At 44.4% G+C, this 72089-nt stretch overlaps 1 protein-coding gene across 1 annotated transcript; it reads left to right on the top strand.

Annotated features, from left to right (window-relative positions):
• The first annotated feature begins 44578 nt into the window (after nucleotides 1-44578).
• BMP2 (bone morphogenetic protein 2) lies at nucleotides 44579-51742 on the top strand. The gene is made up of 3 exons (XM_007672096.4): nucleotides 44579-44779; nucleotides 46345-46691; nucleotides 49756-51742. The coding sequence occupies exons 2-3, from the start codon at nucleotides 46352-46354 to the stop codon at nucleotides 50598-50600; spliced, it is 1185 nt and encodes a 394-aa protein (XP_007670286.1). The 5' UTR covers nucleotides 44579-44779; nucleotides 46345-46351; the 3' UTR covers nucleotides 50601-51742.
• The last annotated feature ends 20347 nt before the right edge of the window (nucleotides 51743-72089 follow it).

Genomic DNA, 72089 nt, shown 5'->3' with positions numbered 1-72089 from the left:
AATACACTATTATCTGTCACACTGAACTTGAACTGGGGATTCTCCTTGGGTCATCCTTTTTAGATTTACAGCTTTTGGCTAAGTAGGATTGCATGAAAATAATAATAATGATGGCATTTGTTAAGCGCTTACTATGTACCAAGCACTGTTCTAAGCGCTGGGGGAGGGGAGCAGGGGTACAAGGTAATCAAGTTGTCCCACATGGGGCTCACAGTCTTAATCCCCATATTACAGATGAGGTAACTGAGGCACAGAGAAGTTAAATGACTTGCCCAAAGTCACTCAGCTGACAAGTGGCAGAGCCAGGATTAGAACCCATGACCTCTGACTCCCAAGCCCATGCTCTTTCCACCGAGCCACGCTGTAAGTCCTTGGTGAGTTCATTTGCTCCATCATTATAACCCAGGGTCATAATCCTTTATTTGAGATAACCTTATTCCTTTCCACAACAGCCAGTGGTGATGTCACGGATAGAGTATTCTGACTTCAGATGAAGGATGAACAGCAGCAGACAGGCTCTCTCAGAGATCCTGTTTATATTAGGAAATGAGAGTTAGAACAGGGGACTAAAGACAAAGAATCATAGGTTTCATTCTCAGCTCCGCCATAAGCCTCCTACCGTAAGCTTCTCGTCTTTGGCACCTTGAGAAAGTACCTCACACCAACCTAGATGGTCTGGTTTTCACCTCATGTCAGAGTCTACCTTCCTGAAGACTCTGGAAGTCTCCATTGAAGATGAAACATCCAGCTCCACTGAAAATGAGACATAGGGCTTTGTGAAAAGAGCACGGGACTGTGAGTCATGAAACCTGGGTAATATCCCCAGCCCTAGCATGGGACTGCTATGCGAGCTGCCATAGGTTTTTTTAACCTCTCTGGGCCTCAGTTTCCTCAACTGCAAAATGGGGATAAGATACCTTTCTCACCCTAACTCTTAGATTGTGAGTCCATGCAGGGCAGGGTTTGTGTCCCATCCGATTATCTTACGTAGATTCCAGCTCATAGCTGAGTGCCACAGCCTATGGTATTAAAATAAATACCATTATTAGTAAAGTGTTATTCTTTCTTTTGCCTCTGTTCAGAAAAGGGAGGAGGAAGGGGCGTCAAAGTCAAATTCATAAAGGGTTCAATAGGCACCAGGACATTACTTTAGAAATGGGTAGAAAAGTAATGAAGTGATGGAAGGGGTAGTCAAAAGCATATATTGAGCATCCACAGGTTGCAGAAGAACGCTGAAGTAGGTTCCAAAGAGTCAAGAAGCTCTTTTCATAGAGACAACAGAGCTGAGAAAGATTAGTGGGTCGGAAAGGCACCCTAAACCCACAGCATGTTTCTACCTTATGTTAGAGCCCTTGTCTTAAAAAGATATTTCCTAGAGAGTAGCAAGAAGACTTCCAGGGCAATGAATTACCGTATCATGGGGGATGTGATCTAGAGGCTGAACAGCAATAAATCAATCAACCAATCATATTTAATGAGGGCTTCCATATGCAGAGCACTGTACTAAGTGCTTGGGAGAGTTCAGCAGAAGAGAGATTTCTCACAAACCCTGCTGACATTGGCAGGTAGAGGTTAGAACAGGGAAGACATTCACTTTTCCTTCCTTGTCCCCTGTTATTATTGTATTCAAATCCCCCACAGCACCTTTTCAGTCAGAGCTGCATCTTCATTAGACTTAACTGTCCAGATACAGGTTGTGTTTCCATTTGCATGATAAAAGAATTGAAGCTGCAGTGATGAGATCACTATGAAAGAAAATTCAATCCTTGTGTCATTAACATAATAATGCATGCTGTCACTGGCTTGATAATTGGCATAGCAACTCTTTAAAGCATAGTAATTGGCATAGTAACTACTTAAAACTTAAGGCAGATCAGAGATATAAAGCAATGAATGTCCTAAAATAGAACCCAGGATACTCCATAATTAATGAATTACCAACAAACTCCCAATAGTAAGATTAGGCAAACGAAACCAAAGTTGACCCAGAGATAGTGAGACTGGTCAGGTGTCCAAAGGTGTGTTATCTATTGAGTTCCAATCAAGCTTAGAGCTCCTTTCAGGGAGTGTTAATTGGAATATATACCTGATGTCAAAGAGGAAATAAAATTATTTTCTACATGCCTGGCTACCCATGCCAACCTCTCTAGTTTTCTGGAACTTTCCTATAGTGAAAACAAAATATATATTCGTGATTAGCCAAGATAAATTAGATTAATAACCTTCCCGAATAATTACTTCTTGATTATTTTATGTACACATCTTTAAACTCTGTTGCTTCCCTCTGCCTGTAATTTATTTTTAGTGTTAAACTGTAAGCTCTTTAAGGCAGGGATTATGTCTACTAATTTTTTGTACTCTCCCAAGTACTTAGTACAGTGCTCTACACAGAGTAAGAGTTCAATAAATACTACTGATTAGTTAATAGGGCCTATCTGCAGCTCTTTAGAGTTCTTTGAGGTAATTTTGAAAGGTTCTATGGATATGAGGTCTCAGCTGAGTTCCAAGGTCAAGAAACTGAGGGGAGAATGAGGATGGCAGGCACCACCTTCCCCGGGGTCTTGCCCAACATAGCATGGGAGGGAAGAGAACAAATGAAAATGTAACTGCCATCAGCAGCTGGAGATCTCTTCTGAAAGGAACGGTGCCCCAGGGCACTTTGACCTATTCATTCAATCAATCCTTTCTCTTGAGGGCTTACTCCTTGAAAATAAAAAATAAATTAAAATGTTGGTATTTGTTAAGTGCTTACTATGTGTAGAGCACTGTTCTAAGCACTGGGGTAGATACAGGGTAATCAGGTTGTCCTCCGTGAGACTCACAGCCTTAATCCCCATTTTACAGATGAGGTAACTGAGGCACAGAGAAGTTGAGTGACTTGCCACAGTCACACAGGTGACAAGTGTCAGAGCTGGGATTCAACCCCATGACCTCTGACTCCCAAGCCCGGGCTCTTTCCACTGAGCCACGCTGCTTCTCTGTACTAGGTTCTTGGGAGAGTAGAGTTGGTAGACAGGATCCCTACCCTCACAGAGTTTTCCAGGGAAATGCTACTCAGGTATGTGAAACGGAAAGTGTGTGTGGGAAAGAAGTGGAAGACCTTGAGGTCTAACCCTCTCTAACCCTTATGGTACCTTAGAGGAGAATGGTTCTAAACGATAAGCCTGAGGCAGGAAGCGTGCCTGGCCCTGATCACATAGATACTACAGCACCTTGGGAAGTGCTGTGGTATTTGGCCAGGTGAATCTTCAGGTAACTGTGAAAAGTTAAAACCTTTAGGCCTTGATCACAATTCTAACTGCTCTCTGTTATAGAGACTTCAATATTCTAGTGGAAAGAGCATGAACCTGGGAGTCAGAAGCTGGGTTCTAATTTTTTTTATTGGTATTTGTTAAGGGATTACTATGTGCCAGGCACTGTTCTAAGCAATGGGGTAGATACAAGCTAATCAAATTGGATACACTCCATATCCCACCTGGGGCTCGCAGTCTTAAAACCCCATTTTACAGATGGGGTAACTGAGGCACAGAGAAGTGAAGTGACTGGCCCAAGGTCACACAGTAGACAAGTGGAGGAGATGGGATTAGAAGTCGGGTCCTTCTGACTTCCAGGTTTGTGCTCTATCCATCAGTCCATGCTTGTGCTTCATTAGGCCGTGTATGCTGATTGACTTTGAGCAGGTCATTTAACTTCTCTGTAAAGTGGGGATTAAGAATGTGAGCCCTATGTGGGACGGGGACTATGTCCAACCCAATTATCTTGTATCTACTCCAGCACTTAATATGTGCCTGGCGCATAGTAAACACTTAACAAATATCATTAAAAAAACAAAAAACCTAGTGGCAGTTCCTCATGGGTGCCCCCTGGAGACGAGGGTAGTTAATAGAAGTATGAGGGTAGTAGAGATTCCAAATTTCCCTATACAGCCCTAACTCACTAGGGCTCCTCATTTGGGGGGAAATTCCAGCTAAACCCCATTACCTGTAGGGCAGTCCCAACCCTCCCTTAAAACTACAGGGCATTTTCTGTTCATAACCATGTTGAGGTTGTGACAAGAATGCACACACAGTAGCTATTCCTTTATGGGGTAATCATAGCTTCCTCAATTCTACTCCTGTCAGGAGAGTTATGCATGTGAGAGGTAGGGGGTTCACGAGGGAATGTAAAATGTAAAATGTAAAAAACTCTCCAACTCTCCATCTCATTGCACCCAGAGAATTCTGGTAGTAGCCAGGAGGGACAGGAGGTGGAGATGAAGCTTCCCTTTCCGATCAGCACAGCTCTCACTGGTTCTTGCTTCTGCCACCAACTTCATGGGAAAGAAAAATCTAGGGTGGTAGGGTGAAGGGAGACAGGTTTACATGATAGGTGTAAAAGTGGCCAAAGAGAAGTTTCTATCCCATTCCCAGTGAGATTTCCATTGCTTCTTCCCCTCTCCAACTGCCATGACTGGACTCCAGCAAGGACCTGCCTCCTCTTATTAGCCATTTGTGTAGTTTGTTCTAATTTCCAGCTGTGGCTTGAGTGGAAATACACAAGTTGGTAACGATGACCACACAACAGAATATGCCTAATATTCTTTCTTCTCTCCTTCTTCCTTCCTCATTTTCCTTTTTCCCAACTCTTACCAGTGTTACGTTACTAAGCCAACAAGCTCCACATTGAACCTCTCCACCCATTCAAAGACAAGGCTGGTAGGTATGATGGGATGTGGTAAACAACTCCATTTGCAAAATAAAGGATCCAGAACCCCTCTGATATTACTTCAGATTCCCCAGTGATTCCAAGACCGCTCCCACATCGAAAGAGTATATCGAGTAGAAGCCAGGAGAATAGTACTCTCATTCCCGATTATGAAAACCCATCGCAAGCATCATGTTTTTCTTCAAAGAACTTGTGACTTTGGATCTCTTTTTTGTCCGATGAAGCCCAGCAGACTTGATGGGTAGGTGGCAAATGAGATAGTAATCCCCATTTCAGAGCCACGAAGGCAGAGAGGAGCGAACTTAAATAACTGGCCTTGATCTTACAATGAGTCAGGAGTGGAGCCAGGGTAAGGAGCCAGGATTCTGACTCTTGCTCGGCTGTCTTAAGCGTCGTACCACACTTCCTCCCCTAACACTCCCTTTTAGCCAAAAAGCCAAGAGGAAATGATGCCAGGGGACCGGTAATTGTAAAGCTGTTCCAGCACAGAGCTCCAAATCTCTGAGTTGTATATGTTAGAACTCACCGGCTCTTTAGGGCAATCAGGAATTACCTAAGAGGCAAAGGAAATGGAGGAAATGCTAGAAGAAGACCTGGGCTCCACCTCAGAGGCTAATGAATAATTCCGGATGGGAAAGACAACAGAGGAAAGGGAAAACAGCGGAGAATATTCAGCTCAAACTGAATGGGTTCTGGCACGAGGCAGGAGAATCGAACATGAGTGAAGGGGAAGGAAGAAAGTTCTCTCTCCAGAATGACTCCTTGAATGGAACTGATGAAAAAGAGAAATACTCGTGGGGCCATTCTCTGGTAGATCCACTTGAGACTCTAACCTGAGCCATGTTTTAGGGACACTTCTAAGGTAGGTGTGGGCTGTTAAATCATTCAGCAGAAAATATTTTTACTCTACTTGAATAGTTAAACCTTTCTCTGAAGGAAAACATGATTTTGTCTGGGTTTTGGAAGTGGGAGAAGAGGTGGGGATGGTGCAAGGGTCCATTCTAAATCACTGATGGGAGATGAGGGCACGAACTGTAAGCAGCAGACATGGCAAAGAATGGAGAAGCATAAGTAAACACTGTTTTGGAATTTGTCTGACTTTTAAATTATGTATTATATGGATCACAGTATATTGAAATTAAAACCTGAAGTATGACATCCAATAAATAATTTAGAGTGGTTTTCATTAAGTGTGAGCTAAACTTGAGATACTGATCCAGGATTTGACTTTAGTTAATTACACAACTGTGCTTTGACCCTAAGGAAATCATCCATTTAACTACAGATACTGCATATGTAAAAACCTTCCCTTCTTTTTCCTGAAAAGGTGGCCCTGGCCCTTCTGGAGTGCTCGATTGTAATTCACAAACACTTGGAACTGGTACAGATGGCAACTTGGGAGCCTTATTAATTTCAGTGAAAATCTGGAGCCCCTTCCACAATTTAGTAAGAAAGAAATTCAGTAGTGATTACATCCAACCCCCGGGAACGCTAACCAGCCCAGATGGAGTATATCTTGCAGGCATTAAAAAGATTCTTTTGCTTTACTTATAAATGGTATTCCCATCAGTTTTATGCTGCCCATAAATTTGCCAATAAGGGAGCTGGCGAAAAGTATCCTTTTCTTAATGATAATTTGATTTCCTTCTCGCCAGAGGAACAGCCAATTCTCAAGTATTCACGGAGCACATGGATAATTAAAATCCACAGATAATCCAAAAAAAATCCATTTAACCCCAAACTTCAGCTTCGTCTCCCACTAAACCTTTTTACGAGACCTGTCAGTAAGAAACAAGACTGACTGGTTTGAGTTGACTTTCAGGTCCTTGTATTTCCCCTGCTAATAAGCAGTCTAATGGTGGTCAGCTAAAGGGAGAAAGCAAATCTAGGCCTGGATAATCCACACATGGAATAATTAAGAATTGGCTCCTTGTGTAGCAGACTGAGGGCATGTGGCTTTGATTAGAAGCCCTAAACCTTCTCCCCACCCTTCAGCTGCATCATTCAGGTCCTGCACTTCTTACCACATGTGTGTGCCACAGTGGCTAGCACTAAAGATTCCCCTTTGCCGATCAGTTCCTCTTTGTCGAATGGGAGATAAGGGAGAAGTGAGCATTTCCTGTTAATGTCTAGCTCCAGGACAGGTCCTCTTTCCAGCAGTAACAGTAGGAAGGAAGACTAAGTGGGTTTGAAGTCTTGGGCAGGTTGAAGCTGTATTTGGGTTTCACATTTGGCATTCACAATAACATGATTTTCACCTTTAATAAGATCTGGCTCGGAGTCGAACACACTGGCTTAGTCTCGTTTTAGTGCAAGATGTCATATAAAACATGTACCAACTGGCATAAACCCAGGCTAGTTTGGGTTTTTTTTCCTTCCTCCTTCCACATCTGTGCTGCTTTATTTATCTTGCTACATCAGTTTGTTTCTTCAGCTTCGTGTAACTCATTTAGAGAAGTAGTGAGCTAGCTTTTTAAAGATGTTCTTGATTTAATTGTGATAAACCAACATGAAGAAGAGGACCAAGAAAAAAGGCACAGAAAGTTCCCTTAAGCCACTGTCTGAGCTTGTTTTAAGCCTAGGGCCTTCAAAGTGTCACTAGAAATTCTCTCAGTGCCTCGGTAAGTGGGGAAAAATGCGAGCAGCTCAGTGACATTCATCTACCTATAAGATATTCACCCTTAGGCCCTTAGGTTCATTTGTATGCACTAGCATACTCGTTGTTTTCCAGAATCACCCTAGATAACTTCGAGAGATGAAACAGAGAGGGAGAATATGGGGAAAGGGACAAAGAGAAGTGGGGAGGGAAAGAGAGAGAGTACACAGAAGGGTGAAGGGAAGCGTGGAGGAGAGAGGTAAATAACTATTAGAAACTGTTAGAGGTTTCTAATTTGAGTGATTTGAATAATAATTCATAATCCACAAAGCTTACTATATGCCAAGTATTGTTCTAAGCACTGGGGTATATACAAGTTTATCAATTTGGGCACAATCGCCGTCTCTCATGGGGCTTTCAGTCTAACTAGGAAGAAGTAGGATTTAATCCCCGTTTTTACACTGAGGAAATGAAGATACAGAGAGGTTAAGTGACTTGTCCAGGGTCACAGAGCAGACGAGTGGCAGAGCTGGGATTAGAATCCACCTCCTCTGATTACCAGGCCCATGCTCTTTCCACTAGGCCAAATTGTTTCCCTATAAATAGATAATAGAGTGGGTATCGCAGGACTAAACTTTACATACATATTTCCCTGAAAGAACATACACAGTCAAACTAAGAGTCTTCCAGTAACTTCCCTAGGTGCTTGTAGTATCTTTTTCCTGTGGATTTCCAGCAATTTTGAGGTCAAATTTAACATTGAGCTAGCAATCCAGCAGAGCAGCTTGCAAACTTTTCTAATATTTGAATTCATATGGTGCTTTTATTTCAGAGGAATGCAGGCATATGGTATATTCATAAAACAGGCATAATAATACTCCATATTTCCAGCCATCCTTTACCCATTGGTAATTGGTAGTTTAGGAGAAGAGAACTGAAATTCAACAGCTTTCAATCTCACCCTGCAGAACACGTTACCTAAGATAAATAGGTAAATGACTATTTTCAAGACTGATTATACCTCACACAAATAAGTTTAGCCCTGGGTTTTTGGGGTTTTTTTGAAAGGTATTGCTAGTGCAGTGGATCATTTAGACAAAACTTGGTGTCAATGTGTTGTACAAAGATCCCTCCTTCCCTCCTCATGGATGTTGAAGAAGAGAATGATGTTTGTGGTGAAAGTCATCTTTTTTTAATGGTATTTGTTAAATGCTTATTATGTGCTGAGCACTGATCTAAGCACTAGAGTATATACAGGCTAATCAGGTTGGACACAGTCCACATGGGGCTCACAGTCCTAATCTCCATTTTACAGGTGTGTTTACTGAGGCATAGAGAAGTTAAATGACTTTCCCAAGGTCACATAGCAGGCATTTGTCAGAGTCAGGATTTAGAACCAAGGTCCTCTGACTCCCAGGCCCATGCTCCTTCCACCAGACCTCACTGCTTCTTGCTATATGACAAGTCACTTAACTTCTCTGGGCCTCAGTTCCCTCATCTGTAAAATGGGGATTAAGACTGTGAGCCCCACGTGGGACAACCTGATTCCCCTATGTCTACCCCAGCGCTTAGAACAGTGCTCGGCACATAGTAAGCGCTTAACAAATACCAACATTATTATTATTACCTTTTAAGGTGGATCTAGTAGAAGATTGGTTGAATTTTAGATGCTGCCTTGTTCAAAACCTCATCTTGGGAGATCCACAGTCAATAAAATCACATCTTCTCCAGGAAGACTTCCCTGACAAATCTCTCACCTCCTAACCTAATTCCCTATGTATTGCATCATCTCAGCATTTGAGTACCTAAGCACTTAGGTACTCACCTCATCGCTTTTTCCTGCAGTACTTCAGTAGATATCTTTATTCTCAGTTGCTTCCCCTTTTCGTATAATTTATTTTAGTGTCTGTCTCCCCAACTAGATGGTAAGTTCCTTGAAGGCAGGGATTGTGTCTTTGCAACTCTCTTGTCCCCTTCCTGATGCTTAGTACAGGACTCTGCACAAAGATTGATTGAGGGATTTGATTCCAAAAGATATACGTCCTCAAGAAAGTTGTAAAATTTAAGTCACTACTAACTAGCTAGAAAGACCATGAGACATCCAGGTCTGGATAGTGTACTGAAATTCCCTCTTCTTTAAGCCACACACTCCAAGACTAGCAGATTCTAAAAGGATACAAAAATGAGGAAAAAAAAAAGACTAAATGAAGCATCAATTGCTCTCTCTAAGGAAAGCATAGCCCACATTCCAATCACCACTTGCACCGTAACCTTTCTGTTTCAGCACAGTAAGTCTTGCCTGTGTTTTCCAGTTATTCCCAATGCTACTGACTTCCTGCAGGTGCTGACTTAGATCCCCCACATTATGTCCTTTTGTCAGACTACATCAGGACTGCATAGGAAAAGACAAAAAAAGAAACTGTGGGAAGAAGTGACTTCATCAGCTTAGTGTTTAAATTCAAATTAGCCCGGCCCTTCTGGTGGCTGGGAACTTTTTCTAGGTGGTCAGATTTCCCTCAATATCCCTGCCCAGCCCCACTGTGGCCCCATTATGCCCCAGCTTCAGCAGGGCATTCCGTTTCTCTCAAGATTGGAGCCATGGCTCCCCAGTTTCCACCATCAGTCCAGCCTTTTTCTGCCACCATTTTTCTTTATCAGAGAATAGGGAGAATGAAATTAAAACCCTAGGTCCTCCGATTAGGAAAGCCGACAACATCTAGGAGTACGAGAACCTCCCAGTCATATATTGGTCAAGAAGACACCTTTGATTACCTTGAGGAAGTATGGATTTCTGGGAACCAAGGGGAGTGGGCTGCCTCCCTGACCCACCACATCTATCACCTTCTGCCCTCGTTAGAGGAACTTTCAGGGACCATGGCTAATCTCTCCCCTCAGGTATCCCATTTCCACTGAGGGGCCTTGAATCTTATCATTTAATGTTTATAGTAAGTAACCACCGGACCCATGGCTTGATACCTAGTGTTGGTACCACACTGAAATGGTAGATCCCACCCTAGAGGCCAGAGTTTACCTTGCTTAAGGTTCATCTCTCTCCTTCAGAGGGAACACAAATAAGCCAACATGAGTCCTTAAAAACACTCTTGACTGAGCTCTCCACAAAGGCATAACACTAGCAGTATTGGGCACTGCATCTCCCACAAATGGCTCAATGTCTGCTCATGAGTGGCAGTTAGCCAACCAGCCAGCCTAACAAGCTGGCCCGTCATCATGTTTAAAATATACAACTCAACTCCAGCTATTTCCAAACACTGTCCTGGGGAGGGACATTTCTCTGGCTATATTCACTGAAAAAAAAAAGTTTGTGGGGTGGTTATTTATTCCCTTTAAACCTCAAGGAAACCCCACAGAATCAAGTTTCAGAAGTCTTCCCGCCTCTAAGAGCTGAAGAGCAGTGGTATTTTAACAACACTTTTTTTTTTCCCTGGGAACATGTTATTATGTGATAATTAGTGATGGGCAGACCTCCCTGAGTTTGCAAATCTGGTGGTGAGCCAAAAGTTGAGAATTACTCATTTTAGTTAATAAAAATTTTCAGGTTTTCACTCTCTTACTTCTTCCCACTCCCATACCCCCCAACTTCAATTATCATAACGTCAATCCATGCATGTTTTCCACCTTTCTTGCCACCATACTAGATATACGAGGAAAAGAGGGGAAAGGAGCATAGAATGTTGAATTCCTAATACCATTACTCCTCCTCTATCTGCTCTCTATTACAAGATGCTTCATTAAAGTGTAAGCTCCTTGTGGACGCTGCTTCACATTTAGCCAGTTCCCATTATTTGCAAATACTATAATATGTTAGAAATTGAAATATCCTGCCCTCAAGGAGTTTTCATTCTAATGGGGAAAATAGAAATAAGAATGAAATATAAAGATTAAACATTATATGTTTTATGTAAGAGTTCTGCTTTTAAATCCCCCTCTCCCCCAATTTCTGGACCAAAGCAGCCTAGCTTAGTGGAAAGAGCAAGGGCTTGGGAGTCAGAGGTCATGGGTTCTAATCCCAGCTCTGCCACTTAGCTGTGTGACTTTGGGCAAGTCATTTAACTTCTCTGTGCCTCAGTTACCTCCTCTGTAACATGGGGATTAAGACTGTGAGCCCCACGAGGAACAATCTTATTACCTTGTATCTACAACACTGTTTTAACTGTGCTTGGCACAAAGTAAGCGCTTAAACAAATGCCATCATAATTAGTATTATCTCCAATGCCTCCCAGCCCACAGAATCCTGAAAAGAACCAGGAAGTGGCCCAGAGATTCGACAGGAGAGGTGGGGAAGCAACAGCAGATCTCCAGTCCAGATATTTAGGGAAGAATTTAGAGTGGATGTTCAGTTTTACCACCTCTCCTTCTCCTTCCCTCTACCCTTCCTTCAGCTCCACTCCCCCACCCCTTTCCCACCCCTCCCTGGAGGGTTCTAAAAGTCTTAGGGGTAGCCAACCCTCCTGGTGAACAGACCTTCGAAGACCTCAAAAGCCTAACCTCCTATTTACCACTGAATCAGTGACTCATAACAGGGTTTCATGTTACGTGGTGTTTTCCAAGAACACAGCTACTGTGTTAAACGAAGTTTTACTGTACCTGATGATTGCAAGCGTGCTTGTTAGTCAGGAACTAAGTCCAATTCTACAGAGCTCCTAGCAAACTGGTGGAATACTGGATAGTTATGCAACGAGGTGTGTATTTCTCCTGGCCTGCTCCTGGAAGACAGTATGTATTTCACAGAGCAGTGATCACAGTGATAACATCTTCAGCAGTGTTATCTTTGGTACTGAATAGACAGTGTTTATAAAGGAAAAAAGAGAGTTATAGTCTCTCTGGATCTCCTGTGCATTAAACATCCCAGAATACACTGCTTCTTATGACCTTGAAGAAGACTTGGAACACACCAGTCAGACGCCACAGCTGGAGATGTAGCAGCTGGCCCAGGAGGGCTGCCAGAAATACTGGGACACTGTCATGCATTCAGAATAGGGGGAAAAAAGCATAGGGGTTTATGGGAATTTGACTGTAGGGGAAGACAATTTAGATAACCGAAGCAGGAATCAGATAAGTGGATAAGTGGGAAGTTATTTATTCCATTCAGACTAAGTATCTGAAATCTCCAAGGTTAGTTTATACCAATGTGTTACCCAAGATTTCAGGTTAATTTTATTCCCCCTCCTTTCCCAAATCGAAAGGTTTCACATATGTTTCTCTGCTATGAGGCTGCACTCTCCATCATTAACATTACATAGTTATGCCATAAGGCACGCCTAAATATACTCCCCCCATTATCCAAATTGTGCCGGATCCTTCCAGGGTCTAAGCAATTCCCAGGTTGCAAATTAGACCTCTCTTGGGGATGCCTTTGTGAGTTCAGGATACTAGGGCACTATTCAATTCATTAAAGCAATTCATTCATTCAATTGTATTTATTGAGTGCTTACTGTGTGCAAAGCACTGTACTAAGCGCTTGGGAGAGTACAGTAAGAATGTCCTAAAAGCATTCTGGAGCCCAGCTTGAATTGCAGCAATCCAGCTTGGTAGTTAGTAAATGGTTGCATGGTTCCTGCTAGGAAAAAAAAAAAGCTTTCAGAGGAGAGGATACTGCACAGGATACTGTCCATGTCCAGCACAGGTCCACTTTCTGCAGTTTCTGACTTAGACCCCCCCTGAGTCTAGAGATGCCAACCATTTGGCCAAGTGAGCGTCTTCCAGAATCCCTCTAACTTTATCTATGTGCCTAAGGGCTGCAGCCATGGGGGATGAGGAAAGGTGAGCTGCTAGAGCAGTGGAGCAAGATATTTTGTCATAGATTGGAAGTTTCTGGGTGGGGATGGTGTCTTTTACTTGGATTGTACTCTCTGAAAGCTTTACAGATTTACTGATCTTCAAGATAAAACTGGGGACCACTGTATTTCTAAACATCTTTCTAGGTCAATTCCAGATAATTCTTGAGGCAAGTAGACCTGTATACTATTCTTTCTCTTCACTCCTCACTTTAAGGCACTCCATCAATTCTTTGCCTCCATCTTCTCCCACTACACCCCAGCTCACACTCCTCGTTCTTCCCAAGCACACCTATTTACCGTGCCTGACATTCTCATCTCTCGCTGCTCTGTTGCCTCACTACCACCCATCTTCCTGCTTGGAAGTCTCTTCCCCTGCAAACCACCACACCATGACTACTCCTATTTTCCAAGGCTTCCTATTTTCTTTAGAAGGTTTACGCCAATTATTTTTTTTTCTCTCTCACTGCAATTTCAGAACTAACTACTCACTTATGCCCTGACTCCCCCTTCCATAATGCTTCTGTATAGGTGACACTGACTCGTTTAGATATCCATTTTTCCTTCTTCTGTTATGTGTAAATTAATCTGTGAACTCCTTGAGGGCAGGGATTGTGTCTCCTAACCCTATTATATTCTCCTAAATGTTTACTCAAGCCCTCTGTACAGAGTAGGCAATCAACAAATAGGATGGACTGATCAATTCACTTAGAATCTCATGCTTTCCAGCTACCTCAGACCCATGTGATCTACAGCTTCTCCAAGCTCAGACACCCAGGGCAGCATCTTTCTGAATTTAGCTTCTAAGACTCGGGATCCCTCTCTCCAGCCCTAGCGAAGGTGTCCATCCACACATACCTAATGTTAGCTCCTGGGGCTGGATGGACCAGAGAGAATGAGGAAAATTGATTTAAGAATCCAAAGTTCACTGGCAAGTTGCATACAAGGGACATATGTAAATTGGCCCAAATTACCAACCATGAAAATATGGTCCTCACGAGCTCTATCGTGAGAGTTAAGTTATGTAGCTAAGAGCCAAAATAAATCATCTAACAGGACTCCCAACTCCTATTCTCTTCCATCCTGATTTATGACATGATTACTCACAAATCACTTAACCTATCTGCTCTTTCATTGTTGTTCAGAGCACTATTCATTGACCGTCTTCAAAGAACTGATGTGAGAAAGCATTAACAGATTTCTCAATTTGAAAGTTGTTCTCTAGCCATCAATAAACAAATAACATTGCACACTAGAAACTGGCAGAATGTTGGGAGCACCAGAGATCATTGTTACTTCACCTTTGGTCTTTGGATAAATACACAAAATTTCTGGGAAATTTTTTCCTACAACAACCACAAGGCTTACCAGAGTTCTGCAGTAATTGGTCAAGTTTAATATTTTCCAGCTGATGGAAAAATAATTAGCATTTCATTATGGTTCTTCTACTTAGCAGCAGATGGAAAAAATGCAAGATAAATGAGTGAAAAGTGAGGTACTATTAAATATAGTTACCTTGCCAGGTATCGAAGGTGGAAATATTGCAAATTTTTAAGTGACCAAAATTCATCTAAACCTTTTTTTTTCAGCGCAAGTCATTCTGTCCCCCAGCTTCCACAGCCTGCCTCTTTGATATTCTCCTCTTTCCTTTTTAAACATCCATGTTTCTCAAACCTTAGCCACGCAAAGAAGCTTAGAGCTCAGAGCAAGGGACCAACATTAAATGAGGTGATGATGACATCATTCTTTTTTAAGCAGAAGCTGAATAGCAGCATAACCTAGAAGAAAGAGCCCTGGATTGAGAGACAGGAGACCTGAGTTCTAACCCTGCTTCTGCCACTTGCCTGCTGTATGATCTTGGGCAAGACACTTCACTTCTCTGGTCCCAAGTTTCCTCATTCTTTCATTCCTTCATTCTGTAAAATGAAGATTAAAACCCATTCTCCTCTACTCAGACTGAGAACCCCATGCAGGACGGAGACTGTTTCCAACCTGATTATCCTGTATATCTATCCCAGCCTTTAGTACAGTGTTTGACACATAGAAGACTAAACAAATACCACAACTACTATTGACATCATTATTATTGTAACAGTTCACTTGTTTCTTCTATTTACCTGGAAACCAGGTATAGAAATAAGCAGAGATCCAATTAAATGGACCAAATCTTACAAATCTTAGCTATACTCATTCGTTTGAAAGAGCATGGGCCTGGGAGTCAGGGGACCTGAGTTCTAATCCTGGCTTTGAAAATCGCTTGCTATATAATATTGGAGAAGTCTTAACTTCTCTGTGCCTCAGTTTCTTCATATGTACAATGGGGATTCAGTCCCTGTTCTCCCTTCTACTTAGACTATGAGCCCCATATGGAGCTAGGACTGTGTCTGGCCTGATTATCTTGTATCTACCCCAGCCCTTAGTACAGCAAGCACTTAACAAATACCACAATTATTATTATTCCTACAAACCTATCTTCCTAATATCTACTCTTAAAAAAATATTGTATTGTTACCAGAAGCATTACCCTAACCTAGTCAACCAAGCGCTCAAAAAATATGATTGAATGAAAGAATGAATGAGGCTGAACATACTTTGCTCTCCTTTAGGAGTGAATTTGGTGGGATATGATAATATTGCTTATATAATAATATTTGTTTAGCATTTAGTATGTACTATACTTAGCACCAGGTTAGTCACAAGGCAATCAGGTCAGACACAGTTGCTGTTCAGGTGAGGAAACTGAGGGGCAGAGAAGTTAAGTGACTTGCCCAAGGTCACAGTAAGCAAGTGGCAGCACCGGATTTAGAACCCAGGTCCTCCAACTCCCAGACCCACGCTTTTTCCACTAGGCTCTCTCTCACAGATATTTAAAATTTAAAATCCCTGCTGGATTGGTTCACTTGTAGTCAAAAAAAAAAACCACACACAAATCATCCATAGTGTTAAGGAGGCAGGAAGGATATTCTGTTTGTTTATTTTATTTTTCAGAACTAGGCGTTATCGTCATTATCGAATTTCCAGGGCTAACCCAGGGCATGTCAAGAGTCACAAGTCATTTCCATCTTTTAAAATTCTCCGACAAACTTCTTCCTTCGCTATATCCTTCCATTCTGGAACCTTTGCTTTAAAGATCACCCCCTTCACTCTTGGGTCAGTTTCTGAATCTACAAGGATGTAACGTAAGCAATGTTTTCATTTTTAAATATAAATGTGTGTGGTAGGAAAAAGAATAGCGTGTTTTTCACAAAATGGCCACAGGGCTCACTTCCTAACCACTGATCTTTGGCCTTAACTGGGTTCAGGGGCCTTGTTGACCAAACTCTACCCATTTCTTTTGAAAGCACAGTGTTTATTGTTCTGGGTCAACAAGATGATGGGTGGCAATCCTTCGGACCTCTGGTCAGCTTCAACGTTCTGCCCTCTACCAGTGACCTAACCTGACCAGTTGGCTAATGGTGACTCCTGTCATGGAGCTCTGAAACACAACAGATCTCTGAGCGTTTTAGTCTTTTCCTGCTTCTTATGGATCTTTCTTTTCCAAATAAGCATCTGTCTCTTTTGCAGTCATTTTTCATTGTTAGGGGATCCCTCATTTTTTTTTTAAGCCTAGATAAACTGACAAAAGAAAGACAGATTCATAATTCTCTGAATATTTTGCAGTTGGCCTCTCAGGCCTCCCAACACTTGTCCGGAGAGTAAAAAAAAAGTTTACAGATTTTACTTCATTAATTTTTTTGACTGATTAACTTCATCTCTTATTTCCCATTGTTTTGATGTTTGTTTTATTCCCGCAGCTTGTTTTAGCAAATCTAGATACCAAAGTACTGTGATTGCCTGATTTTAACTCCTCTAGTGGACACTTCCAAAATTAACCAGAATTGGATCAGAGTTAAGAGAGATAAAAAGAAATGGCGAGCCACAGAAAAAGTGCCAAAGTCTTTGGTTAGATTGGGGGTCTGACTGTAGACAAAGCATCAAAAAAGACAATTTTTAAAAACAGAACAGTAATAGATTCTTTTCCATAAATATCTAGTTGAGTCCTCCTAGTACTAATAGAGGCAAGAAGACATTATCTAAATAACTGTGTTATTTTTTAAGCGCTTACTATGTGCCAAGCACTGTACTGAGCACCAGGTAGAAACAAGATAATAGTCAAAGTCCCTTTCCCACATTGGGTTCACAGTCTAGGTAGAAGGGAGAAAAATATATTGAATCCCCATTTTACAGATGAGAAAGCTGAAGCACAGAAAAGTTAAGTGATTTGCCCAACATCATGAGGCAGGCAAGTGGGAGGAGCTGGGAGTAGAGCCCAGCTCCTCTGACTCCCAAGTCCAGGCTCTTTCCACTAGACCACACTGCTTCTCCACATATTATTAGAAGAAGATGTTTCTGGTAAGAACTCAACTATAGCCAACCTAGTTGGCAGTGATGGCTCTGTGTGGGGCCGCAAAGGGTGAAGTCTGAATGAAAACAGTGACTTGTGTTTCAGATATCAATTCCTGGAGTTAATCAATTCCCAGAGTTAATCAGGAGTGGAGTTAATTCTACAGTTCTCTCCTGCATGTCAATATCCTGGTTCAGGTGCAGGTCCCAGATCCTCACTCTGACTCTCAGTCTGGCCTCCCAATCAGTGGTATTTATTGAGCTCTCACTGTGTGCAGAACACTGTACTAAGAGCTTGGGAGAATACAACAGAGTTGATAGACACATCCCCTTCCCACACCTGCCCCACATCGCCCGCTTTCTCCCTATTGTAAAAAGAAACCCTGCCCACTCCCCTCGCCCCGACTTCCGCTCCTACTACGCAAGTACCTCTGGCACCGGGGACAGGTACATTCTCCCACTGAGGAGGTAGAACCAGCTCTGAGGATGACACCCACGCCTCAGTGCTGATTTCCAATTGAGGGTTTCAGTCTGAGAACAGCAAGGACAGGCCAGAGAGGCCTCACTGTTAGAGGAAGCACACTCTTGGCTGCAAGGAGATTCCAGGGGAGAATGGCAGTGAGTTTGCAGGAGGCCATCCTGTGCAGTTCTCCTTTCTTTTTCTGACATTAATCCAGCTGCCATCGCGATCCAGCTGGCGAGAATCCGAGAGCGGTCTAATTTACTACATGCTCAAACACTTTCTGGGAGAATGACTGCTCCTGTTCCTGCTGCTCCTGCTCTTACTGCTAGTCCAGGAGCAGAAGATGTTTCTGACTGGCTCAGGTTTGGGAACGCTTATTAGCAGATTTCTTTTTCTTCCCCAGTCTCCTGAGGCTGTGACTTCTTTCTTGTACGGCAGCAGCAGCGAGAGGAGCTTGTTTGGTTGATGTGATGCGGGAGGCCCTGTGCCTTGGAGGCGGTGGGAGAGATGCAGGCAGAGGTTCCCTCCCATGGATTGAAAGTTTCTGTTTTTATCCAACCACCTGAAAATTTAAGTTCAGTGAGGGGTTCTGCTAGGTTTCTCAAAACAAAGGCTTATTCTATGAATTCCGTGCTGGTTCTTCCTTTCCTGACAGATGCCCTGTCTACCTTTAAAACACAAGGGGGAGGGAAGGGGGATGACCACAGTGGTAAGATTTCAACAAGCTTATTAACCTCTCCAAAGAGCTTGTGATTTGCTTGTAGAGCTTAACTTTTTTTTTTTGGCCAATTATTTTAATGATGCTACAGAAGTTCCTTGCTCTTGTGCTATTGCTGTGTTGCTGACACAGTCTGTGCAGATCACATGGGTAACATTCCAACAGGGCCTGGGTCACCCAGTAAAAAAAATCAGCTTGGGAAAACCACTCCTCCTGGTTCATGCATCCCCCTGTTTTTTTTCTGTGACTCTTTTTTAAGAGCTTTGAAGAAGAAATCTCAGATGTGAGTTTTACTTCAGCTTTTATTGGCGTTTTTTCGTCCAAAAAAAGTTTATGTTCACTCAGAATGGCAATTACTCGACTCTAATTTGAACCATTTTGGGTCGTTTAGATTCAGGCTCATTGCTTGATCTCAATAATAAATGAACTTACAAAATATTTTTGTTGCTTAAGGAACTGTAGTCATATAAGCCAGTTCATCAATCATGATTTTCCTCACAGACCTAATGTATTCCTCATTTCATTTGAGCAGAAGAATTAAGCTAGAACATTAGCTTAAAAGCCAACTACTGTACTCTGTACTTTGAACCTTGAGACAGAAGCAAACATTGACTCCTACTGGGTTTGAGATCAAGTTAAATTGATTGAGGAGGCTAACTCACGGATTGACAGAAACAAAAAGGAATCAAAATCTACATTTCCTTTTTTCATTTCCATGAACATATGCACACACACACACACACACCTTCTCATTCAGCATATGTTTAATTTTCCTCAACCTTTCCTATTCTTACCACCTTGTGACAATAGACTTCAATGAGATTATATTTAAATGGAAAAAAAAATTTTACCTACAGCCTGATTTCTTTTATGTCTGGTCTAATCTCTGGGCCCTGGGGTCTCTGCTAATCTCATATCATTAGGAATCCCATTGGATTCTGGGACTTGGTAACCTGAATTTGAACTCAAATGCTTGATCGAACCCAGTTTGCCGAATCGTCTTGTTTTACACTTTACTGTATATGGGGGTTTGGTTAAAATGATCAGATTTTCTGGAACTCAAAGAGAGATGAGGGCTGGATTTCCAAGGGGGGAAATGGCTTGGTAATTCAGAGTGGGGAGAAATAGAAAACAGGGACAGAGAGACACGAAGCTACATAGAGACAAAGACAGATCCACAGAGTCACAGAGGCACAAAGATGAAGTGATTACAAGAGAGAGACTTTTAAAAGCAAAGGAAGAGGCAAAAAGAGAACGAGAAACAAAGAGAAACCGAGAGAGGGACGTACACACAGAGACAGGACAGACAGACACGCATTCACATTTGCACCAACTGAGAAAATCACTCACTCCCGGAGACAAGGCAACCTCAGCCTGGATTGGAGCAGCAGAAGCAAGTGAGAAGTCAGAGGCAGTTGATTCAGCGGCTGCCGTCATGGCCACCTCTTCTATTGACTCGCAGCCCCCACCATTCTCAATAAGTTTCAGGACTGGCAGCCACAGCAGGAAGTCAGGCAAGCTAATTGCCATTTTGGTGGCTTCTCTTCTTTACTGTTACTATCCCTGTGGACCCACTCCACACGAGACTCGTCACCTCACCTCCACCTTCTCACCTGCCAGGAAAGTTTTTTGTGACTTCTGTCTTTCGCAGACTGTCTGATCAATCAGTCAATCAGTCAATCATTCATTCATTCATTCATTCATTCAATAGTATTTATTGAGCGCTTACTATGTGCAGAGCACTGTACTAAGGGCTTGGAATGTACAAATCGGTAACAGATAGAGGTAATCCCTGCCCTTTGACGGACTTACAGTCTAATCGGGGGAGACAGACAAATAAGAACAATAGCAATAAAATATTTATTGGGTACTTAATGTATACAGTGAGCACTGTGTGGGAACAGCTCAGGCCTAGGAGTCAGAGGACCTGGGTTCTAATCCTTGCTCCACCACTTAATAATAACGATGGTATTTGTTAAGCGCTTACTATGTGCCAAGCACCATTCTAAATGCTGGGGTAGATACAAGGCAATAAGGTTGTCCAATGTAGGGCTCACAGTCTTAATCCCCATTTTACAGAGGAGGGAACTGAGGCACAGAGAAGTTAAGTGACTTGCCCAAGGTCACATAGCAGACAAGTGGCGGAGGCGGGATTCAAACGCACTTCCTCTGACTCCCAAGCCCGTGCTCTTTCCACTAAGCCACACTGCTTCACTTGCCTGCTGTGTGACCTTGGGCTACTCACGTCACTTCTCTGTGCCTCAGTTGCCTCATGAGTAAAATGGAGATTAAGACTGTGAGCCACATGTAGGACGGGGACTGTGTCCAACCTGATTCTCTTTTACCTAACCCCGTGCTTAGTACAGTGTCTGGCACATAGTAAGCACTTAACAAATACTATTTAAAAAATCACTTGGGAGAGGACAGTACAATAGAATTGGTAGACACTTGGTCATTTCGGTCAACCTCTTAGCCACAAGGAAAGACCATTTCATTCCAGTTAGGCCAACCCAGTGCCCACAAGCAGAGGTTCAACGTGAGGTATATAAAGTTGAGTTCAACGTTTTCGTTACCAACAGAGATACCACAAACAAACCACAATAAGATTAATCACACATGCGCCTACCTAACTCTTTCCTTCCTACTCTTCCCTGGGATTATTCCTTTTCCCCAGGGGCCAAATCTTTCTGCCTCTCTTCTCACCAGCTGTTCCTCAGTTCAATCGGACAATCACAACTCAGAGATCCTGAAGTCTCCCTGCTGACTTGCAGGCATGTCTTGACTACTTCCCACTCCCCTACACTATTCACAGTTTCTCATTTCATCCTAAGCATCCAGTTTGTCAGGCGTTACCCAGAGAATTGAATGGAATTGAAACCCTGCTGACCCTCCCGATCCCTCTCACCCCTGCATATCCTAAAAACCCGTGGCCATTAGCTATGACCAGTGCTAAGACCAGCCTAAATACTTTTGAGGATAAGTTCACCATATTGCTTTTGGAGGAAATGGTCCACCTTTTCCCCTTGACAGCTTCCACCTTTTCCCCTCGACAGCTTTAACACTTCAACTCTTCTGTGGTCCATGGAATTAATACCATACCAATGATTTCTTCTCAACTTCCTTAAAGATGCTTGACATGTCAAATGCTGCCTATTTCATCCTGTTTGTTGAAATGCTTTTAGTCCACCAAAAAGAAAAATATGTTTTTTTGAATAGCACAGCTTGGTAAGCAAGTTTGAAAGGTCCGTGGTAAATCAGTCCATTCCCCCTTTTTTTTCTCCATTGTACTCTCCAAAGCGCTTAGTATCGTGCACACAGTAAGTGCTCGATAAATACCATTGATTGATGGATAATGACTTGATTGTACTTTCCAAGCACTTAGTACAGAGCTCTGCACACAGTAAGCACTCAATAAATATGATTGAATTAGCTGGAAGGTAGGCAACAGGGTGTCTATGTTGATCATTTCTTTGTGAGAATTTTATTTCTTTGACACTTTAGGCCAAAGATCTGGGAGTTTTCACAGATCTCCAGGTGAGTACAAATGTACTGATGCCACATAGTAGTAGTATTTTATTTAATGAGAGCTTTATTGTATTTATTGAGTGGACTGCACTGTACTAAGCATTTGGGAAAGTACACACACCACACAGGATTCCTATTGAAAAAGCAAGCATGATCTGGAATGGAGAAAGACTGTGGAAGGAACACAAAGATATTGGAAAAATATTTTGGGGGTAAGTAGTGACCAAGGCTTCCTGATTTCTATTGAAATTGCTTAAAGGAAACCAGACTTCTTACCTTTACCTTTATTGTGGCTTTGATTTGTAGCAGAGAATAGCGTCAGTTCATTTGTAGTGAGGAATAACAACAGAGAACAACTTGATAGTAATTTACCCATTTAGCCATCACCTTATATTTGGAAAATAAAGAATCAGTGAAATAGTCCAAAAGTCGGTTCTTGTAACCACAGATTCCCTTTCCTCCCACTGTTTATTAATTAGATTTTGATGGAGCAAATGATCCTCCACTAGTGAGGCAGATTTCAGTGATCCCTTAAATACCTGTTCTGACCGCCAACACACACATACACCTCTTAGACTATGAGGCCCATCTGGAAATGGACTGTGTCCAACCAGATTATTTTATATCTACCCCAGTGCTTTGTGCAGTGCTTGGCACATAGCACTTAAATATCATTATTATTCTTTTTGTTATTCATCTCTTTTCTGAAGAAATGTTAATTATTAGCATATACTTGTGAGGCTATAAAATAGTTTGGCCTGACCTATGATTCAAACCTACATAGCTTATAAAATATGAAATATATGTACCTGATTTCACATCATATATAATAGTATATTAAAATTTTCCAAAGTATTAAAAGTATGAAGAAGAATGTTACTTGTTAAGTGCTTGCTATGTGCCAAGCACCATTCCAAGTGCTGCGACAGATACATGTTAATCAAGTCAGACACAGTCCCTGTACCACATGCGGTTCACACTCTTATTCCCATTTTACAGATGAGGTAAATGAGGCACAGAGAAGTTAAGTGACTTTCCTAAGGTCACATAGCAGATATGTAGCATAGCCAGAATTAGAACCTAGTTAGGTGCTTCTGACTCCTAGGCCTATGCTCTACCCACTAAGCCTGTACTAGGTGTCAATCATAGACCTGATAAACCTACTATGCATATCAAAAATCAAATTGGTACTGTTTCAAAGATTGCTGCATTTTCTATAAAATAGTCTCAACATCTTGAACTCCTGTTCCCTGCTTGAATGTGCAGCATATAAATTCTGCTGCAAGAGAATTCTTCAACCAGACTTAGATGACTTACTCCATGATTTGCATGTCAATCAACAATTTTCGTCTCTAAAGTACCTCCCTTAAGTTGAGTATGTCAGCTGAAACCTTCCAAAGTGCACTACTAGGAATAAAGCCATTCATCTTCTATTCAACTTCTGCTATTGAGTTGGTGCTATACTTTTGATGCTTTCTCATTTCGCTTGAAATATTCACGTCAGCAGACCTTGCCCAAAAAGTTGTAACCAACCACTGCCTGGATTGTAGCTTGCTACTCAATGGTCCTGCCTTGTCTTGTGTTGTCAAGTTGCCTCTGACCCATAACGACTCCAAGGGTTCATCTCTCCCAGAATGCCCCACCTCCATCTACATTCGCTTCGGTAGTATATGCGTAGAGCTTTCTTGGTAAAAATATGGAAGTGATTTACCATTGCCTCCTTCCACGAGGTAAACTTGAGTCTCCGCCCTCGACTCTCTCTCATGCCGCCTCCTCCAAGCACAGGTGAGTTTTGACTTGTAGCAGATTGTCTTCTACTTGCTAGCCACTGGCCAAGCTAGGAATGGAATGGGTAGGCCTCTGCTTGACTCTCCCTCCCCTATCCAAGAAAGGTAGAGTACTGGAAATTTTCCAGGTGCAATTCTAAGAGGGGATGGTCAGGCCTAACAATTCTGAAAGTTCATGTAATCCTAATAAATGCTCCTGCCACTATTACCGTTTCTACCAATTCTACTACTGTTACTATTAGGACACCATAAAATGAGGCTGGGGTCAATGTTCACAACTAAAATGGTCCTGCAGAAGGACTGACTGAACTAAAAATAAATTTCAAGAAGACCACTCATTTACACTCTGGATGATCAAGCAACCAATCAGTGGTATTTATGGTGTAGTGGATAGACCATGGGCCTGGGAGTCAGAAGGTCATGGGTTCTAATTCTGGTTCTGCCACTTGTCTGCTGTGTGACCTTGGACAAGTCACTTCACTCTCTGAGGCTCAGTTACCTCATCTGAAAAATGGGGATTGAGACTGTGACCCCCACGTGGGATAGGGACTGTGTCCAACCCGATTTGCTCGTATCCATCCCAGCACTTAGTAGAGAGTCTGGCACATAGTAAGCATTTAACAAGTACCGTAATTATTATTATGATGATGATGATTGCAGAGCACTGTACTGTTTGGAAAGTACAATACAGTGTTTTGTTTCCATGTTTGAAAAAATCAGGGAAGCATCCATTTCCCATTCCTTTCTCCTTGGAAATACAAATTTATCTTTCTTTGAGTAATACTGAAAGAAGTTTAGTTTTTAATAAGCCTTGAATTTGCTTCTCAAAGTGATAAGGTTTGTGGAATAGTGCTTTTCTGAAGCTGCTCCTTGTTTTAGGACAGAATTTCCAAACGTCATTTTGGGAGGCCTTTAACCTGTTTCTTCTGATAATGTTGAGGTGAGACTAAGCTTACTGTGGACAGGCATTGTGTTACCAACTCTATTATATTACACTCTCTTAAAAGAATCATAAGATTGATACTCTGCTGATGGCCTGGGTGGGTTTTGCAATTTATCACCTTGATTTTCACTTTCCGCTAGAGATTTTGGTATATCCAGGACTTGGGCCGAAGAAACATCTTTACCTCTTAAAGCTTTACAAGGGCTGAGAGGCATCCCCTGGATGTATTTTTGGTTCCAGGGAAAAGGGGCCATGTTCTTTGCATAATTTTCCTACAGCCCAAAATAAGGTTGTCTTTGCTAGTTTAACCTAATTTAACCTCTATTTCTTCCAAACTCCTCCAGCACCTATACAGTTTAGGGACTCAGCAAACATGGCTATGTAGATTTAATATTCACATTTATTTCTTTTTTTCTGGTGCTCTTTAATTGTCTCTTCTGAACAGGGTTTTCATTGAAGAACACCTAGTCTATAGGCTATAAGATACTAAGCTACTCTTAGCTTCACAGCACAGTGTTTCCATCTGCTACAAAAAGGAACATTTTTATAGCTTGGGGAGAGACTTTTAAAAACCTGTTTCCATACATACAGCACATGCCACTGTTTGCTGACTGGTCTTGACTGACAGCAAATTGCCTGACCTCTAACCTAACCCTCTATAAACCTGCCTGATTCTAATGAGTTATTTATCCTTTCCTTCTATAACCCTATTGTTTGTGTAAAAATAGAAGCATTAAAAATGTCTTTGTCACTAACAGAGTTCATTAAAGAGATCAGTAGTACCTTAATATGGGTTATTGGCCTCCAAGATTATTTACATATCCTCACACCACTAGCACATTTCCAGGGCTAATTTGGTGTTAAAACAGAAAGGGGAACTTTGGTGGAATAATTTACACCTCAGAATCCAAAGAGATAGTATTTTGGACCTTCTAGATCATTTGAAAGAGTCTCCTTAGCGGCCATTTCACAGCGATGTGTCAGGTTTGACCCAGTAGTAGAGAAGCAGCGAATCCTAGTGGATAGAGCACAGGCCTGGGAGTCAGAGGACCCGGGATCTCATCCAGTCTCCTTCATTTGTCTGCTGTGTGACATTGGGCAAGTTGCTTCACTTCTCTGTGCCTCAGTTACCTCATCTGTAAATGCTTAGAATATAGTAAGCGCTTAACAAATACCATCATTATTATTATTAAAATAGGGATTAAGACTGTGAGGCCCATATGGGGCATGGACTGTGTCTGACCTGATCAGCTTGGATCTACCCCGGCGCTTAGTACAGTGCCTAGCACACAACAAATGGCACTTTAAAAAGTGAAAAGTATATAGGGTTAGAGGGAGTGATGCTAAATATACACTGATCATCTGTACCCAGTAACGTTTGGTTTTGTCAGTAGTTGATCCCAAGCATAAACTTTTTACTCTTGCCTCTTACGTTTTGCCCCATCAGTGCCTGGGAAGAATGAGGTTTTTTGAACATGTATGGGAGTCCAGGGCAAACCAAATGCCCCTCAAGTGTAAGCAAAGGCAGGACAAGGAGGGAAAAAGGACAGAGAGTATCGTGGGGTTTTCAGTAGCAGAAGTGTGGAAAATTTTAAGCGTAAATAGTAAAAGAAAACAAATAGCTTGCAGAACCACAGAATTGCAGGTTTGTCAGGGACCTAAGAGATCCCCTGGTCTATTTCCCTGCCCACAGACAGGAATGAACCCTAAACCGACCCAAAATGATTAGTATCCATTATGACCCCCAAAAGGCTGAAATATCACCAGACCAACTTAACTTCCTCATTAAATTTCCTTCCTCGCCATTCAGACCGTATTTGGAAATTATAAATGGCTCATTTTTTTGCCTCGTGTCGTTTCACTAGCGCGGCGTTGAAATCTCTAGCTAATGGCAGCTTCATTTCATTAAATTCTAATTTGTCCTTGGAGTAAGGTCATCTGGGACATGAAGATAAAAGGCTATTTCCTTAACTGACAGTTCTTTAGGCAGTTCCTGGAAGTTTCATCACTCATTTTAAAGGATTTTACTACTCTTATTTAATCTGATGCATTATTGACAAGAAGTGCATTGTTTAAACATGGCCTGAACTAAACCAAATGCAGTTGCCTTATTTGATAGTAGAACCATATGTGTCTGCCACTGTGTCTGGCTGTAAACGCTAGTGCTCATGGAAATGGCCGCCATATTTTTCTTTCGCTGGTGATCCTGGTAGCTGGATAGAGCGGAAAGTTTACAACTTCAGTTTTAATAGTTCACTGTGGTTTAGTGGAAAGAACACACAAACAGAAATCAGAAAAACTGGGCTCTTGCCCGACCTCTCCCACTGGTCAGCTTGATGACTCTGGCCAAATCATTAAACTTATCTAGGCCTCAGTTTCTTCAATTTGATTACTGCCTCAGTTTCCCTGCTAACCTCCCTGCCTCCTGCCTCTCCTATCATCATCATTGCCATCATCAATTATCAAGAATATTTATTGAGTGCTTACTATGCACTACGTACTTGGAAGAACAAAGTATAACAGAGATGGCAGACGTGTCCTTCGCTCGACTTTCCGGATCATTTTTCTAAAAAGGTTGTTCAGCTCACATCTCACCACCCCTCAGAAAAACTCCAGTGGTTGCCCAGGCACCACTGCATTAGATACAAACTTCTTACCATGGGCTTCCTCAAAATACTCAATCTGTTCAACCCCTGCTGTCTTATCTCCCTGAATTCCTGCTACAACCCAAGCCACACACTTTGCTCCTCCAATACCAACCTAGTCATTATACCTCAATCTTGCCTATCTCCCCGCTGACTCCGACTTGTTCATTCCAAGCGCTTAGTACAGTGCTCTGCACATAGTAAGCGCTCAATAAATGCTATTGAATGAATGAATGAATGACTCCTTGCCCAAGTCCTCTCTCTAACCTGAAACTCTTCCTTCCTTCATATATGACAGACCACCAGTCTCGCCACCTTCAAAGCCTTATTAAAATCACACCTCCTCCAAGAAGCCTTCCTGGACTAAGCTCTCATTCCCCCTAATCCCTCTCCCTTCTTCATCTCCCTCACCCTTGGATCTGTACCCTTTCAGCACTTGAGAGCCACTCCATCTTCAGCACCATAGCACTTATGTACGTATCCATAATCTATTTTAATGTTTGACTCCTCCTCTACCTTGTAAGCTCCTGGTGGGGAAGAAATGTGTCTACCGATTCTGCTGTATTCTACCAAATGCTCAATTCAGTGCTCTGCACATAGTGAGGTCTCGATAAATACCACTGATCGATTGGATTATTGATTCAACTGTAAAATGGGAATAAAATCCCTACTCTCCCTACCTTTTAGATTTTGTCTCTCCTGAGGTACAGGGACTTTGTGGAGTCTGAAGAACTTAGCCGAGTGCTTTAGCTTTTAGTAATTGTTAAATACTGGTAAATACCATAATAATCAAGCTTCAGATTTTCAGAGTCTGTCAGGATGACCTCGGCCGTTGCAGTTTCTCTTTAAATATTTTCCCTTTCTCCCCAGCAGTGAGCTCCCATCTCAATGCTGTTAAGTGACCATAATGTGGATCCCCTTCTGCCATGATGTCATAATTATGAAAATTATTGAAAGTCTTTACTTGGATGAAAGACACTGTTACATAACCACGGTGACTGAACCTGGAGCTGAAATTTAAGGCCAAAATAGTTCACCCCTGAGGATCCGGATAGTCAATAGAGCCGTTAACGATCTAGAACAGCTGTGGCAGCAATCCAGTTGAGAATTTCTACCTTGTTTCAGGTTCAGCTCCACCAATCAATTAATGATATTTCTTGAGCACCTTACTGTGCGCATAACACTGTACGAAATGCTTGGTAAATACAGTCTAAGGTTCCTCAAATGAGTAAGTAGAATAGGGTGGCCATCGTAGCATTGAAAAGGGCTAACCAGAGCCCCAGGGATTATCTATCCCACCCTAGCTTTTAGGTAAATTAGCACCTTCCACAATAGCCTGGGAATAGATTTCAGGTTTGTTTAAAGACCTTTGGAGAAGGAAAATGCGCAGCCTGCCCGGGAAACGCAGTGTCTCCCGCCCCGTAGAGTCAGGAAGTTTTTCCTTAGCAACATGGCCAAATAAAAACCTGAAGACTGCCTGATTTATTTGGAACTTAAAACGAATTGCGCTGACCAATCACGTGTGCTTGGTTCACACCGAAGAGTCACAACTTTGGAATTATTATTTTACGTATTTCCCTCGAGTTTTAAGAGATTTTTCAAAACAGACGAATAATGAGCAGAAAACATGACGTTATTGACCTGAAAATAAAACAGCAAGTACTTATTAAGGAGTTTTGGTCAATATGGGTTAGAGGACAGGAATTCCTGGTGATGCAATGCCCTTCATCCAGAAATTAAGCACAGAAAATCTTTTCATATGCTCTAAATCTGCAGCTCTAATAAGGCTTTTTCCACTCAGACAATCTGCTTTAAGCAGGACGTCAGCCTGCCTTGATTTGAGTTAATTGCAACATACTCTCCACTTTCTTTGCCGAAATAAGCAGGTCCTAAGGTATTTGTGTTCCTTTATGGTGGTGCATTTTCTGCATCAGTGCGTCTGCAATGACGAAGCATAAGCAAATAAAAGATATAACGGGAAAAAAGTTCTGCCTCACTGTTGGCCTTCCCAGATTGAAGCTTTCTGCTCCTCCACTAGTGAGTGGTAGTTTAAACAAAGTAGAGGAAGAGTAAGTAAGTATTTTTACTTTGATATTGTTATCTTGTGTATGTGGCTATTACAGATGATATGTACTGAAATATGGCCAGGCTTTATCATTGTCCCAATAGCTTAGAATTTAAAAGGAGAAATCCGTGGGAAGGAGGGTGGAGGCTAATACTTTAGAAAAATGCAATTAGGTTGTCGTGCCAGACCGGGATCCACTATTAGACTGGCAAGTTCCAGTTGTGTTCGGAGTTCACTGCAGCACTGCATATTTTGGGTTAGATGGTCACACCAAATGGTGAACTCCACTGGCAGTCACCCTTCTGAATATGAATTCTGGGCAGGAATAGACCATATGTGGGTCAAACAATCTAGTTAGCCAAAGTGAGTTTACGTAGACCCGAACCTGCTAGCGTTACCTTGAGATTGTCCGGGCGTAAAAGAAAAACCTTATGGAACTGTCAAGTTTTCTGGGGTGTTTCTTAGAATTGGCACCAAAGGAAATTGTTAGGTCTGCCTGCTTCCAAGCTTCAGTAGTCACAATTCTTGGAAGGGACTCAGCAATGTGGCATTTCCTCCTTCTTTAATCCCTTGGGACAAGCCAGAAGGCTACCTCCCGGGCCCTCAGGGTTGGCTAGGGAGATGAGATGGAATATAAATACCAGGAAGCATTTTCTGGAGCTGCAGGACTGTAAATAGATTCCATCACAGAGCCGGCATATTTTTTTTTTCCTCCTGGGTGGTGATCCTCCCCTCTTCTGATAGCCTCCATACCAGTTTTTTTCAATCCTATTCCAGCCTCGGAAATAGTTTCTTGTAGGGCGAGTGACAGTTCAGCACAGGAATTTTGATTGAATATTGTATGGCTAGTGTCTCTCCGTGTAGAAGGAAGGATCATTGTTTGTTTTATTTTTAAGCGAATGGAATGGCGATTTTTTTCTAGCTATTTACCAGTCAGACTTATTCAATCTTAATTCACTAAGTAAGTGACATCATCCCATATCTTTCCACAGCCCCAAATCAGAAACTGGGGCATTGGTTTGAATGGTGTGGAAGATCCCAGCTGTGTCCAATGTTAGGCTCAGTCGTAAGACTGAAGCGAGAAGAATATGGATGAAATGCACCTTTCTACTCGTCAGTTTGAACTGGGCTTTTCAGGTGTTGAATTGGATTTGAGGTCCAGAACCATTTTATGTGGCTCTGGAGAAGGGGAGAAGAAAGAGCAAGAATTGAAACGGGGAGGGAAACGATTAGTCACCGTATCATGACTTTGCTCTTTCTCTCCAAAGCTCTGCTCACTTTCAGTGGAAAGAGGTTTGTATACTCTTTCTGGACTAGTCAGTCAGTCAGTGAGCACTAACTGTGTGCAGAGCACTGTTTAAAGGGCTTGGGAGAATACAATTCAATAGAGGTGGTAGACACAATCCTCATCACAAGTTGGGACTGAGGGTAGAAGGGTGAATATCAAGTGCTTAAGGGCTACAGGCTATTGTTGTATTGTGACTCTCCCAACTGCTTAGTACAGTGCTCTGCACTCAGTAAGCACTCAATAAATATGATCGAATGAATGAATAGAGATCCGAGTGCATAGGCGATGCGAAAGGGAGGGCATTTAGAAGAAGCGATGGCTTGAGTCAGGGCAGGCCTCTTAGAGGAACTATGATTTGAGGAGGACTCTGAAGGTAGGGAGGGTGGTGGATGACCGTAGCAGCCACGCCTCTTGTCTTCGCCACCTCCAATCTGCTGTTTTAAAGTGAAATTAAGTAGAGCGAATGAAATCCACCAGATTATAAACTCTTCAAGGGGTCAGGTGAAAGGGGAAATCTTGTCTACCAGCTCTACAGCATTGTATTCTCCAAACCGTTGAGTAGAGTGCTCTGCACATAGTAAGTGCTCAATAAATACCATCAACTGCTTGAAATGTCTAGAGAATGGGTTGTAACAGCCCTTTAAAAAAGTATCTGAACTGAAAATATCTAGTCAGGGAAAATTAAAATACTCCCAAATGAAGACTGGGCCACGAACTCAATAATGTATTTTCTTTACATCACGTGATACCAAGTTTTTTGTCTTGGGCACACCTTTACTTCACCAAATTCTGAGTGGCACACCTATGCCTACTCACCAGTGTCACCACCTAGTCATGCACTTAAAACCCCAAATAAATCAGAATACTCTTCCTGCAAAACGAAGAGGGTGTTGGCCTTCCAATTAGCTGTCATCAGTGAGAACAGGCAACGTGACTGTAATGGAGGGAATCATATTTGCTCCAGCTGTGGAGTGGATGGAATTAACCTGATCCATGAATCCTGGGAAAAAAAATTGAGAATGTAGAGAAATTTCAAACTGTGATAGCACTTTACCAGACTATCTGTGGTCACCCATGGAACCTGCACTTGAATACTTAGTTTTTCGAAGGTTCTTTTTGCATTCATCATTCAGGGTTTTTTTCTTAAAGGGGAAGGGAGAAAAAATAAGGAAAGAAAGGGCTTTTACCTGAAGTATCTTTCTTCTTTAGCTGATAATCCACTGACTTTGTTAATGGAGTCAGGTTTGCCATGGTAACTCTAGCTGACAAGGCCTTTCTCTAAGAGTCTTTCATTGATTCACTCCAAGTCAAACAGAAAACGTTGTATTGCTTGAATTCAAAGCACATTGCGAGAAATGTTTAGAACCATAAAAAACACTAAGCCAATTATCTTGAAATTTGCCTTGATTTTCCTTCCTTGGGGACCATTAGATTCCTGCCAAGATTGAATGCTATACTTTCATCCATTTCTGAATAACAATCAGCACAGGAAAAGTATTATAGGAAGGGTCTTTTTAAAAAAAAAAGTGTAATTTTTCAAGTGTTGCCTAATTTGCAAGATGATGAAATGATTTAGCTCAAATCACCCAAATGCAATTTAATTCTAAGTGAATGACCACTGAGGTCAAAAAGTACTGAAAGGCAACTATAAATTAAGATGATTCTATTAGCAATTGAAATATGATGGAAGTTGCTTTTTGAACATCTCTCTAGGGAATGCAGTAAGGTATTCAGGGACACTTATTTATATTTTGCCTGAAGAAAGCAATAGTATATTTTTTATACACGTTATATCACATATAAATTCAGGGCAAGGTCGACTGTCTTTTGTGCCATTAGCTGTGAGATATGACTGCTACATTTAAAAAATTGGCAATAAAATGAAGTGTCACAGTGAAATTAAGAGCACGAGCCTGAATATACTCCCTTTATCTAATGTAATTTAAATTTTGCATTTCTATCGGGCAACATTAATAATAGAATAATAGAATAATAGAATTGGTCTCTCCCTTTTGGGGTCTTGTACAATAGTACTTATTAGCCATTGTTAAATATGAAATTGTTCATACTTATCTTCCACTGAACGGAAACATTAGCCTCCAAACCACTTCATAACCAGGAGACAATATTGTGAAGCTCACGGGTAGCTTTAACAGTTGAGTTGGCTACCACAAAGGCTGCAATCCATTAGCTTCGTCCCTAGTGGGGAGGGTGGGGGGGAAATAAAACCCACCAGAAAAGAGTCAACCTAAAGTCTCTTGGGTGGTTCTTTATTCTCTTCCTTTGAAGATGGCCTGGACAGATCATTAAACCGATGGTTAGCAAAGAAGAGTAACACCCCAAATGGTACAAAAAGCTAATTTGCCTGCAAGCCTAGTTGTTAAGAGGATTTTAAGAGAGTGGAAATGCCACACAACAAACACCACCACCAAAAATCAGAAGCGGAAAGACAATTTAGAATAAAGTTCAGGATATTCTTGTTCCTCTTTGTTCGACCAAGATCCGCTGGGAGGATTGGTTAGTAATTCATTTTCTAAGGCTGATCCGCCCTTGCTCAAGGTTTTCCTTGAAAACGCCACAGGAAACTGGAGGGCTGAAAAACGAGGCTATGCTAAATTGCTCAAGGGGTTGGGGTGCAGGAGGAGGTCAGGAAGGAAGAATGGGTGAAGGGATGCTTAATTGGAGGGAGAATATATTGAGGTACTCTCCCAGTACCTAAGCTAGGTTATACATTAAGAACCTTGAGGTCTCCAGGGAATTATTTATTATCTTGAAGCAGGAACATCCCCGAGAGTTATTTGCACTAATTTAACAGAAAACAAGGCCATGCGGAGGGTGTGACGGGGTGACAAGATGTCACGGTCACACTATTGGCGACAAGGTGACTTGACCCAGAAGCTCTACTCACCCATCTCTTGGAGTCACTCACCGGGTTCCTTCCTTGGGTCTCCTCCCTGACCTCGCTCTCTCCCCAGGACCAAGCCAGTCAGTCAGCTGGGTAAGCAGCACTGCCTCAACGACTGCTGCTCCCGCTGCCGTTGAAACTGCCAACACCCACTCCCCCAGCGCCATCACTCCCTCCCCGACACTACTCCTAACCCAGACCGGGGCAGGTGGAGACAGTTGGAAAGGGAAAGGAGATAACTGCTTTGGTTCCTGATCCCGGGGAGGTAAGAGAAGCTCCGCTTGGGTCAGAGGGAAGCAGCACGGTCTAGAACACGGTGCCTAGGAGTCAGACGGACCTGGCTTCTAATCCCATTACTGCCACTTTTCTGCCGTGTGACCTCGGACAAGTCACTTAACTTCTCTGGGCCTCGGTTGCCTCGCCTATAAAATGGGGATACGATTTGCGAGCCCCACGTGGGACAGGGACGGCGTCCAACCCGATGAGCTTGTATCTACCCCAGCACTTAGTACTGTGCCTGGCACGTAGTAAACGCTAAACAGATACCATAAAGAAACAGAAAATGAAGGGGATCCCAACTAAAAGCAATTTATCAATCCCTTAAATTCTCTGTGCCTCAATCTTCTTGTCTGACCGTTGATAATGATGATGATGATGTTGATAATGATGATGATCATGAAGCAGGGCACGCCTGAAGCCCAGGGTCTGACTGACTCTCATGGTCGGTTGGGTTGTGAAGATACTCCAAGCAATCAATCAAGTCAATGGATGGTTTTTATTGAGGATTTAGTAAGTGCAAGCAGTCAAACCTATTTATTGAGCTCTTAGTGTGTGCAGAGCACTGTACTAAGAGTTTACATTCTAGAAACGAGCTTACAATTAATTAATTAGCTATGGCACTTTTTAAGCATCTGCTATGTGCCAGGCACTGTTCTAAAGGCTGGAGCAGTTACAGTCTGCACGGTTCTAAGTTTTTGTGAAGAATAGCATTACTCCTGCATCATTATGTCAACCTGATCGACAGCAAGTTCAGCCCCTTTCTGTGTTATCATATTGAGTGGTTTGAGGTGGGGCAGAGCATCAATGACAGGATCCCGGGATATTAGCTGTTTACTCTGGAGACACATATGAGAAGCAATTCAAGGAAGCGATACCACCGTCTTGTCTCCTCAACCCAGTCTGGGGTCCAGAAGGTAAACTCTGTTCATTAATAATCCAGGTCTATTTTCTAAAATGTCTATTCTTTAAAGCATAGTCACGTGCGCTCTCTGAGTCCTTGACGAAGAGCGGCATGGCCTAGTGAAAGAGCACAGGCCTGGGAGATGGAGAGCCTGGGTTCTAATCCCGCCTCCACCAGTTGCCTGCTATATGACCTTGAGAAAGTCACTTAACTGCCCTGTGCCTCAGTTTCCTCACCTGGAAAATGGGATTTCAGTATCTGTTCTCCTTCCTACTTAGACTTACACTACTTAAGCACTCGGTTACAGTGCTCTGCATAAAGTAAGCACTGAGAAAATACCACTGAAGGACTGTGCGCCCCATGTGGGAGAGTGATTCACTTGTATCTACCCCAGTGCTTAGTGGAGTGCTTGAAACCTAGTAAGCACTTAACAAATGCCATAATTATATGAATTATTATGAATACTTGATGTAGATGACTTCCACTGGATTAAGAGGAGGTTAAGATCAGAATGGCTATTAAGTAGCAGGTGGTAATCATTTGTTTCTTTTTCTGGCTTCCATGGAATTTGCCTGGAAATGATGAGTTCCTTGAATCAGTTTTCTGTTTTTCTTTTTTTTTAAGAACCCATTCCCTTTTACTGTTCTCTGAAGTTCTCAAGTTCTTATCGGGTTACTTACTGTTTCAAAGCGTAATACTGCTAGGTTTCAAACCTAAGGTACATTCAAGAAGAACAGATTCAGTAGAAGTGGACCCCTCTCCCAAACTTTCCTTCCATATCAGAGACAAATATCAGATAGCAAATATCTGTGAATGATATGTCCTCTCCCGAATCATATAAGCTCCTCAGCTGTTCAGCTGGAAGACAAATTTGAAAACTTGTAATTATGGGACCTAGAAATTCACACGTTTAGTACACAGACAAGAATGATGGCAGCAAGGGAAAGCGTCAGGAAGGCAAGACTGAGGGCGATTGTAAGGGCTGGGCTGGGTGAAAAGGGCTTTGATGGGGAACTCTCGGACGTCACAAGAGGAGGCAGAGACAAGGGTTGCTTGCAAGGTAGCAGAGTACACTCAGTTCTGCCATATCGCGTGTTTTCCATACACGATTTGGCTAGAATGAAATCAGGGCGTTACGGAACATTCTCCCAACAACGCGAGCCTGTTTAGGCTCAGTTTTCCATGTTATTGAAGAGACTGCTTGTATGCATGTGTGCAGCCTTGAAAAGGTAAGTTCTTTAGCAGAATTTTCCTTAAGGCTTTGCAACAGTGCAATCCTTGAGTTATAGGAGTATGGGATGTGTGTCGGAGGTCGGTGCCCTAGTTTACAATACGGAATCCAGGCGGATTAATGGAAGCCTAATCATTCTGTTATCCAGTTATTCCTTTTTGTTTTTTTGCCAATGCCCCCGTATGGGAACACATACAGCGTTATAGAATCTATAGACATGTTACCTCTCCACAAGGAGCTTCCAACCTAGAGGACTGTAACTCGCTGGAGAGATCAAGTCGTATTATTTCATTGGAATAATATGTATCTGTGAAATATTGTGGAAAAAGTTCTTCGTTCATTTAATTTCTATTTGATTCAACTAACGTTACCTGACTTCAAACAGGGAGTTGAGTGGCACACTGTATTAGGTGCTAAAGAGTGGGAGTCAGAACACTGAACAGACACTGCCCTGACTGCGAGATGCTTGCAGTCTAGTTCGAGCAAAACAGTTTAATTAGATACAGAATAAAATTCAAATAGTATATGTACATATATATATATATACATATATAATATATAGCATCATGAATAATTACAGTAATATTTGCCACTTGTCCGTTCTGTGACTCTGGGCGAGTCACTTTTACTTCTCTTTGTCTCAGTTTCCTCATCTGCAGAATGGGAATTTAATACCTGTTCTCCCCCTCTGACTGTGAGACTGAGAGAGAAGCAGCGTGGCTCGGTGGAAAGAGCCCAGGCTAGGGAGTCAGAGGTCATGGGTTCTAATCCCGGCTCCTCCTCTTGTCAACTGTGTGACCTTGGGCAAGTTACTTAACTGTCTGTGCCTCAGTTCCCTCATCTGTAAAATGGGGATGAAGACTGTGAGCCTTAACAAATACCAACATTATTATTATTATTATTATTATTAAAAGGGATCTTAGATTCTATAAACCTGCACCTATGCATGAGGTGAGCTTATTTTTTAGAGCAAGTTTTCCAGACCGCACACTCCGATCCTCTAGCACCAGCTCACTCAGCATGCCCCCATCTCGTCCAGCTTGCTGCCAACCCCTTTCCCACATCCTCTCCCTAACCTGGAACTTCCTCCCCTTCCAGACATGCCAGGCCACCACTCTCTACACCTTTCAAAGCATTACTAAGGTCACATCTCCTCCAAGAGGCCTTCCCCAATTAAGCTCTCTTTTGCCTGGCTCTCTGTCCCTCCTGCATCATCCGTGCACTTCAATCTGTGACATTTGAACACTTGATATTCACCCCACCCCCAACCCCACGGCACTTTGGTACATATCTTTAATTTGTATATAATCAATTTCTTATTTATTCATATTAATGTCTGTGTCCCCCTCTAGACTAGAGGCTCATTATTGGCAGGGAATGTGTCTGCTAAATTCCATTGTATTGTCCTCTCCCAAGTGCTTAGTACAGGGCTCTGCACATAGTAAATGCTCAATAAATATGATGGATTGATGGATTGATTGATCGATTAAACCTGCCCAAGAAAAAAAGCCAAACACTGAGCACCTATCCAATGTTAGAGAGACGCCTTAGCCTTGGAATCAAAACCAACATTAGAATGAAGTGGGCCATTCACTTGTTTCTTCTCTAAGCCTATCCCTGAAACTCTGATGAGCATCCCGTCGGGTCAAAAGTATCAAACATCTGTCCAGGAGCAATAGCCGTCCATCACGGTTAGTCTCAGATCCATCAGAAGCCAACCCACGGCAGGGCTGTCTAATCGGCTCAAACCAGGCCCAAGATTTTCCTATTGCGAAAAGAACTACTCACTGTTTAGGCCCTTTTCATTAATATTGAAACTAATTTAATAATGATGATTTGGGTATTTGTAAGCTGGGGTGGACATAAGGTAATTAGATCAAATGCAGTCTCTCTTGATCGTGGGACTCACAGTCTAAGGGAGAGGGAAAACAGGAATCAAATCCCTGTTTTACAGATGAAAAAAGCATTGCAAAGAGAGGTTAAGTGGCTCACCCAAGCTTGTACCAGAGGCAAGTGACAGAGTCGGGATTCAAACCCAATAGAAAGGCTCCACAAGTTGGAGGCGGGGGGGGGTTGGGGGGGGGGGGGTTTGAGAGCAAGTTTGGACACAGGTACTGTCAGTCAGCTGCACACTCATGTATCCTCACCATTTCACACACATCTCATTGGCGCCCCAAAAGACATGCCCTTGACTGGGAAAAGTAACTGTGGTCTCGCCCATTCGATCATAAAGTCCTTCCGGGCAGGTTTCCGGCCTTAGATGCTCTTCTAAGCTTTTAGTATGGTGCTTGGCACACAGAAAGCACTCAGTAGATACTTTTCATTTGGTAGTCTTTTATAAAAATTTGCATTTAAGTCAATATACTCATTTCTTTTATCTAATCTAGTTTGAGCCAGCCTAGATGTATCATCAATCAGCTGTATTTGTTGAGCGCTAACTGTGGCCACGTATATTTCTGTGTTTAGCAGAGTATTCGTTATTCTTATTCGTATGAAGCAATCTCGTCCTTATTAGTGCTACCGGGCAGTAAAACGGCTTTGTGGATCAATCAATGCTCTACACAGGAAGGCTGTGTTGAGGTATTTTTCGAGAACGGTCTGATTTTACCGGAATGACAATTACAAGAGAGGATGATCATTTAGTGCCAATGATTTGTACAATGGATGGTGATTGTTGTTTTACCGTTGATTTACATAATTGGTAAGCCCTGGAGTAACACTGCATGCACAGGCTAAATAACTGAAGGAAGCAATAAAATCGAACACTACCTGGAGTGGATTGTTTAAGGAAAAGTGGCCAAGCTCTGACTCTTTTAGCAGTTCATCCGACCCTGGGTCAGGTCTCCGGCATCTACCCATGAACAATCTCGGGAGAATCTAAAAGATAGAACGAGAGACTCTAAGAGCTACGGCTCTTTCTTCCCCAGAGGATGCTCTCACATTGAACTAATCTGCCATATGAATAAGCAAGGACTAGAGAAGAGGAAATAGGAATCCCCAAGTGGTTGGAAGAAGGCACTGAGACGGCAAGCAGCTGAGAACCTTGTGCGCTCACCTTCACTTCGTGAAACGTGCCAGCCTTCCAGAATCTCTTGGCGGTGAGAAAATATCTGGTAATCTCAGAAACAATGAGATCTGTCCCTTCAAATCTAATTATTTTGGATATAACTAGAGCACAGATCCTTCATCCCTTTAGCACTCAGGCACTCTTCCTTCTCCCCCGTAATACTTAGGTACCGATCTTTAAACTCTGTCACTCCCCCTACCATTAATTTATTTCACTGTCTTTCTTCCCTACTAATTGTAAACCCCTTGAGGTCAGGGGTCGATCGTGTCTTGCCAACTCTACCGTCCCTTTCCCAAGCACTTGGTACGGGGTAATAATAATTATAATGATAATAAGAATAATAATGTTGGTATCTGTTCAGCGCTTACTATGGGCAGAGCACCGTTCTAAGCGCTGGGGGAGATACAGGGTGATCAGGCTGTCCCACGTGAGGCTTAATCCCCATTTTCCAGATGAGGGAACTGAGGCACAGAGAAGTGAAGTGACTTGCCCACGGTCACACGGCTGACAAGTGGCGGAGCCGGGCTTCGAGTACATACTCGGTACATACTGTTGATCGAATCTGTCTTGGAATTTCTTTGGAAGGTTAGAAGGAATGATCGTCTCCAATTCTCGGTCAGAAAGGGGGTGAGAGAGTGGAAGAGGGACACAGAAGGTCGCTACGTTCACGGCCGCGCTTTTAATCCTGACTGCTAATCGCCAGAGAGAGAGAGGGGAAGGTGGCAGCTCTGGTGATTTTTACTTTTTAACCTTCCTCAGATGCATTCTGACCTATTTCTACCACACGAGGGCAGCCATCTCTAAAAAAACCTACCCACGCTCCAAGCGTCAGCTCTTAACAGACCTAGAAGTCGAAGCGACTGGTGCTTCTCAAAGCCCAACTCTCAAAGCAAAGCAAGAGAGTGAGCGTGTCCCAGTGTGTTGACTTCTTCTGACAGCAGGCCAGAAGAAGAAGACGATCTTCTCTTCTGGGGGCAGATTTATAGAGCTAACACTCCACTGGAGGCCAAACCACGTTCACCGCAGTTCCCTTCTGTTGTCCTTCCCGTAGCCCCTAAAACCAGGTATGTTGCGTGGTCTTTCCGACGACCGGAACTCTGCCCTTTGGAGTTCCTTTCTCCCCCCGACCCTCTCCAACCCTCTCCCTTGTTATTCTGGGCAGCGCCAGGCCCACTGTCAGCCCTGGATCGATGTTAAAGGACCAGCTCTACGGGCCTTGGGTTGTGCTTGAAAGAGATGGGGCCAAGGGTCCCCAGTAAGAAGCATTACGTTTCACTTTCTGATTCGTCTACTCCTCTGGGGATGGCTTACCCAAGGAGAAAGCGGCCTGTAATAGGTGCCACTGAAACGCGATGGGACGATCTGAGTCACTGGGATTTCTTCCTCGTCCTGATCGCCTAGGAAGTCGTGTGAGATCGCAGGCAGTGAGTCTCCGTGATCCTCTTCCTTATGGAGACCGAAAATAGATCTATAGGGCCAGCTGAGAGCAGGTGCTGATACGGCCATGCCCATAGGCGGTTTAAAGTTAGGGATACAGGAGAGGAGGCGGGCGGGAGGGGAAGGGGCGACCCTAGTGGCTTTTAACATCTGTCTGGGAATTTGTCCCGAGACCTCGATCGCGAGGAGCGGCTTTTTCCTCTTCGGAAGCTACGCCTCGATCCGAGTAGGTAAAAATAAGATTAGAGAAAGCAGCTCCCTATTGTCTCCCGGGGAGGTTTTAAGGAATGGCTCTCCTCCTCACAGTTAGGTTTCCCCCAAGCAGTGACTTATGCTTGACTTTGGGGGGGGGGGGGGTGCTTTTTAGTTGTCGCTCTTCGGGGGCTCAATCTTTCCATTCCTTTCTGGGCTCTTCTTCTTCTTCTTCTGCGGGCTTCTCAATGAGCTCAGAGTTGTAAAGTCACTTGAGGGGGCAAGCGAGTTTAAATGAGCGTCGAGAACTTCACCCTCAACCTGCGGCATTTACCGTGCAGCACGTCGACGTAGCCCTCTGGCCTAATTTCTTCGGGGTCGGGACGATCCAAATTCTCCAGTTCTCAACGGAGGGAATCACCTCGTCACCTTATATGACCTTCACACCTCGCAGAGCAGCCAAGACTTGGATTCCTCGCGGCGGACAGCTAATCCGATGGATGTAAATGAAGCCAAGCATTATTTATCCCTCCCGTCCCGCTCGTGTGTCTCCGCACTACACCATAAAACAAAACAAAACACACACACAATGAGGGGGATCCCCACTAAGAGCAATTTAGTTGTCTACACCCTTGGCCCGCGTTACGGATCGCTGTTCAATACGTAGCCGATCCGACTTGGCCCTGCCTCTCCACTTGTAGGCGCGCGGCTCTAATCTCACTGCAACGTTTTAGGAAATGCCTGAGCGATCCCAGGTCTGCCTGCTCAGGCCCTGGGGAGATCCTGACACTGGAAGTTTCAGTAATACCCCCGCCCTCCCACCGTTCCTGCAGCCGCCACAGCAGCACGTCCTTAGTACTACTGTTTTAGGGGGGGGAAAAAAGGAAACCACCCCCCAAAAGAAGAGAAATCACGCCAAATGTCTTTTTTTTTTCGCCCTGGAACGAGGGAAGGGGCGGAGAAGACGAAGAACGGGAAAGAGGAGGCTGCATTTAAAACCACCGTTGTCCAGATACGCGTCTCTCTCTCTCCACCTTAGTCTGCTCTCCTCCTGGGCAGCCGATTTCTAATCGACGGGCTGACTGATTGATGGTTGTCCATCGCTATCGATCCTCCCTTTTCTCCTCTTCCATCCCCCGCAAAGATAATGATAACAAAAAAAAGAGACGTACGCAGCAGACTGGATTTGGGGGGGGGGGGGCACGTAGACTTAATGGTTGCCTATCCTTCTCCATCCCCACCCTCCACAGAGCTAAAGTTCCGATGGCTTATTGATGCTCGACTTTTAGCCGGGAGGACAGATGTGCCTTTATCGCCGCCCTGCAAATGTCATAAAGCGGTAGATGGTTTTTCCAAACCCGTCTGCGGGAGAAGCCTTCAAAAACCGAAAGGCAAATAACGGGCCGGCAGCAGGGGAGGGGTGGAGGGTGGGGAGGGGGATCCGGGGAGGGGGGCAGAGGAGACTCCTGACATTCCCCATCGGAGTGGTTGTTTTTTTTTTTTTCCCCCTTCTCCTCCTCCTCCTTTGTTGCTTTCTTTTTTTTTTTTCCCCCCCTTTCCTTTTTTGAGAGCGGCGGGTGGGAGTGGACCGTCCGGGCCGGTCCTGCCCCTTCCCCCCTCCCTCGGCCGCCCGCCCCAGCGCCTCTGGGGTGTCACCTCCCTTCCCACCTTCCCCCCCCGTCGGGAGATCGGGAAGGATGGCAAAAAGGGGAAGCGGAGGGAGGCGGGGGCCCGGTTTTCCCGGGAGCAGCGCGGGGAAGGCCTAAAAGGGACGGCGTCCCCTTTAACAGCAGCCGGTGGGGCCGGCACCGCCGCCGCCGCCGCCGCAGCCGTAGCCGCCGCTGTAGTAGCCGCCGCCGCCGCCGCCGCCGCCGCGGGCGGACCGGTCTCCCCTTCCCGGCTCTCCCGGCTCCCGATCCCGGTTCCCAACAGGCCGCTCGTGATTGGCAGAGCGCTCTCCAGCCCCCGGGGTCGTGACATCAGCCGCGACACAAAAAGCATCGGGGACACAGCGGAGCCCCGCAGCCCGAAAGACACAGACGGACACACACACACACACACACACACACACACACGCAGGCGCACGCATGCACACAGAGACACACACACACACACACACACACACACACACACACCCCCCCGGAGTCACGCACTCCACTCCCAGACCCAGACGGACCCACGGACCCACGCACACACGGGCGCGCTCAGGAGGAGGCTGCAAAGTCGCGGGGCCGGCGCCGGGGAGAGGACCGTCCCGCGTCCAGGACCGGCCGCTCCGCCCTCCGGGAAGCCGACCGGGAAGAGGGGCCGGGAGAAAGGAAAAGGAAAAGCCGGTCCCGTCCTGGAGCGGCCGGGACCGGCCCGCCCAGCCCAAGCCACCGGGGGCCCCGGGCCTCGGGGGATGCCGCCCGCCCGCTTGGGCCCCGGGGGACAAGAAGACGCTCGCCGGGCACCTAGGGATGCGGCGGCCGCCTCTATCCGTTGACGCGGAGGACGGGACGGCTCGTTGATCGCCCCGTCTCCCGGAGCGGGCGGACGGAGAGAACGAGCAGAAGGAGGAGAAGGAGGAGAAGGAGAGGAGAAGGAGAAGAGAAGGAGAAGAGAAGGCGATCCTCGTCGGACTCGGGCCGCCCCGCTGACTGACCGGCCGCCGAAAGTATGGGCGAGAGGCGGACCGGACTTAGGAGGTTTTCTATTTTCTGCCTAACAGCTGTAAGAGCAGCGAGTTTGGAGTAACACCAAGTGATGCGGAAAAAAACACACCGAGAGCAGAGAAGGCTCCCGCAGACGCCAGCGCCGCCGCCGTCGCCGTCGTCGTCGCGGTCGCCGTCGCGGTCGCCGTGGTCGCCGCCCCGCCCCGCCCCGGACCCTCCCGCAGGTACGGCCCGGGCGGGCGCAGCCCCCCTCCCGCAGCGGGGACCCTCCGGCGGCCGCCGTTTTCCCAGGATGGCTTCCCGGCACCATGGGCTGCGCAGGAGGTAGAGGCGGCCCACAGCGGCGCCATCCCCCGGCCCGACCCGGACCACAAGGCCGCCCGCCCGCTTTCCTTAAGGACAACATCAGCACGTTCTCCCCTCCTTCCCCCTTCCCCTCCTCCTCCTCCTCCTCCTCCTCCTCCTCCTCCTCCTCCTCCCCCTCCTCCTCCTCCTCCTCCTCCTCCTCGCCGGTGTTATGTGTCAGCGCTTGGCCGAGGACTTGTTGAACTCGCAGAGAAAGTAAACTCTCTGTCAGAACCCCCCGATCCCCCTCTCTTGGGCTCCGCGGAACACCCCCCCCCATCCTCCTCTCTTGGGCTCTGCGGGACCCCCCGATCCCCCTCTCTTGTGCCCCGCGGAACCCCCCGACCCCCCTCTCTCGTGCCCTGCAAAAACCCCCCGATCCCCCTCTCTTGTTCTCTGCAGAACGCCCCGATCCTCCTGTCTTGGGCTCCGCGGAGCCCCCCCGATCCCCTCTCTTGGGCTCTGCCAACCCCCCCGACCCCCCTCTCTCGTGCCCTGCAGCACCCCCCGATCCCCTCCCTTGGGCTCTGCAGAGCCCCCCGACCCCCCTCTCTGCAGAACCCCCACCTCCCCGAAGGACAACCCCCCCCCCCCACCCGCCCCCACCCCGACTTCTCCACCCCGAGGCTCCCACCACCATCCCAGCCGCCGCCCGGGAGAAGGGGGCGGCCGCCTGGCCGTCCGTCCGTCCGTCTGTCCGTCGCACGGGGAGCAGGAACGGATACAAAATACTAATAATAATTAAAAAAAAAAAAATCACAGCTCCGGTCTCCTCCGCCAGAGATTTTTCCATGTGGAGGTTGTTTCGATGGACGTGCCCCCGTGTGCTTCTTAGGCAATCGGCAGTTTCCTAAAGGTAGCCGCGCTGCGCTGGGGAGGGGGCTGCACGGGGGACGGGGCACCGGGTGGACGGGGTGGGGGGGACGGGGACGATCGGCCTGCTAAACGCTCTGCTCCCCTGCCTGGGCTCCCCTGGCCGGGCTCCCCTGGCCGGGTTCCCCTGGCCGGGTTCCCCTGCCTGGGCTCCCCTGCCTGGGCTCCCCTGGCCGGGTTCCCCTGGCCGGGTTCCCCTGCCTGGGCTCCCCTGCCTGGGCTCCCCTGTCTGGGTTCCCCTGCCTGGGCTCCCCTGCCTGGGCTCCCCTGCCTCCCCTCCCCCCCAGTCTCCCCCATCCCCTCCTCTGGGACCCCGCCGTCCGTTCCCCGCCCTCCCGGGCGCTTCGCGGAAGGTAAACACACTGCGATGCACACGTGCGCCGAGCTCCCGCCCGCAGCTGGTCCCGGCCGGCCCTTTCCCCCACCCCCCCCCCACCCCCAAATCCTTGCCCCGTCCCGAGGTCGGCTCAGCCCCCAGGCAACCCCAGCCTCCCTCATCCCCAACCCCGCTCCCGCTCCCCCACTCCAAGATATTTTACGATAGCCGTTAACACGTCGCCGACGACCTAAGAACCCTTTAAGAGGGTTACCCTCCTGCTTCGCCCGTTATGCTCTAGGCACCGGCCCCTCACCGCTTCCATCCAGGTATCCTCTCCCCTCGCAGGCCCCTCTCCCCGCCCGGGTCCCCCCAACCCATTCCCCTCCTTTCGCTCTTTTTGGCATCGGGGGGGCGAGGGAGGGAAGCGTATTGGAAGTTTTGCGCCCGTTCCGTCTTCCGGAGATGGGTGACCGGTTGGGTCCCCCCACCCCCTACTGTTCGACGACTCTGACACCTGAAATATAACACCTCGATCCGACACCTAGACGTTGGCCTGACCGTCTCTCAGAGGGGTTTGCGTGTGTGCGTGTGAGCGTGTGGGAGAACGATACGGCTTTTAGAAGTTTTACAAGTTTGGAGCGGTGGATGTGGGCATAGAAGGAAGTCTTGCGATGATGCGTTATAGCTCGAATCAGTGAGTAGCGTGGGGTACGTCGGGGAAGTCGGACACCCCGGTGCGTATTTCGTCGGGACGGTAGAGGCGACGTGTGGGAATCAGGTGGTCGCTCGCGGGCCGTGCGCGTGGGTTTTGCCGAGTTTGAAAGCGGTGCGCTTAGTGGGCGCGGTCACGTTCCGCGTAGAGAGATATAGGTCCGTCCGTGTCTACGGATGCGTATAGGCGGATAGGCCACGGAGGTGTCGTATCTGAAAAGTCGGTGCGGTGCTCCCAGTCCCTCTCGATTGATCTCTCGGAAAGAGATCGTAGTTCGACGTCCCGGTTCGAGAAGATGCTCTATTTTGGAATGGGAAGTGAGGCGTGGGGGGTGGGGATGGAGGGGGGAGGGCGGGAGGGGGGGGGGGAATCCCTACAGTTCCGAGTCCACTGACCGGATTCTCCCCACTCTCCTCTCTCACCTGTAGACTATTTTTAAACACATGCGGCATCTGACGTATCCACGCTGACTCACCTTCAAAGCTTCCCCTTTCTCCTCCCCTTTTTATCCTTGCAGGTTGACCATGGTTGCCGGGATCCGCTCTCTTCTAGCGCTGCTGCTTTACCAGGTCCTGCTGGGCGGCTCGGCCGGCCTCATCCCCGAGGTGGGCCGGCGGAGATTCACCGAGTCGGGCCGCTCCACGCCACAGCGGTCAGAAGACATCCTGAGTGAGTTTGAGCTGCGACTGCTCAACATGTTTGGGCTGAAGCGGAGACCCAATCCCAGCAAGGGGGCCGTCATCCCGCCTTACATGCTGGACCTGTACCGCTTGCACTCGGGCCAGCTGGAGGAGCCTGCCATGGACTACCGGCTGGAGAGAGCGGCCAGCCGAGCCAACACCGTCAGGAGCTTCCACCACGAAGGTGAGGCTGGGAGAGAGAGAGAGCGGGTGGGAGTACAGAGGTCGGAGGGGAGGGAATCGTGCCTCTGCTGGTTCCTGAAAAGTCCTGCGTAGAGGGCCTGGCATCAGCGGCCGCTCGTCGTCAGTAAGCCATCGATGATGATGGTGATGATGATGGAAAACTTCTGCTGCTTCCTTTTAAAAGTTAGAAGGCATGGGGCGTATGTGTATGCGAAGTGGGTGGATGGGTTGGGGGTGGGGGTGAGGGGGGTGGAGGAATCACCCCTTTGCCTGGTGTCGGGCCGCAGCTCGGTCCTCTCCGTCTTCTCGCAGCCGGTCGTGCCGCTCCAGGCGGAGGGTGTCTCTGCCTTGGCCCCCTAAATAGAGAGAAATCGATGCGAAGAATGGCGGTGTCCCCGCTCGTTCAAGGATATGTGTTGGGGGGTGGGGGGAGACGGAGTGGAGGAGAGCGGGGCAGAACCTATTCCCAAATCTGCTAATGGGTTTTTCCGTGTCATCGTCGTTTAAATTCCCCACCTTGCAAGAATAGGCCTTTCTTTTAAAGCAGATTGAAGGACTCTTAAACGATGTCGATTCTGACGCACTTGTTCAGAAAATCCCCTTCCTTCCCTTTCCCTCCCCTTTTTACCCTTTCTCCCTCTGCCCGCGTGAGGTGTTTTCAAGACTGGATCCAAGCCGAGACTTCCCAGAGGATAGCTTTTATTTTTTTTTACTACTGAATGCCAGCAGAGTCTCCCGATTTACGGTCGATCGGGGGTGGGGGAGGGGGGTATCTCTTGGAAGGCTTCCTAATCGCCCTGTGAGAGATCAATTTAACATTCGATCGCATTGTTTCCACAGTGACTTTCTTGTCTTGCGTTTAAATCCGGGCTAGACTTAGTGTAGATCCAAGTTAAGCCTTTGGAAAGAGGCAGATAAAAGCTTTGCGACGGCTGTCCGTTTTTATTTCGTGTGCACCTGAACCTCCAGGTAATGCGGTTATTACTTAATGGGGACTCCCCGAATGTTAGTTAAGACTTTCGCGCATTTCTTCACCAGAAGAGGAGTCTGTGGTTGAAGATATCTTCAAGAGTCTATGCTCTTGAAAATAATTAATTTCCTTTGTTGCCCAGGTTTATGAAGGAGGCATCTAGACAAAACATATGCCAAACTACATCTCATAACTTAATTTCTGACATTGTTCCACACCCCCTTGCTTGAAGCAATTAAACCAGAACACGTCTGTCTACAGTTCAGGGCTTCCCACTGCAGGCAAGCTGGGGTTGCACTGAGTTTTCAGTTAATTGGGTTCTTTATATGTTTAAGTTATCTTTTATTTCCATTTTTCTGGAGTAAGCCCCTGGAAATGGAACTGTTCCTAACCCCGTCCAAAGGCAGGAATGTATTACTTTCTAATCTTCATCCCCAAACTCTCCAAGGACACCCAGAACTAATGAGCCTCTTGGATTCTATCAATTAGTTTACATAGATCTGCTGAGATTGGACTAGCTCAGAGCCTTGGGTTGAATGGTCTGGATATTGCACTCTTTGCAAAGGCTACTAGAGCTTGTAAATAACTTTTAGCTATTAGTCTTCAGTGGTGGTATGCTGTAGTCAAACCATAAAATTAATGAAAACACAGACTCCACTTGTTATGACATGGAACTGTGACGAAAGAAATTTTATTAGGGTTTAATTAAGTTGGTATACAAAGGAAGTGGCTTGAGATCAGTGATTATTCCATCTAATAGGAAGCCTTATAATGAGGAAGGAGATTATTGGTGAAATTTAACCTTAAACTGTGGTTTGGGTTCCTGTGTTTGAAAGCAAACTCTGGAAGTGACTGGCAGATTACACTGTAGGTGGAAAAAAAAAAATGCAACTAAAGCTTAAAAATGGTAGAGTTTGCAGTGAGTGAGGTTGATCATGCTGCCAGAGACTATAACCCAGAGAAACATTCCATTGTCTCTTCTTCCAAAACCATAATCCTCCGTCTTAAAACCATCCGAAATTCAGAGAGCTCTATATCTGTGAGATCTATCTATGGTGAAAGCACCGCTGATGGATCGAAACACACGCTCGTGTCGGCTGTTTCAAAGCCAGGCTTGCCGAGATGTCGCATTCGTGAGGCGGAAGGGGGCTTCAATTCACCTACTCTAGGGACCGGAATTTGGAGATATTGCATTCGGTCTCTTGTATGTCTTCAGCAATTTTGGCTGGACTTGGGTTTTGACCAAACTGCTCAGCCAAAAAAAGAAAAAAAAAGAAAAAAAAAAGTTGTTTTCCTACTGAAAGTGTCTGAAAAATAATTGAAGTTTCTGGGGTCAAGTGGGGGTGAGAGGAAAGGCAGCAGTTGGGAAGCTATTTCTCTTGAAATTGTTTGGAACTAATTTATATTATTAGTGTCATCCGAGCCACCCGTGTGTTTCCACAGAGAGGTAGATCCATATAAGTGCCCTTGTCTGTGGACTTTTGAATAAAATAGCAGGGTGTGCTTTGTAAAATCTCATCACAGATGTTGAGTTCATGGTCTTTAATTAGGACACAAAAATCTGTATATCAAGATTTGTAAATCATCTAAATTGCAGAGTAATGTTTTAGACTAGAGCTTAAGGGATTGACATTAAAGCCGTATTTTTTTAAAAAAAGAAATGCAATAATTTCCGTAAATCCTCAGTCAGTTTTAATTATTCTCATTAGACCTCTGCTAACTACAGTGCTAAAGTTTTCTTGCTAAAGTCTTTGAATTCCAAAGTAATGCTTCACAGTCCTTTCCCCGTTATTATAACCACCTGGAATGCAGTGTACCAGTATTGGATCAAAAGGCATGACAGTGAATTAAGTATTTTTGGTTCATGCTGTACATGCTTACATAAACAAACATACAGCAAGGGAAAACTCTTTTCTTTTTCTTTCTTTCCTTTTTTTTTTTTTAAGATTTCCAATCTCCCTTGGCCCATATGCCGAACTGTCACCCGCCCACAGTCCCGCACATCACTGGGAAGTTTCTAATTCAGGTTTGCATTTCTTGCCCCGCTGACCAATTTTGTTGTTTTTGTTGGTTTTTTTTCATTGAATCGACTCAGAATCTCTGGAAGAGCTGCCCGAAGCAAGTGGGACAACAGCCCGCCGTTTCTTCTTTAATTTAACTTCCGTCCCTAACGAGGAGTTTATCACCTCAGCTGAACTTCAGGTTTTCCGGGAGCAGGTACGGGAAGCCTTGGACAACAACAGCGGTTACCATCACCGTATTAATATTTATGAGATTATCAAACCGGCCACCGCCATCTCTAAGGACCCTGTCACCCGACTGTTGGACACCAGGTTGGTGAATCACAATGCAAGTAAATGGGAAAGCTTTGATGTGACCCCAGCTGTAACGAGGTGGATTGCACAAGGACAGCCCAACCACGGCTTTGTGGTCGAAGTGGTTCACTTGGAAGATGAGAGAGGTGTCTCCGAGAGGCATGTGAGGATCAGCCGGTCTTTGCATCAAGACGAACAGAGCTGGCCTCAAATAAGGCCCTTATTAGTAACTTTCGGCCACGACGGCAAGGGACACCCTCTCCACAAGAGAGAGAAGCGTCAGGCGAAACACAAGCAGAGGAAACGCCTCAAATCGAGTTGCAAAAGACATCCTTTGTACGTGGACTTCAGTGATGTGGGGTGGAATGACTGGATTGTGGCCCCTCCAGGGTATCACGCCTTTTACTGCCATGGAGAATGTCCTTTTCCACTGGCGGATCACCTGAACTCAACAAATCATGCCATCGTTCAGACTTTGGTCAATTCAGTAAATTCCAAAATCCCCAAAGCGTGCTGCGTGCCCACGGAACTCAGCGCCATCTCCATGCTCTATCTTGACGAGAACGAGAAAGTTGTCCTAAAGAACTATCAAGATATGGTTGTGGAGGGCTGTGGATGCCGTTAGCACAGCAAATAAAGATATATATTAGACAAAAGCAAAAAAAAAAAAAAGTTGACACTTTAATATTTCCCAATGAAGACTTTATTTATGTAATGAAATGGAAAAAAAAACACAGCTATTTTGAAAATATATTTATGTCTACAAAAAGAAGTTGGGAAAACAAATATTTTAATCAGAGAATTATTCCTTAAAGATTTTAAATGTATTTTAGTTGTACATTTTATATGGGTTTAACCCCAGCACATGAAGTATAATGGTCAGATTCTTATTTTGTATTTATTTACTATTATAACCACTTTTTAGAAGAATAGCTAATTTGTATTTATATATAATCAAAAGAAATATAGGGTTTGTACATAATTTTCCAAAATTGTAGCTGTTTCAGTTGTGTGTATTTAAGTTGAAAAGTATACATGGAAGGTTACTATGGCAAAGTGCATGGCACGTTTGCTTTTTGCAGTGCTACTGTTAAGGTCACAAGTTCAAGTCCAGAAAAAAAAAAAGTGGATAATCCACTCTGCTGACTTTCAAGATTATTATATTGTACAATTCTCAGGAATGCTGCAGGGTGGGCTGTCCAATCCATGAGAACTGGCATCCTTGTTAGGTGGAATATTTGGATAAGAACCAGACGTTGCTGATCTAATATAAATACTGCTATCCCCCCACTAATTCGCAGAATGAATACAGCAGGGCCAATAGAAATCTTTATGAAAATGTTCATTGAACCTGGTTTGGACCCACAGGAAAGTGAATGATGGTTTTTGTTCCTCTTTCCTTAAATAGTGCTCCCTTGAAATCGCCGTCCCGGCCAAAGTATTAAATAAAATGTAAGATCTCTTTATCGTTGATATCGTGGTTATGTATGTGTAAAACGGATTTCTACTGGCCCTTGTCTTAACAGTTGGGAATAAGACTTTTTTTTTTTTTTTACCTCAAATGGGTGCGCGTTTTGCCGTGATGGGCACCATCTTCAAAATTTCACCCTCAGCACAGCACAATATTGCTGTCTACAGTTTCTGTCTCCCCCGCTGCTGGTTTTGCTGTCTGTCAGATTAGCTTGCTTTTCTTTCAAAGATTTTGTGTTTGAGAGCATTCTCCAACTGTTAAACCTATTTCAGATAATAAATAATGGAGCTCTGACATTTCATTCTGCAAAGTCCAATCTGTAAAAGAAAATGGTTCATTTGTATGGCATTCACAATGATACCTTGTGTTTGCATTTTTGCTTCTGAAATTCTTCATTTAGAAGGGGAAAAAAGGGGCGAAGGCACCGTTTACAGTGGGCAAGCAAGGCAATAATAACAGTTCATACTTGCGCCAAAGGGATTTCCAACCATTTAACATTTTCTGCAGGAAAAAACGTTTGGCTCCATGTCTTGCCACATAAAAACAAACAAAAAGTGAAACCTCCCCAGATCCAGAGAGCTTGGACCGAGGGTACCTGTAGAAACTCGATTTGTAACGTTGTCGATTCTGTCAAAAACTAGAATAGGAAAGTGCCTGAAACTGACTTCTGTAAATGTCGCTGAAAATTGGACTGAAGCCAAAGCAGAATGAACTCAAATTAGCTTACTTTGTAGCAAGTGTTCTCCTATTTTCCACTCCCTACCTGCCACAGCGGCGTGGCTGGGGTAGTGGGAAAATATTCTGGGCTGGAATTATCAGCATTGTTCAGACGCTTCGGGATGCTTACAAAATGGAGGAGGCATTTTTCACATCCCTACTCATCATTTTCCACCCAGCTAGTTTCCAGATCTGCAGCTCCTGATAACATCGCTAAAAGGGCCTGGTGGTCATGTAATGGTTCCAGCTTCATGAGGACTCTTAAGGAAAACCTCCAGATAAACTAGCAAAAGGGGCCTGTGGGTGGACGAACTGTCTACCACCTTAAAATAATGAAAGACAGTTCCTTTTCCATGTCTCATTGAGAAAGAGTTTGAGAGAGCCCAGGGATCAGAAGAAGACGTGTTTGGAAATGAATCCTTTTAGGGACTTCCATTTTTCTCTCAGCTTATGCAAAAACAAGAGATGGAGACATTTATGGGAGGATAGGGTTAAAAAAGAAGGTGCTTTTTTTCTTCCGATAGTGACATCACCCATGTACCCCCCCCCCCACAGGTTTTGTTTGTTTTGGGTTTTTTTAAGGTGTTCAATCACATTTTCTCTGCTGACACTGTAAAGCAAAAAAAAAAAAAAATGGAATGCGAACAAAAATATGAAGCCCTTTTTGGAGAAGTGGGAGGTTATTTGGACTTTAAGGGATCTCATCAGAATGACAGCATCGGTGCATTTGTATAGGAAGTGGGCTGCCTGGTGTTTTCGTTTTAACATAGACTGAACATCCCCAAGCATAAGGATTGTATTTCCAAGAGCTGTAAATCATGGCCATTCATTCAGGCTTGGGAGAGCTAGCCTGCTTTCCCTAGATACTTTGAATTCTGCAACAATTGACCTGCTGATGGGTTACATTACACGCTTTCACTGGTTTATTCATGGTGGGCAGGGTTCATTTATACCTACTCTTGTAAGGTTCTCTCCCAAATGTTTAGTACAGTACTCTGCCCTCAGTAAATGCTGATAAACACCATTGATTGGAGCAGGGATTTCCAGATTTCTGTGCCCAAGATCCCTTGTACGGCGGACCGAATGCTGCTGCTTCTCTTTCCGTTTTTAGACTTCTCTCTCACCCCCTTCCCCGCTTCCGTTCTTATGCTTCTGCATCTGAATTATAAAATGCTCTGAGCCTACTTTCCACCAGCACCCCCTTTTCTTTCCGTCAGCTGTACTCCAAGCCTGCGATTGTAGACTGAAGCTTACCTGGGCCAAGCGAAGTAGATCACTATAGCACATTCGTTGGTGAGAATGTGAAGACAGCCATTCCGGATAGTCAAAATGCCCTCTTTTCAATAGCAAAATAGTTGAGCTCGATTTATCCGGGTAATTGCCTCAACTCCATTCTACCCACGTAGACCCATTTCATTCTTGGTCACTTGCACTAGCCCAGTCTTCTGCCTTCCCCTCAGTGTCTTCTTCTGCCTTCCAGATCTCACATGTGATCTACAGAGGAATCTCAGGATCATATATGCCTTTGCAAATTGCCCCTGCTGACCATTTCAATCTTTGCTGCGAAAATCAAACCTAAAGTATTACCAAATTCAAAGACTTGTCTGCTCTGGGAACCAGAGGACCAGGGTTGTGATCCCAGCTTCACCACTTGCCTGCGGTGTGACCTTGGTCAAGTCGCTTAATTTCTCTGGTCCTCTCATTTCCTCATCCGTAAAATAGGGATTCAGCCAGTACCTGTTCTCCCTCCTACTTAGACAAAGAGCTCCATGTGGGTCAGGGACTATAGCCGACCTAATTATCTTCTATCTACCCCAGCGCTTAGTACCACAATTATTATGATCATCATTATTATTGTTACATCAATCTCATTATTTTCTTTAATATGAATTTGTTGGACCTCCTGAACATCTTTCACTTGTTTTCTAAATAATGCCCTTACACTTTTCAAAGATGTTTTTATTTTCCTCCCTAAGGTGACTGGCAATTTGTGAGGCACTAACTTTGATGCGTGAAAACACGTGGTCGCTTATCTTGTAAAATCAGCTTCGTTGCTTGGTTGGGCGCGTACTGGAGCCAGTTTAGTAAAATACACACTAGCCCATCTATGTGGATGAGGGAGCAGGTGTAAACTCTTTTTCTTAAGGCCAACACTCAAGTCAGTGTACCTCACTGGTTCTATGTGATCTAGCTATGAACATCAGAGACAAGCCTTTCGATAAAGGCGGCAAACAGAATATCCATTCATTCCATTTGTTTATCTCAAATTTGGACCTAGAATTTAATCAAAACAGTAATCTAGTGACCAAAGAGATGTTCACCAAGAAGATAAAATGCATTGCTTAGGTGGGTAAAGAAAGATCTGGTTTCTACTTGGCCCTTACACTCTTTTCACATTTGTCAATGCTCATTAGAGAAGCAGTGTCACCTAGTGGAAAGAGCTTGGGCCGGGGAGTTAGAGGACCTGGGTTCTAATCCCAGCTCTGCCACTTGCCCGCTATGCGAACTTGGGTAAGCCACTTAACTTCTCTATGCCTCAGTTCCCTCATCAGCAAAATGAGGCTTCGATACCTGTTCTCCCTCCCACTTTTAGACTGTGAGTCTTAAATGGTACCTGATTATCTTGTATCTACCCCAGTTATTTTTACAGTGCTTGGCACAGAGGGAGTGCTTAATGAAAACAACCACAATTATCACTATTCTTATCATGGACTACAGGGTTTTTCGAGTTGAGCATATTTTGCAAAAAACCTTTTAAACATTTCAAATGGCTGTAAATTGAAAGGGTTCGGAATCTGCAGTCACAAACGTGTATCTCTTGTTATTTTATGGCATGTAAAATGAGTATCTCAATATCTGGAAGACTCATTGAAGCAAGTCTCTTTTTTATCCCCTGGCTACAACTGGCTGAAACTTGGGTCATTCAGGGTTATGGATACATGAGTTCCCCAAAATACCCTTCCCACACTTTATCAATGTGTTTTATTTCTCACAATCTATTTCAAAGAGAAGCGCTATATGGAAAGTTATCTATTTTTTAGAAGTACTAATGAAGTGCTTCCTGTGTGTAGAACACTGTGCTGCGTGCTGTGAAGAGGCTACAAGTGGGAATTAGACATGGACCCTGTCCCTCGAGGGGCTCACAATCCATTTAATAGTGGTCTTCACTACCGAAAACCAAGACATCATCTGGACAACATTTACACTGGAACTATTTTCCCTCACCACTAGTAGAGAATAATTATTGAACTATTTTACTGTACAACTTTTTCCAAATTGTTGATTTTTTATTGATTTCAGGAGGCAGCTAATTGCCATATGGTAACTTGATGTTAACATTTAATGAAGATCAGGAAGCAAAGTTTATGAAAAGCTTTTGTATAGTAACTGCAAAGTTTCGGATCTGTTTTATACTTCCTGACAGTGCTGAGCCGCCCTAATGGTTTGCTTTTATTGCTTAAGAGTGTAAAACCGGGTTTTATCCAGGGTGTGCAAACTATATGCTCATCCTACACTGCTTCGTTACTCACAGGGCTCTCCGTCTTACCCTCTGTAATTAGAGCTTTTTGGTCTCAACTACACAGAAAATGTTCGTCTTTACACATAGAAAATCTTTTCTTGTACACATACACACAACCTAAGAATCCCCATTGTGTCACTTTGTTGTGGGTGGAGTCTCCTTTAGGTTTTGGTTGCTAAATGGTTTGTGTAATAACAGGCAAAAGTTCAAAATCAAAAGACATTTTTAATGATGGTATATCTTGCCTGCAGTACCGTTTCATCTGTGCATGGACACCATTTCATTTTATTACCTTTTACCTACAGTAAGTATTATTCTGAGGCCTTGTATGTTACACTCTTTAGGGGTGCACTTTGGTGCACTAAGAAGTGTTGTTCCCATTCAGCTAAGATACTCTTCCCATTGGGATGAAAAAAGAAGGAAAGCAATATTATTAAAGTGTCTTTTAAAGATGTAATACTTTCCCATTAGTTAACTGCTTTGAATGTTTGAAGTGACATTGCTAGGGAAAATAATATTTTCAGAGAGTAAACAGCATTTCTGGGGGCTTGTCTGCTGCATGAATAACATCTCAGAGAGACTGCATCTATTTCTTAAGATCAAGTAGGAATGCAAACGTATTTTAAGAGTCAAAGTATTTCAGGTCATTCATGTGTCTCTACTAAAGGTTTAAGGTTTGACTTGAACTCACCAGTTCAATTCCTCTGCTTGCTGTCTGTTTGTTGCAAAAATGTTCTACCCTCAAACCACCTTTGTCTCTGCAGCACTGTCCCATTATGGGGCCATTCCTGGGTCTCACCCTTGACTTTACCTCCTACCAGTGGCCTTCCCACCATGGAATTCAGCCAGATGCTTCACATAGCTTTACTCTAGCTCTGCTGCCTAATCTAATTCATACACATTGGGCCTACTGGACCTAGGGCAAAAAGATGCCAGTTGTAGATGCCTTGCGGTACCCCTCCCCCACAACCCAATCCCATTTACCTACTGTCTACTGGAAACTTACTCTAACATGAGAATGGCCTTCTTCTCCCCATGAATGGTGTTCAAAATCCCCAGGGCCCTCTGGGTCTGCCTGATTTGTGTACGCAAATGAATATTTTCAAATATTATGTCCACACCCCTTTAATACTGATTTTCATCTGGTTTCCTCCTCCCACCCTCTACCTCCTTGAGTGATGTGGGGCAATTACATGGGATTTTTTCTTTTATTCAAGAGTGACAATTATCTGCCTAGGTGTAGCTTTGAAAATAAGCACTGACCCATATGCACAGTGTCTAAAGACTCAGGGCAATCAGGCAGCGTACCCCAAATTAATTAAATATAGTCCATCTTTCCTCTGAGGACACTTGGTGTTTGGTTTTCATTGAAATCTGTATCTGTGGGGAACTCTGGGGTCATCAAGTCTATGAGACCAGAGAGCAGGAGGTGGAAAAGTCGGGGGAAGAAAGGTAGTTTGGATAAATATGGGAGAGAGCAAGGAAGATGTGAGAAAATATAATTTTCATCATAATGATTTACCAGACTGCTGAGTACCCCAGAAGTTAATGGGTAGGAGTGGGTCAGAAGGTGTCGGTTAGGATTCTGTTGGGGTGGGAAGGATGGAATATTAAAGAAAAGTAGGGTATGGCAGGAATTTGGCCACACAAAAGAGGTCTATCTCCAGCAGAGAGGATGCTTGATAATAACTGAAAGGACCTGAAGTCAACCTCCGCTCTTGAAGTCAACCTTGGACTTCTTGCCACATCAGCCGTAAATGCCCAAAGTGCTTTGTGCCGCAGGTATCTTCAGCGATCTGCCATTTGGAAGAACTTTCTGTTTACGATCTGAACTCACAGTTTAAGGGGGAAGAGAACAGGTACGTGAACCCCATTTTATAGCCGAAGATACTGAGGCACAAAGAAACTAAGTGCCCGAGGTCACGCAACAGGCAACAACGCATATTAGAGTTTCTGGAATATCCTACTGATAGATTAGTGCTCATCCAATGCAGAGAATCTCGTGGTGGGGTGGAAATAGCAAGTGCCACATCAGTGATGTAAATGTGGAATAGTGAAGGATAATTGGAATCTGAATCTTGTGGGGGAAGGGAGACCTAACACTCTCCTGCTTGCAGCGGAGTATGAGCATGGAGCAAAGTGCTTCTTTTTTACAGCCAGAAACAATGATTCATTTCATTATAATCTTGACTTTAGCATTTTTCTCATGACTCAGTGATAATTCCATATGAGATTTTAAAGACCAAAACAGTTATTGACTTTTTAGGAACTTAAAATATTTGAGAGGCCAATGCTCAACATTCTCCCTAAAAGGGAGATCCTGTGATATCACATTAGCAAAATGGAAAAAAAAAATCCTTATTTAGGAAATCTGTCTGGTCTGACACTCGTTCTTTTTATCCCTTCCCCAGCTCTAATGCCAAGGACTTTGTGAAAACTGGATCTGTCTATTCTCATGTCACTTTCTGAAAAAGCCAGAGGAAAGGCAGACTGGTTCTACCAAAGGAGAAAGCAGCCCACCCCTCTATTTTCCATGAAAATGGGGAGAGCCCAGACAAATGAAACTCACAGATAATCCAAAAAACTCATTTAGCCAAAAGTTTCAAGTCTGTCCCCCGGCAAACGTTTTGCCAGATGAGATGATAAGGGCAGCAACAAATGACCGGTTTGAGTTTCACCTTCTCTTGCTTCCTCGGTTTCCTTTCAACTGAAGGAGTGTTTACCAATGCAGTGTCCAAAAGGCTAGCTCAGACAAGAGAATGCAGAAAAGCAAGGGATATGGATATATTCCAAAATGGTTTTCTAGGTCCCTGATGAATGAGATTTAACTTTGGAACTCTTATCCTGATCAATCCTCTTATTCTGATCCCAGCTCTTGTCTTCCTTTCCTAATTTGCTCTCTGGGGAAGGGCAGCAATTTCCCTGAGCACTCCACTGTTTTCTGTGGTTCTCATTCTCCTTAAAGAAATAGTTTCTTATGATCAGCATCAGATTTTTTTCCTCAGGCCAGGTCCACCACAGCTTCTTGAAAACTGACAACCTACTAATAAGGAGGTGTATTTTACAGAAATATGCTTTTCCTACTAAGAGAAATGAGGTAGAAAAACAGAGAGAGTGAGAGAGAGAGAGAGAGAGAGAGACAAAGAGAGAGAAGATAATAATTGTGGTATTTGTTCAGCATTATGTGCCAAAGTTGTACTAAGAGCTGGGTTAGATACAAGATAATCAAGTTGGGCACGGTCCCTATCCCATATGGGACTCAGGGCCAAAGTAGGAAGGAGAACAGGTTTTTATCCCCATTTTATAGTTGAGGAAACTGAGGCACAAAAAATTAAATGATTTGCCCAGGGTCACCCAGAAAGCAAGGGGTAGACTTGAGATTAGAACCCAGATCTTGTAACTTCCAGGCTAGAGTTCATTACACTAAGCCATGCTACTTCTCAGAGAACCAGAAAGAGGCAGAAAGAGAAACAGCTGCACAGGGAGGGACAGAGCGAGAAAGAGGGAAAGGAGGAGAGGAATAGAGAAAGTGAGAAGGGGAGGAAGGGAGGGAAAAAGAACGGGAGGAAGGAGGGAAAGAAAATATTTTTTAAAAGACATTTTAGGATATTCTTTAGCCTATATGAAGAAACATGGACATTGGGAAAATAATCTTGAAATAAATTTAACACATGTGCTAAAAATTATGGTTATTAGATCCACCATGTGCTGGTTTAAAGTATGCATTGAAAGAGAAGTCATTGAATTGCATATTTGATCCATTTTTACAAATGAAATTGTTCCATCATTAACATTGTTCCGTAAGTACTGTAGCACCTTTTAACCCAACAACAAAGAAGATCTTACAGAGGAAAGAGTAGAAAGGAGACATGGATCGATATTTTCGCTTTACCCAGACTCTGAGAGTGAAAGGACCAATCAGTCAATCGATCCATCGGTGGTATTTATTGAGCACTTACTGTGTGCAGAGCACTGTACGAAGCTCCTAGGAGAGTACAAAACTATGGAGTTGGTAGACACATTCCTTGCCCATAAGGAGATTACAGTCTAGAGGAGAGTCCCACACAAAGCCAAGATCAAATCAGTGGTGGGTTAGATAAGGTCCTTCCAGCCATCTACTTTTACTATTAGATCTCCTCATCTGAATTAGTCCTGCAAGGAAATCCAAGGATTTTCAAGGCCTTGCAAAATATCATCAAAACAGGTAACTGCCTAAAACCGACCAGACTAGGGACTTTTCGGGGATTTTACTACACTTTGAAATGCTGTACTTTCCAAATGTTGATTTACAGAATTTCAAGAGTTTCTATGATCTTCAAAGTGACTTGTTTACATCCCATCCTGTATTAAAATGACTTAAATTATTTATACTGTGTCCTGAATACACTGAAATGGTAGGGTGTGTGTTTTAGCAATCACTGTGGTAATGATGTCACTCTCTTGATTAAAGGCTTCATCTGAAATGATCCTAAAGTAGAAATGTTCAGGTTCAAAAGCATTGTTTCATCATTTTTAGGGTTTTATCAACCTTCTGCTGGTGACATTTAGCCCTACTAATTCCGCTGCTTGCTTAGTCTTTAGAAAAAGACGTTGGACACATTTTTAATAGTTCTGTCTGAAAAGAAGCCCCGAAGACTCCGAGTTTTTACGTCATAACACTGCTGGCCTAAGGAAGGAATCCAGGCTTCAGACTTCAGAACTCTCAGGAAAATCAATTTGTTAAAGGGTTTGTGTGATGGTCAAGAAGCAGCATGGCCTAGTGGAAAGAGCACAGGCCGGGGGAGTGGGAATACCTGGGCTCCAATCCCGGCTCCACCACTTGTCTGCTGTGTGATCTTGGGCAAGTCATTTAACTTCTCTATGCCTCAATTACCTCATCTGTAAAAAGAGGATTAAGACCGTGAACCCTATGTGGCCCAAGGACTGTGTCCCAATCTGATTATCCTGACTCTACTCCACAGCTTAGTACAGTGCTTGATACGCAGTAGGCCCTTAACAAATACCATAAAAAAATTATGATTTGGGCGTGGGCCAATGTCACAGGACTCAGAGCAGATGTGAACACGATTGAGTAGGTGGGGCCACAAATACAGTTTGCGGGTGTGAAGACATGTTGATAATCCCAACAGTTTTGGAGGGAGACAGTTGTATAATTACCAGTGAGATGGTTCAGGTCACTGGGTCTAGAGTGGCCATGAATCCTGTTTCCAGCTGGCCTCCCCCTGTCTAGCACTGCTTCATCACTAGACACCTTTATGTCTGGTGCTTTTATTTTTAAACGCTGAGTCTCCCTCCGTCTCATCTCCTCCCACGAAATCCCGAGGCTTAAAGGCCGAGCCCATGAATCCAGACTTGTGGGCAGGGAGATCCTCAGCTCTCAAGCAAGGAGGAAGTCAAAGTTCCGACCCTCTCAAGGCTCGGCAGATTTCTATAGAAGCTTCTAATCGACCTCACTACGGAATATTGGATAACTTGCATCCTGTGTGCAATTTACCCACCTGTTACCTTCAGGTGGGGAAAGAGGGTGAAGGGTCCAGTAGTCATAAGTGACATCAGCACCCATCCCCTGGCAAAGTTGCGGGGAAAGCAAGTGAGAAAGGCTGATGAGATTGGGGATATCTACTGTTTGCTGGTTAAGGCCAGAGTGCAAATACAAGAGAGAATTGTGCTCCACCTTTTCACCTCTTTCACTTTCAGAGGCAGATTCTTGGCACCCTGAGAGTCCTGTTAGTTCATTCAGGATCCACTCACTCACTGGCTTAGTCTTTCTCCACACTGGGTCATCTCTGGGCACTGAATTCCAGTTGCCAGCTCCCTCCTAAACATGACACTCCCCCAAACTGTGAGCAACTATGGCGAGCCCGTTGGGCAAATATAGGAAATACAGAGGTGCAGAGTAAAGCAGAAGGCTCTCTTATTAAAAGAACAAAGATCGAGTGGTCTTTAAAATCTCACGGTTGGTAGTTACACTGACACTTAATGAATAAATGTTTTCTTGGAAGATTACGTCCTCGTGCAATTAAGCATTCTGGTTTCTTCATCAATCTTATTTATAGAGCACTTAGTGTGTGCAGAGCATGGCACTAAACGCTTGAGAGAGTACATTATAACAGTTGGTAGACACATTCCCTGCCTATCAATTCCTCATCACCAAGGCACTTAGGGCCCCTCTCACCCACTCCTCGTTTAGCACTTATGTACATAATCTTTATACTCTGTTGCTTCCTCTTACCTGTAACCTGTTTGAGCGACAGTCTCCCTGCTAGATTGTAAGTTCCTTGAGGGCAGAGATCAGGACTACTAACTCAATTCTACTCTCCTAAGAGCTTACTACAGTGCTTTGTAGGGAGTAAGTGCTCAATAAATCCTAATGATTGCTTGATTGGATCAACGAGTTTCTCGCTTCCATTAGCCCCTCTCCCCATCTCTCCAGCTTCCTTTCTTTCCCTCTCTTTCCCTTTCTACCTTTCTCCAAGTCTCTCCCTCTGACTCTCATTGTCTCTCTCCTACCTTCTGGCCTTCCTTTTCAATTCCTCTCTCTCTTCTGAACCTGCTTAGGGAAGCGGTATTGCCTAGTGGATAGAGCACAGGTCTGGGAGTCAGAAGGACCTGGGTTCTAATCCTAGCTCCTCCAGCTGTCTGCTGTGTGACCTTGGGCAAGTCACTTAACTTCTCTGGGCCTCAGTTTCCTCATCTGTAAAATGGGGATTAAGACCATGAGCCCCGTGTGGGACAGGGACTGTGTCCAACCCAATTTGCTTGTATCAACCCCAGCGCTTAGAACAGAGCCCGATACATAGTAGCACTTAACAAAAATCACTATTATTATTATTATTCCTGGAAGAACACTACAATATCAATATTATAATAATTATTATTATTAATAAGATAGTCATCATGCACCTCTCCAATACCACAACCATAAGTGAACTCCTTACTTCTAATCATAACATCAGCAGTAAAATGGGGATTAAGACCGTGAGCCCCATGTGGGACAGGGACTGTGTCCAATCCAATTGCCTTGTATCTATCCCAGTGCTTAATGCAGTGCTTGGCACATAGTAAGTGCTTAACAAATACCATTATTCTAATTATAATAATAATAATTATTATTATTATTATGTTTCTCCTTCTATCGCTCTCTCCCAGCCCACCCCGAGCCCCCAGGAATCTGATCATCAAAGCAGATTCAGCTGCTTTGAAGCTATAGATTTTAAAGGCACTGATCTTGACCTTTTGAAGAACCCTCACCTGGGAACCATCCTGGCCACGATTCCCCGAAGACATCAAGACCCTGTCCGGAGGCCTTGGCGAACTGGAGGCCCAGTGGTTCCCCCAAGCCTCTATATAGAGAGTCTCCCGGTTGCACTAAAGGTGAGTTGGCTAGAGTTAGGAGAGCAGGCCTAGAGGAAATTGATATCAGTCAGGCAGCCCAGTGGGAATTACCCTTCCAAAGTCCAGCTCCCCAGGAGATAACTGCGATAGAGATGGTTTAGTTGCGGAGTTTGCTCTTCCATAGATTGATACTCTGAGCTACCTTCTGGCCTCTGCATTTGTTTCTTGGTGTCTTGTTTCAGTTTCCTTCATTTCATATCCCACACTCCGAACCAGACCAGCCACTCCCTCTCTCTCGGTACATTGTATATCCTTGTACGTTCAAGTGCTTAGTACAGTTCTCTGCACCCAGTAAGTGCTCAGTAAATACGATCAATTGATTACATCTAAGTATATTTCCTTGTTATACGTGGTTGGTCAGTCTTTCCCAATTTTATGATTACCTCTTTCTGTTTGCCTATCTTCCCTTCTAGGTGTCAGGGAATTTCCCCTCATCACCTAGCACAGGGCTTTGCATATGTGGGCCCTCCCGAAATATTGATGACAAAGGTGACGGTGATGGAACTGAGATTGCTGAGGTGGCGCCATTTCAAAATTTTCACTTCCAGAGACTCTTCTCCTCATTCTCAGAATCTAAGGTGGCTGGAGCCTAAGTGGCCACACTTGTCTCACGGAGAGGCGGGTTGAGTTCGGGCTGCTCTCGACCCACTCCAGACTATCCCTGTCCACTGCCCACTAGCTGCACGTGTGCAGGGGCCAGTGAAGTCCCCAGCCAGGCATGAGGCCCTTACACTGTTGGTGGCCACGGACGGGCTGGGAGATGGGTGGGAAAGGGGTAGGGGCCAATTTGACCCTTGGCCTCAGAGCCGTGAATACAATCTGTGCCCTCCATGAGCGCCTGGTCTGGGAACAGCTGAGTTAAGCAGCAACCCCTCTCTCTTCTTTCCCTTGTCCTCTCTCTTCCCTCTCTCCGCTGCCCTTTCCTCCTCTCACCATTACTTCGGGCAGCAACAGCTGTTGCTCTGAAGAGGCCACCCATCGCGATGATGTCATCACATTGCACCAGACGCAACAGGATATAATGATGACACGTGTCACGTGGGGGCCATAAATTGCACGGGTCTTTACGCAACAAACTAAAATGAAGTCACTTTTGAGTGGATTTAACAGTGGATCCCAAAACATGACTATGAACTTCCGGTGGGAATTTGCATCCTTGATTGCTGTTTTCTACAGAGCTCGCCCCACCTAACTACCTTCTGTGTGAAGATAAATTCATAGCACCCCACAGAATCTGTAAGGAGTTGCGAGTTTCACCAAAATCTTTAGTCTTAATAATAATTTAAAAAATGATAATAATCATGGTACTTGTTAAGCGCTTACTGTGTGCCAAGCACTTTCCTAAGCACTGGGGTAGATTCAAGTTAATCAGGTTGGACACAGTCCTTGCCCCACATTTTTTTTTATGGTATTTGTTTAACTCTTACTATGTGGCAGACACCATCTAAACTCTGAGGTAGATAAAAGGTAATCAGGTTGGATACAGGCCATGTCCCACATGGGGCTCAGAGTCTTAATTTCCATTTTACAGATGAGGTAACTGAGGGCCAGAGAAGTGAAGTGACTTGCCCAAGGTCACACAGTAGACAAGTGGCAGAGCTGGGATTAGAATCCATGACCCATAGAACTAGAGACACCTCTGGAGGTCTTCCAAGCCAGCACCCTGCCCACAAAGGGGGCCCCGTCAATGACATCCAAGGCAGGGGCCTAGCTCCCACTCCCTGTTCCGGCATTATTCACCTCTTGGTTTATTTCCAGCATTCAACATTCCACCCTCATGTAAAATGAGAGTGCATCTCAGGAGAGCTTGGCATTTGACCCTTAAGAGTGAGAAAGTGGGAAAGAAATCCCATTCCTGAATAGCTTACTGAGACCAAAGCTCTACTTGCATAAGCTGTTTACTAGATTCCCCATAGAATGAGCAGCACACACGTCAGAGAGCAGCCTACGCTGGAGTGGGTAATCCCAGGCAGGTTCAGTGACGTGGAAGAGTGATTTCATGACATAGGCTGGTGTGTGGAACACCCTGATTGACTCCTGCCAGGGTGGATAAGCCAGCTGGAGCTTTGGAAGATCTCTGGGGTTGGGCCCCATGTGAGCTGGTCATGGGCTGTGCCTGATTTGCGTGCACAAGGGGAAGGAGACACAGCAAGCAGCTACTGTGGCTGTAAAGGAAGGAGAGAGAGGTGAGTCACAGAGGTGTACAGGTGTATGGGTGTTGGGACAAAGAAAGGGAAAGAGGGAAGGGGAGAGAGGGAGAGAAACACACACACACACACACACACACACACGCACACAGAGAGAAACAAAGAAAGAAAGAAAAAAAAGAGAAAATTTCAGGTTTGTTTCTTGGCCTATCTGCCAAAGGGAAAACAGTGTCAAGGTGACTAATCAATTTAAGTAGCCTTAATGGGCAGTTGTTTTGGAGCCTTAAGCATTTCTGTTCTTCTGGAAATTGCCCATTTATTTTCCAAAATAGTCATCTCAAGAGCAAACTGAACTTTAAAGGCCACTGTTTGAAGAATAGGACACTGTCATTCACCAAGATTGAACTTGGACAACCGGGCATTATATTCTCAGAGACTGCAGCCTAATGCCTGGGACTCAAGACTCTTTCTTGTCTCCCTTCACCCCTTTCTCCTATGCTTATACTCTATGCTCCTCCCAAGCTTACCTCCGGATTCTTGGCCACCACTGACCTCTTGTGCATATCGTTTGAAGCACCTAGAACTACCTTTCTCCTATATCTACCAGATCTCAGTCTACCAGACCTCAGTCCTCCCCACTTTCAAAGCCCTCCTCAAATCTCACGGCCACCACCACCAAGCTTTCCCTGATTAATTATCAGTACCACGATTAAGCAGCATGACCTAGTGGAAAGAATACAGGGCTGGGAGTCAGGGGACCTGAGTTCTACTTCTGGCTCTGCCACTTTCCTGCTGTGTGACCTAGGGCAAGGCTCTTAACTTCTCTGTGCCCCAGTTTCCTCATCTGTAAAATGGGGATTAAATACCTGTTCTCCCTCTCCTTTAGATTACGAGCCCTGTGTGGGCAGGGATTGAGTCCAATATGATTATCCCCTATCTCCCCCAGAGCCTGGAACGCACCAAATGCTGCAATTGTTGGTATTATCATTATATTTATATTTATGTATGTCTTCAGCACTTGAGTCTCTATTCACATGTGATATTATTCTGTCGGTCTCCCCAGCTAGGGTAAAAAGTCCATGGGCGTGTCCCTCATCATCAGGGCATAAGTGGGACTGTGGAAGGAAGAGGGCAGAGACCTGTGGCACAGAAAAGCCTGAAATGACAGTGGCTTTGCTGACATCATGATTCTTTGAGTTGGTTTGGTGGCAAGAGAAAGAGTTTGGGACTCCAAAACTAATCTCTGTGTGTGGCGCAGTGATATTAGATTGACTCTTCGATTAGGCTTGCCCCACTGTGGAACGCCAAAATGGGCATCAGGGTGTTTTCGAATGGGGCAATGGTGTCCAATTCCAGGGCTTAGTACAGAGCTTGGCACAGAGTAAGCGGTTAACAAGGATCAGAGGAAAATAAAGGTAGACACAACCGCTTGTAAAACTTGCAGAGATTTCAAGAATCATTTAGCTACAAAATTTCCAGGAAATTTGAAAAATCTGCTTGGTGCCATCCATCTGACCTTAGGCAAGCCACTTAGCTTCTCTGTGCCTTGTTCCTTATCTGTAAAATGAAGTTAAATATCTGTTCTCCTCCATGCTTACATTGTGAATCCCATGTGGGACAGGGCCTGTGTCTAACCTGATTATCTTCTAACTACCCCATTGCTTCATATAGTGCTTGGCCCATAGAAGGTGCTTAACCCATACTACAATGATTACTAATAATAATAATAATAATGTTGGTATTTGTTAAGCGCTTACTATGTGCCGAGCACTGTTCTAAGAGCTGGGGGGATACAAGGTGATCAGGTTGTCCCACGTGGGGCTCAGAGTTTTCATCCCCATTTTACAGATAAGGTAACTGAGGCACAGAGAAGTGAAGTGACAGGCCCGAAGTCACACAGCTGGCAAGCGGCGGAGCCGGGATTAGAACCCATGACTTCTGACTCCCCAGCCCGGGCTCTTTCCAGTGAGGCACGCTGCTTCTCTATGACTCCCAGGTCTCCCCCAGCTACTTCCTCCATTTTCCGCTGCTTCCCCGATCTTTGGTATAAAAGCCCCTACCCAGAAAGATTAATAATAATAATGTTGGTATTTGTTAAGCGCTTACTATGTGCCGAGCACTGTTCTAAGCGCTGGGGTAGACATAGGGGAATCAGGTTGTCCCACGTGGGGCTCACAATCTTAATCCCCATTTTACAGACGAGGGAACTGAGGTACAGAGAAGTTAAGTGACTTGCCCACAGTCACACAGCCGACAAGTGGCAGAGCTGGGATTCGAACTCATGAGCCCTGACTCCAAAGCCCATGCTCTTTCCACTGAGCCACGCTGCTTCTCAACCGACTAGCTATTGAATGTCAGCTAAATCGCTTTGAAATTGATAAAGTTTAGTCTCGACGTATAAAATATGCGGCCTAATATCTGTGAATGTTATTTGGGAATCTTCACAAAACAGTCCTTTTAAACATGGTCGTATGAAAATGAAAAGAAAAAAGCAGAAACATTTAATTACATTTCTATTGATTTTTTGTGGGTATTAATTCCCTATACTTCAGTAAAATAAAATGTTGAAATTATCTCTGGCAGCCATTTAGCATACACGTTTATTTATGTTAATATATTTTAAAATCCATGAAACTTAATCTTGGTATGTTAAACAAAGTAGAAGCACTAGAAATATAGAGTTGATGTATCCACCATATTGATCCATTTTATTTATATTTAAGGGAGTTGGAAAATGTTTCTTCTATTATGGTAAGTTATACCTATTCTATTGGAAGGAAGGCGAATACCACTGTGAATAAAATACATATCAAATATCTATTGGGAGAGATTAATTTATGCGTTACATATTTCATGAAATAACCATGTTTTTCGATCTTTAAAATGAATGTTAAACTTTTACGGGGAAAAAAATGACTATTCTAGTTGTTAACCTTTCAAGTTATTAACCTCATTTCATAACCAGCCACATGTTCCTTTAGCATCACCCAAGGTATGTTCTGTTGCTCACTGTTATTTGATCATGTAATGAAAGATACATGATGCATATGTACTGTACCGGGGCAGGGTTAAGAGAGCTGTGGGAGACTTAACTGCTGAATTTCCTGGCTTCTGTGGGTTTCATTCATAATCTCAACATTCCATTAATTCTTTTTTTTTTTCAAAAAACAATAAATAGAGCAGTAGTTCCTTCAGCATGTACACTTGCTTTTTCATTATCGTTTCAGTTGCGTGTTTGGTCTATAACATGTTATCGATGTCACTGTCGGGCTGGATTGTTGCTGAATCGTTTTCAGTCTCTCGTCGGTTCAGTTCCTCAAGTTATGACAAGGCGTGTGATGAGAAAGTACTTTGGTCTCTGCGTGATGCTGCTGCTGTAAGTAATACCTAAAATAAAAATTACCGGCTTTATATACAAAATCAATCACACATGTCATAGGACACACTCTTTGGTTCTTGGAGCATTAGTATTCTATATATTAGAACCTCAGATTGCTTGAATTATCTCTGAACATTCCTTGTAGTTTATATGTTCCACATGGGCGACAGTGTGGTTTGATGGACTGAGCAGTCAGCTGGGGCCCGGGAGCACTGAGGTTGATTCCTAGTTGGCCACTGTCTTGATGGGTGACTTTGGGCTGGTCATTTCAGCTTTCTTTCTTTTATTGTCTTCCTTTGAAAAATGGATCTAGGTGGGCTTTATACTATAATGTAGGTCTATGGAGGTCCCCAAAATACCAGGGGCCCAGAAAAAAACACTCCCTCTCTCCCGTTCCCTACTCCCCACAAAAATCCCCTTTCCACTGGCCTCCTTTTGTCTGACACATAGAAGCCTGTGGGAAATGGACACCTCGCTCTGTATCAGTCCAAATCGTGTGTTCTGCCTTTCACCCTACGTCCCATCTCCAAAGGCATCCTGTCTGTCAGTCGGCTCTGGAGGTCGGACTCCCAGCAGTTACATTCAGAGGAGCAAAAGCCAGTCCTTCAGAACCCTCTGAGGTTATATATTTGACTCTCTTTCCTGTCGAGTTCCGTAAAGAGAGTCCTGCTTCCGAGACTGTACCTGCCGGATTATATCCTGTTCCCTTCTCCCTCTCCAGCCATCCCTGGCTTTCATCCTTTCCTGTACCTTCTTTCCACTTTCCAAACCCTTCCCACGGTCACCTCACCTTCCATATCCATCTGCCCAGCTCCAATACCATGAACCCTGCCACTACTGCAGACATCACTGCTGCCACTGGACTCCCCCCACCAAATCCAGGGACCGACAGGGCAAACTAGGGAGAGAACAGGCAGTGGAAGAGATGAGGGAGGGGAGGAAGGGGAAGAGTCTCAGATTTTATTTCTAGAGCACTCTCCTCTCCCAAACCTCTCCCCTACCATTAAATACAAGTATCCGTCATACTTAAAGCCCCACCCCGACTTGCAGGTCCCTTTCCCCCTTTTGCCACTGCCATGCGTTTTCCCTATCCTGCCCCAATCCAACCCTGACCTCGTCCCAACTCCTTACATTGTGGTGTCCGGGGCTGAGGACATCTGACCACAGCGGGGGCCAGGATAATGATGGTGGTAGTGAGAAGCAGCATGGCTTAGCGGATGGAGCACGGGCCTAGGAGTCAGAAAGCCGTGGGTTCTAATCCCAGCTCTGCCACATGTCTGCTGGGTGACCTCGAGCAAGTCGCTTCACTTCTCTGAGCCTCAGTTACCTTATCTGTAAAAAGACGATTAAGAGTGTGAACCCCCCAGGTGGGACAGGGACCGTGTCCATCCTGATTAACTTGTATCGACCCCAGTGCTTAGAACGGTGCTCGGCACACAGTAAGCACTTAACAAACACCATCATCATCGGTATTAGTGGGAGAACGAGCAGCCCTGAAATTCAGCTCGTTGAGGCTAGGAAAAAAAAAGAGATTTAGAATAGAGTCTGAGATGAGGTGGGGGGCTAGGGAGACCTTGGTGGCAGAGACAAGGGAGAAATAGGAAGGGGTGAGAGTCCATGGATCTCCTCCATTCCTGTGCCCCCTCTTCTGCCATCTCTGTCTTCCTTGTCTCCATCCACCCTGCCACCCTCTCCATGCCGGTGACCACCAGCCATAGGAGTAGTGGGAGTCAAAAAAAGCAGGAGCTCAAAGAGGTCCTGTTAAGATTCCGCCGCTTAGTACGGCGCCTGGCACATAGTCGTCGCTTAACAAGTACCATTATAATTACGATTATTATCCAGCAGTATCGGAGAAGTAGAAAAAAAGAAATAAAAGGTCAAAGAACAACCGTAGAAAAGAAGGTGGGAGCATGGGGAAATCAGAGAATTGGGGTACTGGGAGTTAGGGGGTAAGTGGAAGCAGCGGATTGCGAGCCCCACGTGGGATAGGAATTGTGTTGTAGTATAAGCTTATATCTCCCTCTAGGCCTTAGCACAAAGCAAGCACTTAATAAAAGCCATACTCATAACTTTTGGAGGTGGGCTGGGGGTGGAGGGAGGAGGGGTTTATACATTTCAGAGAGGGCAGGGCTGGTTTTTCATAGCTGTACAGGAAAGAGGTCATTTATGTAACTTTTGAGGTTCCCAGTGCAGTGAAATTCACTCTTCCATTGGGTAATGCTTCCTGCCCTACTCCCGGCCCTTCATATCAAGGAAAGCTAGTCTGCCTCTGAACCTAAATAATACAAAACAGATAGCTCTCTGTCCTGTTTTCAAAAATCTCTAGATATGGAGATTCCACAAGCTCCCTTGGCAGTCCGCTTCAGTGTTTAAGCCCTGTAACAATCAATGTCTCCCTTTTTACTAACTATACTCTTTCTCATGGAAATTAAGCCCATTTCCTCTTGCTTGGTCCACTGGTCTCTTATTTGGAGAACAACTGGTCAGTGTCCTTATTAATTCAACCTTTAGCCTTCTCTTCTGGAGATTAAAAACCCCATCTCCTTTAAACCCCTATAATGATTCTTTATGCTCTTTCCTCGATTTTCTCCTGTTTCTCTATGTTATTTTTGAAATACAGAGATCAAAACTGGGCATGATCCTCTAATAAGACGCTATTTCCTGAATCTCCATAGATGTTCAACAAATGTTGCTGAGGATGTTAAAAATACATCACAGTATAATTGTATCTTCTGTTAGTAACCAATCGACCAATCAATGGTACTTACTGAACACTTCAGACTACAACACTAAATGCTTGAGAAAATACTGTAGAGTTAGTAGACATGATCCCTGACCTCAAGGAACTTATACTCTAGTTGGGGAAACATATTAAAGTCAATTATAGGTAAGGACTGGGTGAGCACTTAAGTGCTTAATGATAATTATTGTGGTATTTGTTAAGCGCTTAAATGTGAGCCAAGCACTGTGGCAGATACAACAAGATAATCAGGTCAGACACAGTCTCTGTCCCACATGGAGTTCACAGTCTAAGTAGGAGGGTGGGTAGTTACCTAATCCCCATTATACAGATGAGAAAATTGAGGCACAGAAAAATTAAGTGAGTTGTCCATAGTCACACAGCAGACAAGTGGCAGATCTGGGATTAGAACCCAAATCTTCTGCCTCTTAGGCACAAACTCTTCCCATTGCCACCCTGCTTCTCTTGATGGGTTAGTCTTTCAACATTTCAGACGCCTTTAAATAATGCAAAAAGAAGAGCAGTTTGAGAGACATATACTTAATTTCCACTTGTTTAATTAAAAAGCAGGCCTAGGAAAATATAGAAAAAGAATAAATCATTCCAAAAGAAGGGGGTTTTATTCCTCAGAAGTTTCTGTTAATGAAAAAGAAATCGCTTTCTGATACTCTTTAAAATTTTGACTCACATAGGAAGCAGATACTTTCCCATAAGTATAAATCTGAATTATATGTTTTTTATTTAC

This window comes from Ornithorhynchus anatinus, chromosome 9 (assembly GCF_004115215.2).
Source record: "Ornithorhynchus anatinus isolate Pmale09 chromosome 9, mOrnAna1.pri.v4, whole genome shotgun sequence".
NCBI classification, from domain to species: Eukaryota; Metazoa; Chordata; class Mammalia; order Monotremata; family Ornithorhynchidae; genus Ornithorhynchus; species Ornithorhynchus anatinus.
The sequence above is the reverse complement of the archived record's forward strand: the minus strand, read 5'-3'. Positions and strand labels throughout refer to the sequence as shown.

Bases quoted from the DNA above. Each gene is read 5' to 3' on its own strand.
- BMP2 (XM_007672096.4), top strand. From the start codon at position 46,352: ATGGTTGCCGGGATCCGCTCTCTTCTAGCGCTGCTGCTTTACCAGGTC. The intron at 46,692-49,755 runs GTGAGGCTGGGA...GAATCGACTCAG, and splicing joins CAGGAGCTTCCACCACGAAG to AATCTCTGGAAGAGCTGCCC.